This window comes from Macaca mulatta, chromosome 4 (assembly GCF_049350105.2).
Source record: "Macaca mulatta isolate MMU2019108-1 chromosome 4, T2T-MMU8v2.0, whole genome shotgun sequence".
Classification (NCBI taxonomy): Eukaryota; Metazoa; Chordata; class Mammalia; order Primates; family Cercopithecidae; genus Macaca; species Macaca mulatta.
Genome location: NC_133409.1, coordinates 127,478,155 through 127,550,243, shown reverse-complemented (window position 1 = coordinate 127,550,243; position 72,089 = coordinate 127,478,155). Strand labels below are relative to the sequence as shown.

Genomic DNA, 72,089 nt, shown 5'->3' with positions numbered 1-72,089 from the left:
AAGATGGAGTTTCACCGTGTTGCCCACAGTGGTCTTGAACTCCTGAGCTCAGACAATCTACCCGCCTCAACTCCCAAAGTGCTAGGATTACAAGCATGAGCAACCAAGCCCAGCCTGTTTCTTTAAATCTGTTCTTGAGGCCAGACGTGGTGGCTCACGGCTCTAATCCCAGCACTTTGGGAGGCCAAGGTGGGCTGATCATGATGTCAGGAGTTCGAGACCAGCCTCACCAACATGGTGAAACACCGTCTCTACTAAAAGTACAAAAATTAGCTGGGCTATACACCTGTAATCCCGCTACTCGGCAGACTGAAGCAGAAGAATCACTTGAACCCGGGGCAGAGGCTGCAGTGAGCCGAGATCATACCACTGCTCTCTAGCCTGAGTGACAGAGCAAGACCCTGTCTCAAAAAAAAAAAAAAAATTGTTCTTGATTTCATTTCTCACATTTGTTACTCCATGTATTTATTGATGATATATTGGTCTGTGGATAAACTTCATCATTCCTCCATATTGTTTCATCATTGTCTGCTTTACTAATTTAAAAATATTTACCATATTCTTTTTAGTTATGTTTTGGAATGTACTTTGGTATAAAATGGGTATAACCACATCAACTTTGTTTTCATTTGTCTAGGTTACAGATATTTGACCTTTACTGTTTTATGTTACGCTCTTTTATGTAACTCTTGTTGTTGGAAGACAGTTAAATTAGATAATTTTATTTTTATGTTATATGGATATCTTTGCAGTCGTATAGGCTGTCTACCCTTATGCACAGCAGTCACTGCCTTTGCAAACGCATTTGCTGGAGTCTGTCTTTTATTCATTTATACTTTGTTTTAGGTTACTTTTTGTTATTGGTAATAGTGATTTTAAAAAATTTCTGTCTTACCCTTCATCCTTCTTTTTTTCTCTTAGGAACTTTTTACCCCTAGTTTCTGCCTATTTAAATATAAATAATGAGGCCGGGCGCGGTGGCTCAAGCCTGTAATCCCAGTACTTTGGGAGGCCGAGACGGGTGGATCACGAGGTCAGGAGATCGAGACCATCCTGGCTAACACGGTGAAACCCCGTCTCTACTAAAAAAAAAATCCAAAAAAAAAAAAACTAGCCGGGCGAGGTGGCGGGCGCCTGTAGTCCCAGCTACTTGGGAGGCTGAGGCAGGAGAATGGCGTGAACCTGGGAGGCGGAGCTTGCAGTGAGCAGAGATCTGGCCACTGCACTCCAGCCTGGGCGACAGAGCAAGACTCCGTCTCAAAAAAAATAAATAAATAAATAAATATATATATAAATAGTATTTTTTGCTGTGGTGGTATTTTTTAAATCTTCCCTAACAATTAATTATGAATAAGTATGTTTGACAATTCTGCTACAATACTCCTCATATTTCTAGAAGGATCCTCTAGGCTACAATAACCAGTTAAACAATTGAGTTGCCTTTGTTACTTAACTTCACCCAGATACTCATATGACATGTAGGATAAGAAATGTTTCATGTAGAATATTTTACAACTTTCCCTCATGATTAACTAATTTCCAATTCTTTGTTAGTATAGTTTGGTATATAAGTCCCAAATTATCCTTAAATTATTATATTCTTGACCTCAAACTATTCTGTTTTAGTAGTGAGAGGTGACAACGTGCTAGCGGCCCTCACTCTCAGCACCTCCTTGGCCTTGGTGCCCACTCTGGCTGTGCCTGAGGAGCCCTTCAGCCCACCGCTACACTGTGGGAGCCCCTCTCTGGGCTGGCCAAGGCCAGAGTCGGCTCCCTCTGCTTGCCAGGAGGTGTGGAGGGAGAGGCGCCGGCAGGAACTAGGGCTGCGTGTGGCACTCACAGGCCAGCGCGAGTTCCAGGTGGGCATGGGCTCCGCAGACCCCCGCACTTGGAGCGGCCCACGCTGCCCGCCCTGGGCAGTGAGGGGTTTAGCACCCCAGGTCAGCAGCTGTGGAGGGTGCACCAGGTCCCCCAGCAGTGCCAGCCTGCCAGTGCTGCACTCCAATTCTCACTGGGCCTGGGCTGCCTCCCCTAGGGGCAGGGATCGGGACCTGCAATCTGCCATCCGGAGCCTACCCAGCGCCATGGGATCCTGCACTGCCTGAGCCTCCCGATGAGCACCGCCCCTTGCTCCACAGCACCTGGTCCCATCTACCACCCAAGGGCTGAGGAGTGTGGGTGTGCAACTCGGGACTGGCAGGCAGTTCTGCCCACAGCCCTGGTGCGGGATCCACTAGGCAAAGCCAGCTGGGCTCCTGAGTCAGGTGGAGACTTCGAGAACTTTTATGTCTAGCTGGAGGATTGTAAATGCACCAATCAGCACTCTGTGTCTAGCTCAAGGTTTGTAAATGCACCAATCAGTGCTCTGTGTCTGGCTAATCTAGTGAGGACTTGGAGAATTTTTGTGTCTAGCTAGAGGATTATAAATGCACCAATCAGCACTCTGTGTCTAGCTCAGGAATTGTAAATGCACCAATCAGCACCCTGTCAAAATAGACCAATCAGCTCTCTGTAAAACGGACCAATCAGCTCTCTGTAAAATGGACCAATCAGCAGGATGTGGGTGGGGGAGTCAGATAAGGGAATAAAAGCAGGCTGCCCAAGCCAGCAGCGGCAGCCCGCTTGGGTCCCCTTCCACACTGTGGAGGGTTTGTTCTTTTGCTGTTTGCAATAAATCTTGATGCTGCTCACTCTTTGGGTCTGCACTGCCTTTATGAGCTATAACACTCTCTGCTAAGGTCTGCAGCTTCACTCCTGAGGCCAGTGAGACCATGAACCCAACCGGGAGGAATGAACAACTCCAGATGCCCCACCTTAAGAGTTGTAACACTCACCACGAAGGTCCGCAGCTTCACTCCTGAAGCCAGCGAGACCACGAAACCACCAGAAGGAAGAAAACTCCAAACACATCCGAACATCAGAAGGAACAAACTCTGGACACACCATCTTTAAGGACTGTAACACTCACCACGAGAGTCCATGGCTTCATTCTTGAAGTCAGTGAGACCAAGAACCCACCAATTCTGGACGCAATACTACTATCAGTATTTCTTGTAATTATTCAGTTTGCTTCCTTCTTTACTCAGCTCAATAAAATTCGTTTTGTATCATATACCATTCTAGAGCTGTAAATTTCATCAGCTAGATGTTGTTTTTATATTAGTTTTGAGTTATCTTAAGTAATATATAAGTACATATATATAACAGCTCATGAAGCATAAATGCACAGCTCACAGGGCAAAAACCCAAATAAACACAATTAAGAAGGAAAAGACTGCCACTCCCCAGAAAACCCTCATTGTGTCTCATCCCCAAAATATTCACTCTACTCCTCATAACACACACTATCACCCTAACATTCCCTCTCAACACAATATATTGATTTAATTTGTCTTAAAATGTAGTTTCTGCATGTGTAATCAAACAGCATATATTATTTTGAACCTGGCTTCTTTTACTACACATTATATTTGTAAAGTTTATTATGATTATTGTATGCACTTGTAGCTTATACGTTTTCATTCTTGTATGTGATTTAGACATGCCACAAATTATTTATTCATTTTATTATTAACAGACATTTAGGTTGGTTTTAATTTGGAGCTATCAAGAATAATGTTGATAGGAATCTCTTTATATATGTATTTTTGTGCTTTATTTGCATGCATTATTTTGGCTGGATGGTGCTATTCATATATATGTAAATTATATACACAGCTAAAAAATTACCAGCAGAGACTGATATTTCTATTTGCCTCATGGCCTCGGCAATATTGTTTAAGTCAGCTTTTTAAATTTTGACCAATCCAAAGGTATATAATGTTATTTCATTGTAGCTTATTTGACATTTCATAACTAATGAAGTTAATCAGCCTTTTATATGTTTATTGACCAATATAATATTCTCTTTTTGAATTATCTATTTTAAGTCTTTAATCCAATTTTCTATTAAGTTTCTGTCTTTTTCCCAATGGTTTGTATAGTTCTTACATATTTCAGACACAGTCTTTTGTCAACTATATGTTTTGAAAGCATTTTATCCAACACAGTGGCTTCCTTTATATACTTTGATAAACAGAAATTCCTCTGATAAACAGAAATTTTTTATTTTAATATATGGTTGAGGCCTTCAGGAACTTTAAAAACATAAAGAGATCATACCACTCAAGGCTTATATTTAATTTGAGAAAGCATTAATGACATACTTGTAAGAATATAATATATATGTAAATTGTGCATGGCATTAAAGTTCAGTCATTACATAAGGCCAATGAGAAAACAAGAAAACCCGGTGTGTTGACATATGGTGTAAGAGAATAGTTTTCACTTCCCTTTGAAGAAAATGTAAAATTTGGTTTTATAAAAAGAGAGGGCAGAATATTCAGGAATATCATATAAAGATGTGACAAGATGCATAAAGTAAGTAGACATAGAAGAAGGGAGCATGTGGACACCAGAACCACACTACTTGAGCTCAAATTCTTGCTGTGCTATTCCTTCCCTGTGACCTTGGGCAAATTACAGAACTTTTTTTTAGCTCAGTTTTCCAGTGTATAAAGCAGGAAGGGAAGATTATCTATTACCTACTTTTTGACAGGATCAAAATCAAAAGTAAATTTGAGTACCTATTAAATTGTCAAGAAATATTTGTCATCATTAGGAAAAATAATATATGTGCAGTGGTCAGTATGAAAAATTAGAATCAACTATTAACTGAATACTTATATCTCAAACATATATCTTATATCTCAAACAATTATTTATAAGGATAAATAATTATTTTAAAGATGAAGCCATCAACTTTGTTGAAGAACTGTGTAGAGAAAAACATCATACATAATCCTAGTTATTTATGAAATGCCATTTAAGGGCAGACCTTGAGTGCTAGAATGAAGAATCTGGCTAGGATCCATGCTGTTCTTAAGGATTCATTGGAGGTAATGTAGTGATTAATGAAAATGATATTTTAGGAAAATTTAATCTAACAGTAGTTTACAGGATGGTCAGGAGTGTGGAGTTGCTAGAGAGAGATACAAAAGGTATGAAACCTTTTAAGTTGAACAAGCCTGACATTACCTATAGTTTTTGGTTCAATGAGAAACAATTTAATAAAGTTGAAGATATCATATATGACCCAAATTTCCTATCTAGCCCATCATATATAGTTGTGCTCGTGTCACTTAAACCAAGCTAAATAAAAACTAATGTAAGGCCTATCCAGTGAAGCCTTTGGTCAGTGCCTTTGTCTGCTTTGGCTGCTATGACAAATATCATAGACGAGGTGACTCAACAGATATTTCTTTCTCATAGTTATGGAGATGGAAAAGTCCAGGAGCAGTGTGCTGCCGGATTTGGTTCCTGGCGAGGGATGTCTTCCTGGCTAGCAGAGGAATGCCTTTTCTCGGTGTCCTTATGCAGCAGGGAAACAGGGCTCTGGTTTCTTTCCCTTCTTATAAGGGCACTAGCCCTATTGGATTAGGGCCTCACCCTCATTTAACCTTAATTACCTCCTTATAGGCTCTATTTCTAAATACAGTCGCATTGGAAGTTAGGCTTTTGAATTTTGAATTTTGAAGGAACAAAATTGAGTCCATCAAAGTCAAGATAATTTGGGATTGAACTCTTTACATGAAGTCCTGAGGAAGCTCAAAAAACAAGAAATTAAAAGCTTCTGAGGCTGATGTGCTGCCCATAAGCCACTATTTGTGCTTCCTAGGGAAGACATTGATATTTGTGAGTATAGAGGAAGAATCAAAGTTTTGAGACAATGGTCAAGGTTACAGCAGAGGCATAACTGCCTCACATTATTTTCTAGCCCAATCTTTCTAGGATTTATTTCCAAGGGGCCCAGAGAGAGGAGCTATAATGAAGAGCAACTTAAGAACTCTGTTACTGGAAAAAGAAAAGAAAATTAACATCTCAAGGTAATACATAATTTTGACTTTAATGATAACAATCATAACCACCATTTCATATGTAGCACTTACTATTTGCAAGAATGGGTCATGATGTTATTATCGCATTTAATTTTTATCAATTTTGTGGAGCTGTGTTTACATCTCAAAGTTTTAGACTTGGAGAAGTTATATAATTTGCCTGAGGTTTAATAGTAATGATGGTGTAAGTTTAATTCTAGGTATGTTTGATATTCTTGGTCTTAATCCCTGTTCTGTGTTGCCCCAACAAGTGGGTGAGCACAACAGGTGGGAGAGGACATTACACTCATGCAAGGGTGGTAATGATTAGAAGGCATGAAATGAACGAGAACCTATAATAACATCAACATTGTCAATTGTCTGCCAGATCAGCAGCTAACATTAACATCCATGACAAATCCAAGAGTTACATCTTGGGGTCAATGGTTTAAATGGAAAAAGAAATGACAAAAACATATTTGGTATTCCAAGGGCACCAGTGAGACAGCTCAACAACTCACTTTGAACTAGAGGGAAACCTCTTTGCTTTAAGAGCCATGAATTATGCTAAGCATGAAAGTCTTTTAGTAACCTTGTTATTTCTACCAGCTGGTTGTGCCTAAGGCAAAAGTGACCACATGTAATTGACCTGATGGTTCGCTCCATTATTATCTCATTTTAAAAAAGGATATGAGTTGTTTATTTACCTAAGTCAGATTTCAATAACTGAAAATAAAACACTACTTTTGTACTCAATAAATATTTTTGATATTTTAAATATAATTTATTTGATCTACAAATTCGAGTATTACTAAAAAACTGATTAAATAACTGATTTTATTGAAATTTAATTTTATTACTGATTTATAGTAAATGCTAGGGAGATATCCATCCAGCTATATTTTTGTATTCTAATTTAAGGGTAAGTAGTAGGTGTAGTTAGAATAGGAATGCAATCTTCTCATACATGTGGCTAATAAAATCAATATGAAAATTTACAACACCTGTAGCAAATGACCTTGATGCTGATGAACTTTGTCTGAGTCATAACTATATTCCAATAGAAGTTTACTTCATGATAATAAATGGCACTGCCACCTGTAGTTCACCCAAATCTGAAGTTCCTATCAAGTAATTTTGAATACCAATAAACTGCTGATTTATATTTGATTTCAGGTACTTCCTGTAGAAAAATTTTAAAAATAACTACCTAGATATAAATACTAAATGAACCAAATGATGTTGTATAATCCACTAATCTTTCTTTAGAAAAAAACTCTGTTTTTACTAATTTAGATTTGGTTTATTTCATTGCTTTTTTAGACTAGTTGTATATATCGCTGCTCAAAATACATAAAAATAAGTCCCAGCTACTTGTGAGGATGAGGTGAAAAAATTGCTTGAGCTTGAGAGTTCAAGACCAGCATGGGCAACATAGTAAGACATCATCTGAAGAAAAACTTGGCAAAAATATTTTGTGATTTAGGTATTTACATGTAATGTTAATGTATGTATTCTAAATATGCCCTCTTTGTTTCTTCATACTTTAATAAAGGATTCATGAAGTCAGTAGTTACTTCTCAGTGTTTCATAAGGTTATATGAAAGTATATATAACAGAAGTTTTTCATGGATGGCTTAATGTTTATTAAACCATTCATATTACACTAAACAAAGCAAAGAATAAATGAGGCCTTTTATTAAATATAATGAGAAAATTTGAAAATCTATTCTTACATGACCACATCCTTAACTACAGGATTGACATCCCTATAGTCAATAATGACAGTGTTACAAATAATTTTCACATGGTTGTCAATAAGGCAATGGATTGTTTTCTATCTGAGCCTATCATGTTACTCTTCATTTTTAATTAATCTGAATATTATTTAACTTCAAGAATTTCCAGTTTGATTCCCAGGAAAGTAAATCTAAATAAGGGTTATATAAAAACCAAAAGAAGAAGGCAACTTTGTTCTTTTTACCCCACAATGTAATGCATAGATGCAAACTGAATTTTTCTAAACTTTGTATCCATTAGCTCGTTGTGGCTCATCAGAAGATTCAAGTTTACCGGCATTTAAATGTATCAAATATGCAATAAAGATGTTAAGATAAAGAAGTCACCAGTAGGGAATCTAAGATTTTTTTTACCTCCTACAAAGTATCTCCACAAATGTATTCCCCTAGGGAAGTAGTTTACAAAAGTTAATAAGCCTCAGAATATTTTTACCAAATGAGATCTCAAGTGTAAGTTCAATGTATAAAGCGAATATAGTAAAGTTGCTCTGACTGCTTACTATTTGTCCTACTCCACTCTCCTCTGAGGAAGTCATCAAGGCTTAGAAGAGACCTTTCTGTACAGCCTAGAGTGAAATACCTCTGCTTTATCTTGAAACATTCAAATACCATGATACTACACTTCTAACTGGCAATGCTTCCACAGATATAAGTCCTTAGGGCATCAGTGGCTATTGAGGAAGGAAAATAATAGTCCTTGAATTGATCATTAATTCAGAGTCAGAATTTGGGCAAAGGTGCCATCCCTTCTCTGCTAAAACTTGTCCAAGGTCTTAACTTCTCTATTGCACTTTATATATGTCCCTCCATCTATAAATGAATAAATTGGTATCAGAACACTTGACTGTGAAATAGGAAACATACCTGTATAATTTCCATGTAAAATAAAAAGAAGTAGTTTCTGAGATAATGTATCATATTGTTATGCAAATGGAGAAACTGAAAGCAATAAATATTTTGTTCCAGGGAATTTGATAGAAATTAATTAATTTTATTAACTGAAAGTATTTTTCCTACTTACAGTCCAGTATTCTGTTGTCAACTTCTTCATTAATTTGATGTTATAACTGAATACTCAGAAGCCTAAACAATTAATGGATTTATTCTCTTTCTTGATATATAAAGACAATAAATGTATATATTTGTTGTATCTTTGTTGCATATATTATGTATTATGTAAAAAATATTATATTATATTATATGTAAATACATACAGTTGACTTTTGAACAACCTGAGAATTAGGGGTACACATCCTCAACATGGAAAAAATCTACTTGTAGCTTTTGGCTCCCCCAAAATTAACTAGTAATAGCCTATTGTTGACTAGACGCCTTACCTATAACATACACAGTAGATTAACACATATTTTATGCATTCATGACATAACTAACTTTTTAGTTTTTTCAATGTTTCTAGGCTACCAAGTTTGCAAGGTTTTTCAAATTGTCACTAATGTGCAAAAACTTTTCCAAAATATTTATTGAAAAACATCCTTGTATGAGTAGACTTGCATCGTTCAACCGTGTTGTTCAAGGACGTACAGAGAGGAAGAGAAATAGAAAATAAATCTTTTAATTGTCTAAGCTTGTGAGTATCTAGTTATAACATCAAAATAAATTTATAAATTAAAAACGGAATTTACAGACTAGCAAAAGTCAATGTACAATAATGATTTAATACAATTACTGTTGTTTTCATGATATTATACTTCTGCTTACAGTGCAAACATGGTATTTCCTGTACAATGCAAGTTCTACTGTGTTTTACCTGCCTACACGTTATGTGCTAGGGGATGCCTCAGTATTCCTTCTGTTATTCTCCCTTTGAACTGCAATAAAAATCTCCATTTGTACAATGTACCTTAATGACACTTGGCCTTCATTTAGTGGTAATATATTATTTATACTTCTTTGTTTTGGGGGAGCCGTTGGAAACAAAGATTAATTGGTGACATTGCAGTTATAACTAGCAACAGAAACAATAGCAGTGATGTCACACAACAGTGCTTGTTCAAGGCTAATGTGTAAATAATACAGAATATGTTCACTTTTTTTTTTTTACTAAAATTAAATTCTACTAGAAAATTTTTGGAGCTGCACAATTTATTTCCACATCCAAGTTTGGGAAGAACTGAGGTAAACTGCCTGGGTAGTGTAATGGCCTCATTAGATCTCAAATGCTTTTACTACTTTACGGCACTGTATTGAGCCAAAATATCAAGGTTCTAAACCCCAGCTAAGTGGGTCTCCTTGAGGGAGAAAATGAGTCATTGTTAGCCCCCTGTGAAAGATTAGTTTTTTCCTCTGTTTCTTCATGGCATAAAATGAAAATAATATCGACTTCTAGACTATTATAGAGATGAAAGGAGATAATGCATGTAAAAGTATGTTATAAATGGTAACGTGCAATAAAATACAAGATATCGTTAGTGCCTAGTAGCTTACCACATTCAAAAGAGAGAACTTTGAGAAAAGAAAATACTTTTTAAAAAGAGGTAAGTTTTAAAGACTGTATATTGTAGAAACACTTTCAGATTTTTTCCCTACCTTTACCTAATTAAAACATGTTTACCTAAGTGTTGCATTAATGCTACGAAGAGCATTAAAAAGTTTCTTTTAACAGAAATTATGTTTTGAAGTAGTGTCAAAAATTAGTTTGAATACATTTACGAAAATTTATCTGTGCCCATGCAAACACCTACTTGTATTCCTTTTCTCAGAGAGGAATTTAATTATATGCTTTTAAACTTAAAAAAGACTTGAAATATAATTTGTTAGACTACTTCATAGAAAAAACTTTTAAGTTATCAAATAACTGTTGGGATGCCAACAGATAAATCTGAGTCAGTATATATATTTTAAGAAACTTCCTGTAACTAACATGTTTCTTTTACTAACATTATTGCAAAAGTTTGTTTTTTTTTGTTTGTTTGTTTTGGTTTTTTTTTGAGATGGAGTCTCGCTCTGTCGCCCAGGCTGGAGTGCAGTGGCCGGATCTCAGCTCACTGCAAGCTCTGCCTCCCGGGTTTACGCCATTCTCCTGCCTCAGCCTCCCGAGTAGCTGGGACTACAGGCGCCCGCCACCACACTCGGCTAGTTTTTTTTTTTTTTTTTTGTATTTTTTAGTAGAGACGGGGTTTCACCGGGTTAGCCAGGATGGTCTCGATTTCCTGACCTCGTGATTTGCCCGACTCGGCCTCCCAAAGTGCTGGGATTACAGGCTTGAGCCACCGCGCTCGGCCGCGCAAAAGTTTTATTCTCTGTCTCAAGACTAGTCATTCTTACTTTCAAATTCTGCTGTAATTATTGTAGGATTTCCTCTAATAATACATTTTTCTCTGAAAATTACACACACAAAATTTTGAATTTAAAATATTTAAATATTTAATTCTCCTACCTTGACTATATGCCACACCAGTTAATTAAAAATAGATTTACTATTATTTGCCCACATAATAAATTAGGTTCCAATTCCAATAAAACTTTACTTCCTAGTTAGTGACTTTCAGGTCAAGTCATATGCTTTTAGACCTTTTGCCAGCATGGAGGGTCATTGTACTCCATTTAGAAAAAGAATCATGATATAAAACGTATTTCTTTTATTATTCTGAGTTAATATACTTTTTCAGAACAATATATTGCAGATAAATTTTCACGCGGTATTCTCAGGCCACATAGTTACAAATTATGTCAAATTTTATTTATAAAATAAATGTTATTAATTTATATATGTATTACATGGTACTTTAAAAAATTTTAATAGAAATAGAATTTAAATGCTTCCTTGTAATTTGGAATGATGTCACATCTATATGAATTCCATTTACATTTTAACTATTTAAGGAAGTGGAAAAAGTACAGAAAACAAAGGCCAGTGCAACAGGGAAGATATTGTTTATGAGGCAAACATTTGAAGAAGGAGAGTTGGATACATGTCAGTGATTTGATGGAACTACTAGGGAAATTGAAAGTGTCTCTGGTTCCTTCATTAGATACTTGGCTCTAATTGGGATAGGGCATATCTGGCATACTGTGTTTAGCTCCAGGAATCATTTATTTTAATTATTTTTATTTTTTAAGCTTTATTTTAAGTACATTCAGGGCTACATGTGCAGGTTAGCTACACAGATAAACTTGTGTCATGGGGGTTTGCTACACAGATTACTTTGGCACCCTAGTATTAAGCCTAGTCCCCATTAGTTATTTTTCCAGATCCTCTTCCTCCTCCCACCTTCCACCCTCTGATAGGCCTCAGTGTCTGTTGTTCTCCTCCTTGTGTCCATGTGTTCTCATTATTTGGCTCCAATTTATAAATGAGAACATATGATATTTAGTTTTCTGTTCATGCATTAATTTGCTAAGGATAATGTCTTCCAGCTTCATCCATGTTCCTGCAAAAGACATGATCTCATTCTTTTTTTATGGCTGCATAGTATTCCATGGTGTATATATACCACATTTTCTTTGTCCAGTTTAACATTGAGGGGCATTTAGGTTGATTCCCTGTCTTTGCTATTGTGAATAGTGCTGCAACGAGCATATGCACGTATGTGTCTTTATAATAGAATGATTTATCATGCTATCATGGTGGGTCAAATGATATTTCTGTTTTTAGGTCGTGCAGGAATCACCATACTGTTTTCCCCAATGGTTGAACTAATTTACGCTTCCACCACCAACAGTGTATAAGCATTTCTTTTCTCTTCAACCTTACCAGCATCTGTTATTTGTTGACTTTTTAGTAGTAGCCATTCTGACTGGTATGAGATGGTATCTCATTGTGGTTTTGATTTAATGTCTCTAATAATCAGTGATATTAAGCTTTTTTCCATATGCATGTTGGCCATATTGTCTGTCTTCTGTTTAAAAGTATTCATGTTCTTTGCCCACTTTTAAATCAGATTGTTTGTTTTGGTCTTGTAAATTTAAGTTCCTTACAGATGTTGGATATTATACTTTTGTCAGATGCATAGTTTGCAAAAATTTCTTCCATTCTATAGGTTAGTTTTTCACTCTGTTAATAGTTTTGGGGTTTTTTGTTTGTTTTGTTTTGTTTTGTTTTGCTGTGCAGAAGCTCTTTAATTTAATTAGATCCCATTTGTCAGTTTTTGCTCTTGTTGCAATTTCATTTGGTGTCATTGTCATGAAATCTTTGCGTGTTTCTGTATCCAGGATGGTATCGCCTAACTGTTTTCCAGGGTTTTCAGTTTGGAGTTTTACATTTAAGTCTTTAATCCAGCTTGAGATGAATTTTGCGTATGGTGTAAGGAAGGAGTCTAGTTTCAATCTTCTGCATATGGCTACCCAGTTCTCCCAGCACCATTTATTGAATAGGGAGTCTTTTCCCAATTGCTTGCTTTTGTCAGTTTTGTTGAAGATCAAATGGTTGTAGCTGTGTGGCCTTATTTCTGGGCTCTCTATTCTGTTCAATTGGTCTACAACTCTGTTTTTGTACCACTACCATGCTGTTTCAGTTACTATAGACCAGTAGCAGAGTTTGAAATAGGGTAATGTGATACCTCTAGCTTTATTATTTTGGCTTAGGATTGCCTTAACTATTCGGACATTTTTGAATTTTAAAATAGGTTTTTTTCTAGTTCTGTGAGGAATGTTACTGGTAGTTTGATAAAAAGAACCTTGAATATATAAATTGCTTTGGGCAGTATGGCCATTTTAACAATGTTGATTTTATCCATGAGCACAAAATATTTTCTCATTTGTTTGTGTCATCTCTGATATCTTTAAGCTTTGGTTTGTAGTTGTCTTTGTAGAGATCTTTCACATCCCTGACTGGCTGTATTCCTAGGTATTTTGTTCTTTTTGTGGTTATTGTGAATAGGATTACACTACTGATTCGGCTCTCGGCTTGACTGTTGTTGGGATATAGAAATGCTAGTGATTTTTATATGTTGATTTTGTATCCTGAGACTTTGACAAAGTTGTTTATCAGTTTAAGGAGCTTTGAGGTTGAGAGTATGAGGTTTTCTAGATAAAGAATTATGTCATCTTCAAACAGAAATATTTTGACGTACTCTCTTCCTATTCGAATGCCCTTTATTTCTTTCTCTTGCCTGATTGCTCTAGCCAGGACTTCCAATCTATGTTGAATATAATTGATGAGAGAGGGTATCCTTGTCTTATTTGGTTTTCAAGAGGGATGCTTCCAGCTTTTGCCATTCAGTATAATGTTGGCTATGGGTTTGTCATATATGGCTTTTATTATTTTGAGATATGTTTCTTCAATACCTAGTTTATTGAGAGTTTTTAACATGAAGGAGTGTTGAGCTTCATTGAAAACCTTTTTTACATGCATTGAGATAATCATGTGATTTTTGTCTTTAGTTCTGTTTATGTGATGAGTCACATTTATTGATTTGTGTATGTTGAACCAACCTTGTATCCCGGGGATGAAGCCTACTTGATCATGGTGGATAAGCTTTTTGATGTTCTGCTGGGTTCGGTTTGCCAGTATTTTATTGAGGATTTTTGCATTAACATTCATCAGGGATAGTGGCCTGAAGTGTGTGTGGTTTTTTTTTGTTGTTGTTGTTATATCTCTGCCAGGTTTTCATAATAGGATGATGCTGACCTCAAAGAACAAGTTAGAGAAAAGTCCCTTTTCAATTGTTTGGAATAGTTTCAGTAGAAATGGTACCAGCTCTTGTACATCTGGTAGAATTTGGCTGTGAATCCACCTGGTCCTGGGATTTTTTTGGTTGGTAGGCTATTTATTGCTGATTAAATGTTGGTCTGTTCAGGGATTCAATTTCTTCCTGTTGCAGTCTGTATGCGTCCAGGGGTTTATCCATTTCTTCTAGATTTTCTAATTCGTGTAGAGCTGTTAGTAATATTCTCTGGGCCAGGCACAGTGGCTTATGCCGGTAATCCCAGCACTTTGGGAGGCTGAGGAGGGCCGATCACGAGGTCAGGAGATCGAGACCAGCCTGAGCCTGTCCAACATGATGAAGCCCCATCTCTACTAAAAATATAAAAAATTAACTGGGCGTGGTGGGGTGCGCTTGTAGTTCCAGCTACTTGGGAGGCTGAGGCAGGATAATCACTTGAACCCAGGAGGCAGAGGTTGCAGTGAGCCAAGATCATGCCACTGCACTCCAGCCTGGGTGACAGAGCGAGACTCCATCAAATAATAATAATAATATTCTCTGCTGGTTATTTGTATTTCTGTGGGGTCATTGGTAATATCTCCTTTGTCATTTCTAATTGGGTTTATTTGAATTCTCTCTTTTCTTCTTTATTAGTTTTAGCTAGTAGTCTATCTATTTTGTTAGTTCTTTCAAAAGACCAACTTCTAGATTCATTTATGTTTTGAATGTTTTTTTTTTTTTTTGTATCTTAGTCTCCTTCAGTTCATCTCTGATTTTTGTTATTTTTTATCTTTTTCTAGCTTTGGAGTTTCTTTGCTCTAGGTTCTCTAGTTCTTTTAGTTGTGACAATCGGTTGTTAAATTGGGATCCTTCTAAATTTTGATATGGGTATTTAGTGCTATAAATTTTCCTCTTAACACTGCCTTTACTGTGTCTCAGAGATTGTGGTATGTTGTATCTTTGTTCTCATTTCAAATAACTTCTTATTGTCCTTAATTTCATTATTTACCCAAAAGTCATTCAGGAGCAGGTTATTCAATTTCCATGTGATTGTATGGTTTTGAGCAATTTTCTTAGTTGTGATTTGAAATTTTATTGCACTCTGGTCTGAGATGGTGGTTGTTATGATTTCAGTTCTTTTGCATTTGCTGAGGAGTGTTTTGTGTCTGATTATGTGGTCCTTTTTAGAGTATGTGCTATGTGGTGATGAGAATAATATATATTTTGTTGTTTTTGGTGGACAGTTCTGTAGATGTCTATCAGATCCATTGATCCAGTGCTCAGTTCAGGTCCTGAATATCTTTGTTAATTTTCTGCCTTGATGATCTGTCTAATACTGTCATGGGATGTTGAAATCTCCCATTATTGTGTGGAAGTCTAAGTCTAAGTCTCTTTGAAGATCTCTAAGAACTTGTTTTATGAATCTTTGTGCTCTTGTGTTGGGTGCATATGTTTTTAAAATAGCTCTTCCTGGCCAATTGAATCCTTTACCCTTATGTAATGCCCATCTTTGTCCTTTCTGTTCTTTGTTGGTTTAAAGTCTGTTTTTTCTGAAATTAAGACAGCAGCTCCTGCTGTTTTCTGTTTTCCATTTGCTTGGTGGATTTTTCCCCCTCCTTCTATTTTGAGTCTATGGGCGTCATTGCATGTGAGATGAGTCTTCTGAAGACAGCATGCCAATGGGTCTTGGTTCTTTAGCCAGCTTTCTACTCTTTGCCTTTTAATTTGGGCATTTAGCCCATTTATATTCAAAATTAGTATTGATATGTGTAAATTTGATCCTGTCTTCATGATGATAGCTGGTTATTTTGCAGACTTGTTTCTGTGGTTGCTTTATAGTGTCACTGGTCTGTGTACTTCAGTGTGTTTTTGTAGTGAGTGGTGTTGATCCTTCCTCTCCATATTTAGTGTTTCCTTCGGGAGCTCTTGTAAGGCAGGTCCGGTGATATCAAATTCCCTCAGCATTTGCTTATCTGAAAGGTATCTAATTTCTCCTTTGCTTATGAAGCTTGATTCAGCCAGATATAAAATTCTTGGTTAAAATCTTCTTTTTTTTTTTTTTTTTTTTTTTTTTTTTTGAGACAGCCCTATTACCCAGGCTGGAGTGCAGTGGCTCAATCTCGGCTCACTGCAACCTCTGCCTCTTGGGTTCAAGTGATTCTCCTGCCTCAGCCTCCCAAATAGCTGGGATTACAGGCACGTGCTACCACTCCTGGCTAATTTTTGTATTTTTAGTAGAGACGGGGTTTTGCTATGTTGGCCAGGCTGGTCTTGAACTTCTTACCTCAGGTGATCTGCTCACCTCCTCCTCCCAAAGTGCTGGGAATACAGGCATGAGCCATTGTGCCTAGCCTTAAAATTTCTTTTCTTTTCTTTTTTTTTTTTTTTAAGATTGTCTAATATAGGCACTCATTTTTTTCTGGCTTATAGGGTTTCTGCTGTTAGTCTGATGAGCTTCCCTTTGTAGGTGACCTGACCTTTCTCTCTAGCTGCCTCTACTATTTTTTCTTTCAGTTTGACCTTGGAGAATCTAAAAACTATGTGTCTTTGGGATGATTTTCTTGTTAAGTATCTTAGTGGGGTTCTCTGAATTTCCTGAATTTGAATGCTGGCCTGTCTTTCTAGATTGTGGAGGTTATCATGGATGATATCTGAAATATGTTTTCCAATTTGCTTATACTCACCTCACTTCTTTAAGGGACACCACTGAGTCATAGATTTTGTTTCCTTACATAATTCCATATTTATCAGTGGGTTTCTTTGTTGCTTTTCATTCTTTTTTTTTCTCTATTCTTGTCTGACTGACTTATTTCAGGAAGTCAGTCTTCAGTTTCTGAGAGTCTTTCCTCAGCTTGTTCTATTCTGCTATTAATACTTGTAATTGCATTATGAAATTCTAGTATTGTGTTTTTCACCTCTATCAGGTTGGTTATGTTCTTTTCTATACTGGCTGTTTTGTCTGTGAGCTCTTGTATTGTTTCATCATGATTCTTAGCTTCCTTGGATTGGGTTTCAATGTGCTCCTGTAGCTCAATGATCTTTGTTTCTATCCATATTCTGTCATTTCAGGCATCTTAGACCGGTTCAGAACTCTTGCTGGAGAGATGATGGGATTGCTTGGAGAAAAAGAAGGCACTCTGGCTTTTTGAGTTGTCATGACTCTTGCATTGGCTCTTTCTTATTTTTGTGGGCTGATATTTCTTCAATTTTTGAAGTTGCTGACCTTTGGATTTTTCTTTTCTTTTATCCTTTTTGATTACCTTCAGGTTTTGATTGTTGCCTACGGTGGGTTGAGTCAACTGGCTTTGTTACTGAAAGATTTTAGGGGGCCAGTGCTCAGTCCTCAATTCCTGGACTGCATGCTTTAAATCTGGCGGACTTATATTGGTTTCCATCTTTGTTCTCTTGCTCCTCAAGGCTTGAAATCCACTGCTCAGAGGATGCTGAGGTGCTCCTGGACTGCTGGTCACTACACTCTGATGGGTGGTGCCAGCCAAAGCTAGTGTGGTGGCTATGGGATGCATCCTCCTTTGCATGTATCAGCAGCAGCGTCAGTGGCAGCACAAGAGGGAGCACACTGGTCAGCTGTGGCAGCATGCTGTGGGTGCTGGGGTGCCCACCTCTGTGTGGGCATTCACAACAGTGATGGAGGCAGCACAGCTCATGTGGGGGTGGGAGGCTGCTGGCGACTGTGTGTGCGGTTACACTGTTAGTGGTATTAACATGGAGGTGGGGTACTGATGGGTGCAGCTCTGTGTGCACTCTCTGTGCATCACATTCACGGCAGGGAAGGGTCCACTGTTCTCTGTGCCTAGTTTCACTACCACCCGGGCTTGCTGACTTTGTGCCAGCCAAGGCCCCCACAGCAATGGTGGTCGGGTAGGGACGGTGGGGCCAGGCGACAGGATGCATGGGCAGAGAGCACTCCACAATAGCCGCAGTGGTAGGGCAGGGTGAATGCAAACACGTGCATTGGTGGGGCAGAGAAGGCAAAACCCACCTGTGCACACACTCACTGGGAAAGCAATGTGGAGGGTGCTCATGGGCCCCAGGAAAGCCGTAGTGGTAGGAGGCAGCAGGAGGCCTGCTGCGTGGCCATGGGGCCTGCCCCACTGTAGTTCTCCAGCCAGTCAGGCATGGTCCACCAGTGCAGAATGTATGATATGGGGCCCCAGGACACCCAAGGCTGCCTTGCAAGCAGCCACAACTAGCATGGGGCCCTGGGAATGACCGGGGTACTCAGGTCGAACTGACCTCATCTGATGGGCAAGCTTGCCCTACTCAGTTCAGGTATGACAATTCCTCTAGGGCTAGAGCCTCCTATGGGATCAAGCCAAACAGAGGAAGACTTGATGGCTCTGCTTTGTTGAAGATGCTCCCACACCAAACCCCCATACCAACTGGTGCACTACCCCTAACACTCCTCTAAGCTGCTGTCCCTGCCAATTCAAGTGTCTGTGGTGGTACAGGGTCCTCCTCCTGCCAGGATTCCAGAGTCCCATGGTGAGGGCAGATTGTTCTTTGCCAGTTCAACTCACCCATTATCCTAGAGTCTTTGGGACCAGGAGTGAGTCCCAGTGTGCTGTAGCCCTGTGCAGTGTTCCCAGCTTCCTCCCCTTTCAGCCCAGCTTCCTTGTCTTTCTTTCATCTACTCTCAGTGCCTTCTCTCCAAAGATCTGTTAGCAATTTCTTTTTTAATTTTTGTGGGTACCTAGTAGGTATACATACTTATGGGGTACATTAGATGTTTTGATACAGGTATACAATGTGAAATAAGCACATCATGGAGTATGGGGTATCCATCCCCTCAATCATTTATCCTTTGAGTTACAAACAATCCAATTACACTCTTTGAATTATTTAAAAATGTACAATTAAGTTATTGTTTCTTATAGTCACCTTGTTGTGCTATTTTGAGTTTTAGATTCCACAAATAAGGGAGAACATGCAATGTTTGTCTTTCTGGGTCTGGATTATTTCACTTAATGATCTCCAGTTCCATCCATGTGGCAAATGTCTGGATTTCATTCTTCTTTTATGGTTGAATCATACCCCATTATGTATGTATACCACATTTTCTTTATTCATTCATCTGTTGATGGACACTTTGGTTGCTTCCAAATGTTAGCTATTGTAAACAGTGCTACAACAAACATAGCAGCACAGATACCTCTTCAATATATTGATTTCCTTTTTTATGTGTGTGTATATTCCCAGCAGTGGAATTGCTGGATCATATGGTAGCTCTTGGATGAAATGTTTTGTAAATATCTATTAGCTCCATTTGGTCTATAGTACAAATTAAGCATCATATTTCTTTGTTTATTTTCTGTCTGAAAAAATCCGTCCAATGCTGAAAGTGGGGTGCTAAAGTCTCCAGGTATTATTGTATTGTGGCTTATCTCTGTCTTTAGCTCCAGTAACATTTCCTTTATATATCTGGGTACTCCAGTGTTGGGTATATATATATTTAAAATTGTTATACTCTCTTGCTGACTTGACCCCTTTATCATTATATAGTGACCTTCTTTGTCTCTTCTTATAGATTTTGTCTTGAAATCTCTTTTGTCTGATATAAGTATAGGTACTCCTATTGTTTTTTGGTTTTCATTGCCATGAAATATCTTTTTATATACCTTTATTTTCAGTCTATGTGTGTTTTTATAGCTGAAGTGTATATCTTGTTGGCAACAGATTCATGGGTCTTTTTTTTTTTTAATCTATTCAGTCATTTTATGTCTGTTGATTGGAGAATTGCATCTATTTACATTCAATGGTGATACGATAAATAAGTACTTACTCCTGCCATTTTGTTATTTGTTTTCTTGTTTTCTGGTCTTCTCTTCCTTCTTTCTCACCTTTCTGTCTTCCTCTACTGAAGTGATTTTCTCTGGTGATATGATTTTGTTTCTTGCTTTTTATTTTTTGTTTGCCCATCATATTTTTTTTGGTTTGAGATTACCATAATCTCAAATACTATTGGTTGCAAATACTATTTTATAACCCATTATTTTAACCTGATAACAACTTAATGCTATTTGCATAAACAAACAAGCAAAAAGAAAACTAACAAAAACTCTATGCCTTAATTTTGTCCCCCTGCTTTTTAACGTTTTGTTATTTCTATGTGTATCTTCCCACAGTGACATTTTCTTCGGAAGTTGTAGTTATTATTTTTGATTGGTTCATCATTTAGTCTTTCTACTTTGGATAAGAGTAGTTTACACACCAAAATTGCAGTTTTATAACATTTTGTGTTTGTGTACTTACTATAACCAGTGTTTATTGCCTTCATTACAAAACTCACCAATGTCCTTTTCTTTCTAATTGAAGTACTACCTTTAGCATTTCTGGTAGGACAGGTCTAGTGTTGTTAAAATCCCTCAGCTTTTGTTTGTCTGGGAAAGTCTTTAATTCTCTTTCACGTTCGAAGGATGTTTTTGTGGGATATACTATTCCAGGGTAAAAGTCTTCTTACTCCAGCATTTCAAATATGTCATGCCACCCTCTCCCGGACTGTAAAGTTTCCACTAAAATGTCTGCTGCCAGACACATTGGAATGCCATTGTATTTTTTTGTTTTAGGGTTTTCTCTTGTTGCTTTTGTGATAATTTCTCTATCCTAGACCTTTGGGAGTTTGATTATTAAATGCCTTGAGGTAGTCTTCTTTGGGTTAAATCTGCTTGGTGTTCTATAACTTTCTTGGACATAGATATTGCTGTCTTTCTCTAGGTTTGGGAAGTTCTCTGTTATTATCCCTTTGAATAAACTTTCTACACTTATCTCTTTCTCTACCTCCTTTTAAGGCCAATCACTCTTTGATTTGCCCTTTTGAGGTTTTTTTCTAGATCCTGTAGGTATGCTTCATTGTTTTTATTCTTTTCTCTTTTGTCTCTTCTGACTGTGTATTTTCAAATTACCACCGGATTGGTGATTCCCCTCTGACGAGTGCTGGTTTAAATGTTTCTTCCACGGGCAGGTATCGGCTGAGTTTGGTCGACTTTCCTCTCTCCAAGCTCACTGATTTCTTTCTTCTGCTTGATTAATTCTGCTATTAAAAGACTCTGATTCATTCTTCAGTATGCCAATTGCATTTTTCAGCTCCATAATTTCTGCTTGATTCTTTTTAATTATTTTAATCTCTGTATTAAATTCATCTGATAGGATTCTGAATTCCTTCAATGTGTTATCTTAGATTTCTTTGGGTTTCCTCAACACAGCTATTTTGAATTCACTGTCTGAAAGGTCACACATCTCTGCTTTTCCAGGACTGGTCCCTGTACCTTATTTAGTTTAAATATTTGGTGAGTTCATGTTTTCCTGGATGGTGTTGATGCTAGTAAATGTTCTTCAGTGTCAGAGCATTGAACTAGATTTTTACTGTAGTCTTCACTGTTTGGGCTTAATTGTAGCTGTGCTTCTTGGGAAGGTTTTCCAGATATTTGAAAGGACTTGTGTGTTGTGATCTAAGCTGTATGTGCTTTAGGGGGCACTCCAAGCCCAGTAAAGGTATGGTTCTTGCAAACTCCTAGAGAGTCTTCAAGAATCATAATGGTTTTAGACAAGATCTGGTAGTCCACCTTCATAGTTTTGAACAGGATCTGGTAGAATTCTCGAGATTACCAGGCAGAAACTCCTGTTCTCTTCCCTTACTTTCTCCCAGACGTACAGAGTCTCCCTCTCTGTTTTGAGACAACTAAGGTTGGGAGGGGATTCACACAAGCTCCCCTGTGGCCACCACCACTATGACTGCACTAGGTTAGACCTGGAGCCAGCACAGCTCTAGGTCTTGCCCAAGGCCTACTGTAACCACTCCCCGAATACTGCTTATGTTTCCTCAAGGCCCTGCTGCTCTACAATCAGCAAGTTGCAAAGCCAGCTAGACCTGTCTTCTTCCCTTCCGGATAGTGAGTTTCCCCAGGCCAGGTGTGGGTCCAGAGTACCTTCCAGGAGTCAGGGGCTAGAGTTAAAAACCTTAGAAGTCTACCTGGTATTCTATTGTATTGCAGCAGATCTGGAACTCACACCACAAGATGTAATCCTTCCCACTCTTTCCTCTCCTTTCCAAAGGCAGAGGAGACTTGTCCCATAGCCACCACCACTCCAAGCCACAAGGAATACTTCCAGACTACCTTCAATGTTTCTTTAAGGCCCAAGGTCTCTTAAATAAGCTTGTCATGAATGCTGCCTGGCCTTGGACTCATCCTTCAGGGCAGTGGACTCCCTTCTGGCCCAGCGCAGGTCCAGAAGTGCCATCCATGAGTCAAGTCCTGGAATTGGGGACCCAAGAGACTGCTTGGTGCTTTGCCCCACTGTGGCTGCTCTGGTGCAAGACAGAATCCCCTTTACTTTTCTCTCTGCTTTTCTCAAGCAGAAGTTTTGCCCCATGGACACCATAGCTGGTAATGTGCTGAGTCTCACATGAGGTCAGCATGTCTCAGAGGCTCACCCAAGGCACTTGATGTAGTACCTGAGTATTGCTTCCGTTTGTTCAGGACCCAAGGACTCTTCAGTTAGCATGTGATGAATCCTGCCAGGATTGTGTTGTTTCCTTCAAAGTAGCAGGTTCCCTTCTGTCCCAGGGTGTGTCTAGATAAGTCATCTGGGGGGACTGGATCTGGAATGGGGTCTGGAATGGGGAGCCTCACAACTCTGATCAGTGACCTATCCTGCTATGGCTGAGCTGGTGTCCTAGATGCAAGTCCTCCTCACTGTTTCCTCTCTTCACCTCAAGTGAAGGAAGAGGTCACTTCTGGAGCCCTGAGCTATGCAGCCTGGGGTTAAGGGAGGGGTGATGCCAGCACTCCTTTGGGTGCCCCAGTTGGTATTTCAGTATGTCATATGCCAGCCCAGTCCACTGTCCCTGGACCTAGTTTAGCACTAGGACTCACTTAAGAGATGCGGTCCTTATGGCCTTGACTGCCCTTCAAGTTTACTTGGAGACACAGAGTGCTGTAGCCCTCAGTGGCAAGGTTTGCAATCACTCAACTTTGGACTGCTGGATCAGTGATTCCCATCGAACTAGGGCTCGTTGAAATACTCCGTCCATGGCTAGGCTTCAGCTGTGTTTGATCCAGTTTTCTTTTGTGCTCTAACAGGACAGCAGTGAGTTAAATGCCTCACCATTGCTGTGTTCTCCCTCCTCTAGTGCCCAGAGACTCTGCACCAGCCTGTGCTTCAGGGGATGGGGGAGGGGTGATGTCAGTAATTCAAGACTGTTATCTCTATCTCTTCAGTGCCTCTTTCAGCAATATGAAGTGCAAACAAGGTACTATGAGTACTCACCTGATTTTTGGTTCTTATGAAGGTGTTTTCTCTGTGTAGATAGTTGTTAACTTGGTGTCCTTGCAGGGGATGGGGTGGGGGACAATCAGTGAAGCTTTCTATTCCACCATCTTGCTCCCATATGGTAAATTTTTTAAAAAGGAGCTCCCTTACATATTTTCTGAATTGTCTCAGGACCTAATTTTATTCATAACATCACTCAATAGATGTTCTATGCAAGAAATAATAAATATTTGGGGGGTAATAAAATTGCTTTGGGTGAGCGTTGCTGGAGTGATTGACTGCAGGCTTTTGCCTGCCACAGCATGGAATTTCAAAGTGTTCAAAAAATAAACAAATCTCCCTTGATATTATCTCCCTTGGAGCTTCCTAGCAAGTAGAAGAGGCCACATAGTTATGGTTGAACATTCGTGTTTCTACTTTGGAGTCAGAAGCCAAGAGAATAAACGAATGTTATGATGAAGTTAAGATTTTCTAGCCCTTTCATAAGAACTGTTATTACTGATGTAAAGGTAGTGATGAAGCAATAAGCCAAACACAGAGACATATGAACTACAGTTATAAGAAAAGAAAGATGAAACAGAGAAATGTGTTCTGAGAATTAGTACTCTCTACAGGGATAAATCTGGCTTTTATTTGAAAGGTTTTTTTTTTTTTTTTTCTTTTCCGGTATTAAAGCTAGACCAGACTATAAAATATCATGTAGAATAGATACATTGATAATGCTGATGAAATATGCAGGTGCTTATATTAGTTAGCATTTTTTCTCTATCTCCTTTTTAGATTTTATTTTAGTTTTTGGCTAACCAAACACAATTATTAGAACCAATATTGTTTAAAATGAATGTATTACTACGTACTCGAAACATTTCTTTAGAAAAAATAAACCACATACATATTATGGAATAGAATTTTTCTACAGCATTTTAATATAGAATCCTGGAGGAAATTAAATGAGGATTATTTAGATGATTTTGTTTCTTAAAATTCAGATACTTTAAAAATTTTATATACTTTTTATTTCTGCTATTATTTGATGGTTTTTGTTAGAGAAAAATCATTGCAAACTAGGAATAATAAAAAATGATAAAAATACAAAACAAACTGAGTTAAGGTAAACATTTTAGAGTACCTGAAAAAGTCAAATCCAAGAAGTACTAACATTAAAATCCGGCCGGACGCTGTGGCTCACGCCTGTTATCCCAGCACTTTGGGAGGCCGAGGCGGGCGGATCACGAGGTCAGGAGATCGAGACCATCCTGGCTAACACGGTGAAACCCCGTCTCTACTAAAATTACAAAAACTTAGCCAGGCCTGGTGGCGGGCGCCTGTAGTCCCAGCTACTCAAGAGGCTGAGGCAGGAGAATGGCGTGAAACCGGGAGGCGGAGCTTGCAGTGAGCCAAGATCGCGCCACTGCACTCCAGCCTGGGCAATAGAGCAAGATTCCATCTCAAAAAAAAAAAAAAAAAAAATTCCAACAGGAGTTTTTAGATAATAGCAATGCAATAATTACATCTTAATTGTTTGAAAAAACTGTCTGACTCCATGACTTTCAAATATAGATTTTTTGGAGTAAAATAATCAAGTAAGGCTTCTAGAGGAAAAAAAGAAGGGGTTTATTACTGATGGGACTATAAATCATATCTCTATAGAATTAAATCAAATTTTTCATTTTTTGATGAGGAAAATTCTATTACTTGATGAATAAAATTATCCTTTGAGTTGTATCATTTTTCCTTCAACAAACAATTCTGCATTATAACTTATTACTTTAACTGGATATATTAGTCATTAGGACTTTCCTCATTTTTCTTTCTCTAGTCTATAAGGCAGATAATGCTTCCCCACACTCTGGAAGTTAGGCATGGCTATCAGGCTGGGACTAGAGTGGAGGCAGATAATGCTTCCCCACACTCTGGAAGTTAGGCATGGCTATCAGGCTGGGACTAGAGTGGAGGCAGATAATGCTTCCCCACACTCTGGAAGTTAGGCATGGCTATCAGGCTGGGACTAGAGTGGAGGGAAAAAGATCTTCATTTCTGGTGCAAAATTTAAGGAAGTGCCAAAACACAGTAATCAAAAAAAATGTTCAATGCAATATTTTAAAGAATCAAAATTAATGCAAAAAGTTCCAGTATGATCAAAATATCGAAATGTTAATAATGGTATGATGAATAATAATGATTTCTCTTTTTGTCTTAGGCTTCAATGTGGCAGGGTTGGCTCTGTACTGATTGATGATTGAGTGGTATCTAATCATAATAATATGAATTTAAAACCATGCTCCTGGGAGGTTTCATTTATTGGGCATACACATGTAACAAAAATTATTAAAATAATAGAATCACACTATCAATCAAATGTATTCAAACCGCATCTTTTTTTTTTTTTTTTTTTTTGAGACGTGGTCTTGTTCTGTCACCCAGGCTAGAGTGCAGTGGCCTGATCTCAGCTCACTGCAACCTCTGCCTCTTGCATTCATGTTCATGAGATTCTCTTGCCTCAGTCTCCCAAGTAGCTGAGATTACAGGCACCCACCACCACGCCTGGCTAATTTTTGTATCTTTAGTAGAGACAGAGTTTCGCCATGTTGGCCAGGCTGGTCTCAAACTCCTGAGGTCAAGTGATCCGCTTGTCTTGGCCTCCCAAAGTGCTGGGATTACAAGTGTGAACCACCACGTCTGGCCATCAAACATCTAATTCCATTGAATAGTAATTCAATGGGTTGACAATTTAATGGATCACTACATTACTGCTAAATCTTTATGTAATTATTTGCAAATAGAGAGTTTTATAAAGAAAATAAAAGCAGGAAATTCTTCTCACAGATCTCATCAGAAAGTTATTTAATCAGACTTTGTTGATTTAGTTAATGAATTAGGAATTAAGCATCTTATGTTTAATTGAAAGTTTTCTAAATATATAATGGGAGTGCAAGAAAAGTCCTTGTCTTTAAAAGACTTACAATCTTACTGAAAAAACTGATACCCTCGACATCCTATCCCCAAAAGATTGAGTCATAACAATTTAAGTCAGTTGTTTGGGACTTAAAGTGCATTTGCCTCAAGAAACACAATTAGAAAAATAGTTGGTTTCTGAAGCTGTATTGTAAATCCTACTAAACCAAAACAGTCTACTGGGGAAATTATTAGTGCACACTCACATTTAATTCTTCTCTCTCTCTCTCTCCTGAGCACACAGGAAGACTAGATACCTTATCTCTCTTGTAACAGTGTGAGACCATGTGACAAGTTTAGATGAATGGAATGTGAGAGAAGTGATGGATGAAGAGTAGTGGGACCTCATGTACAGTATGCTTACCATTGGCATTACTGGAAGAAAGGGATCTCTCTGATAAGAAATGGATTGGGCACCAAAAGACCTAAAAGCTCTGTAGAAAAGTCTTCTTGATCAAAATTACCAATAACAGCTCTTTGAGCTTGGGTGATAAGATGGTGCCCACATAGAGGCAGACTGGAACTCAGGAAGCAAGTAACTCAGACAAGTTGCCTACAAAGTTATATGTACTTTGAATACTGATATAACAACTGTTTCAAGACTGATTTTTAAAATATGGCAAAACCAACAACTCTAAGGGGCAAATTTGTTGAGAAGTATCAGAAATATGTGCTGTGAAAGTCTTCCTATGTTTATATGTTTTCCAATTACCAAGTTTATCTTTTTAAAAAAAGTTAGCAGCTAGTTAAAGCTTTTAAAGTTTCTAATCTATTTTACTGTCCTACATTAAATCAGAAGGAGAACATATGCTAATGTTTAGGCCACAGTGTTAAAAGGAAAATAGTATGTGCCTGTCTGTGGTAAGAATTTTGTTGCCTCTGGTAACTGAAGCAAGGGAAAGTACAACTCAGAGATCCTTGGGGATACCATTAGAAGACTCTCCTTTGGGAGAAAAACCTTGAAGGCTCTGTATTCTATTTACTAGAGTGAGCATATTTCCTGGTTGGACAACGCTGAATTAAGCAGAAGGCTGAGTCAGAGCAGATTCTAATATTTTAACCCTAAATGGCAAGAAAAATAACACCTTTAACAGGAACAGAAGATTGGAGAACATTAGGTGGAAGCTGAAGAATTCTGGTTTGGATTTATTGAGTCGGAAATGATGGCGGAATAGCTTATTAAGTACTGGTTATGTGCCAGGTTTGCTTGTGCTCTGTGTCCAGATTTCCTTAGCAAATTCTGGGTTAAAAGATAGAAATCATGTTTAAATAATTATCATATTTAATAACATGTGCAATATTCCATGGTGGCAGAGAGGAGAAAATAGATAACTTTGAGGGTCTCATATGCTTCACTGAGAATAGAATATTTTGAGTTTTATCTAAAATGATGAGCATGAACTTGCCAGATAAATTAGTAAAGAAGAGGTAAAGGCAAAGATAATCAGAGAGAGGAAACAGGTAGGCTCTAACTGTATAAAACCACATAACATATTTGGCTCACTAAAAATAATTTTTTTATGGGGTGAGAAGAAGAAAGGGCATAATAAAAGGTGACTTCAGAGAACATGGCTTGCAACATCATAAAGAACAGGCCATGAAATAAAGTTTAGATTTTATTTTGTAAGCATTGTGAAGCCATTAAAAGTTTGTTTGTTTATTTTGCAAATAAAAACATAGTTTTGCTCTGTTGCCCAGGCTGGACTGCTGTGGCTTCATCACAGTTCACTGAAGCCTTGACTTCCCAGCCTCAAGCAATCCTCCCACCTCAGCCTCCTAAGTAGCTGGGACTATACCACACCTGGCTTTTTTTTTTTTTTTTTTGTAGAAACAAGGTTTCATCACATTGCTCAGGCTGGTCTTGAACTCATGGGCTCAAGTGATTCTCCTGCTTCAGCCTCCCAAAATGCTGGGATTATGTAATTATTTATGTAAGCATCAGTCCCTGTGCTCTGCCCCACCATTGCAAGTTTTTAAGAAGAGGAGTGACTGATCAAATTCATAGTTTAGAAAGATCAATCTGACAAAGCAGTATGACAAATGGATTACATAAGGACAATATAAGGTGTATAGAGAAGATTTATGAGGCCTTTAAGATATTTCAGGTGAAAAATGATGAGAACCTAAAAAGTATCAGTGTGTATAAAAAGGGGAGCACGAACACCAAACTTACACTTGCAATATTAAGCCAGTCTATTTTGATGACATCATAGATGTAGTGTTCACTAATTGGGGATGGTTTAGGCTGGATTGAGATGGGAATGGAGTGATGCAGTTATTGAGGCAAAGGAAAATATGTAAGATGACAGTTTTCTAACTTGGCAGTCATTCTTTTTCACTAGTCATTATGGGGTCAGGTGGAGCGCCTACTGATCTGTAAGATGTGCTAATTGTTACCATGGACTACAGTTAACTTGAATTCCATGTGTCTGGTCTGCCCCTACTCAACAATTACAAGAGTTTCTTGGAGCTTCAGAATTGGTAAGGAACAGGTTAGTTTTGTTGTAATTAATAAAAGTACCAAAAAGCCCAAAAGATCTGAACAAGAAGGTCTCTGTTTGAAAGAACACAAGGGTTTCCCTTTAGTCCATGCTTCCAAAAACAAGTACATTGGTACCAATCTAGTGTTGCTGTGGAGAAATTAGAGTCTATCTTTGTTGTTCCACTTTGTTTCAAGACATGCACCTGAGAGGGACACAGCTCTTCCTGCAGTGTGTGATTGCCAAGGGACTAAGGCCTGTCTAGTTTATCCCAGTTATTTCCCTTTCTCTTGTATTTTCTTTGCATTATTCAGAATTAAAGTAATGATCTCATCTTACTTTTCCAAAAACAAAAAGAGAATGTATTAGATCAATACAAATTCAGTAAAATAGTAGTAAAAAAATACCCATGCATTATGACAATAAAATTCTATTGTTTTTCTTATTTAATAGGTTACTGGGCTTGTTCTTCGTAGACACTTCTTTGAGAAAATAAAGAATAAAGAATATGAAATATTTTGTTCACATGACATCCTAGTTTTATTTTTATTAACATGGTTTTAAACAGGGTATCTATAGATGTGTTAATGCCAATGGAATACTTTAAATCTGATGACCCAGAATAAAATTTCGGCAAAATTTGCTTTATCTGTCCAATAATAAGAGATCAAAAGCCCTGATACTCATGAACACTTTGACCTGGGAAAACCTACAAGCTACTTTCCCACAGGTATAGGGGCTTCTTATCAGGCTCCACAGATACTATAGGCTGGGTCTGCAACCAAAAAGACCGTTCAAAGTTTTGGGAAATAATAGAGAATAGTAGCTGGTAAGAGATCATGGAAGTGATACAAGGAGGTGAAAAGTAAAAAGGATCACAGTAATACAAGGAAGTAAAAAGTAAAACATGATATCACCAATGAGGAAGAGAGATACCAAGAAGACAGGGAAATTGATTATAGTTTCAGCCTGAAAAAAATGAAGAGGGTCAGAATTCACACACCCTCTTAATAAATTTCAAACAGCCATTCTCCCACTATATTCATGCTAATTTTTGTACAAAACCAGTTTTCGTAATTATGACAGGCTTTTTGTTTAGTGGGGCCAAACTGTAACATGTGCCAGTAAAGAATGCTGGGGCAGATATTCATGGAGCGGATAGTGTTCCTGTATAAATTCAATAAATTGTGTGTGCTACTTAAACAGTATGTTTAGTTTAAGTTTGACATATTGAAGGCTTTTTTGGCTTTAACAGCAATATTATTACATTATTTATTAGGCATTTAATGGTGCCGTTTCACATAATTCTCATTCCGCTCTCCTCTACTCTTCTGCTTTTTTCCCTCCTTCTCCCTCACCTTCTTCTGTTACTCATACCTCCTAAAAGTCATCTGAAGACAAATTAGACTTGGAATATTCACTATAATGCTTTGGGAAGGTTGCCACAGATATCCCCTCACCAGACATTTCAACAAGTTGATTGTATCACATACCGTTTAGCCACAGTTTTGAAAATTTGTTCATTTATTTTTGGATGCATAATAAACGTACATAGTTGCGAGGTAGACATATTGAACTTTAGGTGTCTATAAAATATTGGTGGGAATATCTGACAGAGAGTGATAGAAAGTTCTGAGGTTTAAGACAAAGAGACTAAGAAGAGCACAGGGTAAGAATGTTGCTGTTCAAATCAAGGAAGAAATGCATTTTAAGGATAATTGAGTACTTAACAGCTTGAACACCAAAATGAAGTCCTTATTTCAACACGAGTCCATTGGCTGGTGGGCTTTTCCACCACTACCCAACTCAGATCTTCTCTGCTCATTTTTCCTTAAGAGCTGACTCTCACATCTGTATTTTCAGACACTTTTTATGCATGGCACTATAAGTATATATCTAAAGATAATAACTATTTACATCATTCCCAAATATTGCCATTACTTGAATTCGCTAATTGTATGCCCTTCTAACAACAGTCACTATATACCTTTAACGATTGTTGTAGGCATGAGGAAAGAGTTTAACATTCTGTTAGGTCTCTATGACCCATTTAATTTATTTGCAGAGCCAGTATTTATATTCTGATTATAATTCCAAGAATTGGCCTTTTCTTGATGGGGTAGAGATTATACCCATTATCCAAACGTTTGTCCTCTTTTAGTGAAGACAGAAGAGCTCTATCTGTGATGTACTATATATTTTTGATAGCAGTTACCTTTATCTTAATCTTACCTGACCAATCTGCATTTGGCACAGTGAAAATGTTCTAATTCTTGCATCTCCCATGCAAATTTATTCTCTATGTCAGCCATAAAATATCTTAGTTCTTCAGCCTTTAATTGTACTCCTTCCTTTATTACTACTTCCCTATACTCTTTCTCCCAGGCGATATGAAACAAGCATAAGGCATAGTAGCACTAATGACTACCACTGTAATCTAGAAAAATCAGCTAGTCTGCATTTTCACTATCAAAATCACATTAAATTCAATGTGCCCAACAGTGAATCCATGATATGCACTTTTCCAGCCAGGTCTGACCTGGTCTTGGTCATGAAACTGAAGTCTGAATGAGTTACAACATAAGGTTCTGTGTATATCAGATAAAGCTTACGTGTTTACATACCTATTACTCATTAATTTATGAAGATTATTTATTAATTTCCAGCATTTACCATATCATTAGGTGGCACCAGGATCCATGGAGTTACATCTAAGAGAACTAAACATCTTTAAAGTATCTCTTATCCACAAAACTCATAACCATCCCATAACCAAGACCTGTTATTTTTCTCCTTAATCATCTCTTTAATCTATTAAAATTTATATCTATTATAATTTTTAAAATTTTCACTGCCATTAAAGTTCAAAAAACAGCCAAGTCTTACCTGGACCATTGTAGTAGCTGTTTAACTTGTTTTCTCTCATTCATGCTGCCTTCCCCCAATTCATTGTACACACTACAATCAGAGAGATCTTTAAAAAGACAAATATGATAATGTCATCTTCATTGAAACTCTTCAGAAACCTCTCATTGCTTCTAGGATTAAAAAAAAATTGACTTGGCATACAAGATCCTAATTCTTCAACCACATCTTGCAATATTCTTTTTTTTTTTTTTTAAGATGGAGTCTTGCTCTGTCACCTAGACTGGAGTACAGTGGTGGGATCTCGGCTCACTGGAACCTCCACCTCCCAGGTTCAAGCAGTGCTCCTGCCTCAGCCTCTTGAGTAGCTGGGATTACAGATGCACTCCACCATGCCCAGCTATTTTTAGTAGAGATGGGGTTTCACCATGTTTGTCAGGCTGGTTTCAATCTCCTGACCTCATGATCTGCCCACCTCAGCCTCCCAAAGTGCTGGGATTACAGGTATGAGGAACCGTGTTTGGCCTCATTTTGCAATATTCTATCCCTTTTCTCTGCATTCTAGGCATACCGGCTCTCTTTAAGTTTCCTAAACTTGTCACATGACTTTTGTACATATTGTCTACAAATGTATATTTGTACCATTTGTACATATGCACACATATATTGTCCACATGTATAAAATGTTAAACCCATAGTTCCACCTCCTCTCATTCCTCTCTGTGAGTGCCGTGGACTGCAGCTGCTTCTAATTCACTATCTTGGCCTCTCCTCAACTAAGATACTTTTTATGGGTTTATCAACACATAACCCCATTGTAAGTCAAGAATATCTATAGTATACTCAAGAATTTACTGTTTATGTCTTCTTTTTGTTCATACAAAAAGATACAAAACCCAAAACTGATTACTGATTTTTAGCACATAATCCATAATGCTATCTTATAAAAAGGAGTAAAAATGTAACTCATTTGAACTAAATTTGTTCAATAATAGCTCAACCATAATACATCTTAATTTATTATAATCTAGGAACCCATAATTTATATACACTGAGGTAATTGCTACTGTTTCTCTATCCAAATCAATGAACAGTCCTCAACTGTTAGGCCTATGTCCTGGAAACTAATCAACTAGAGTTCCATGTTAATCTGTTTCTTTCTATGCTTTATTTGAATATCTGGTACGTATAAAGATGGTTATAAATTTTTCCATTTGAGATATCAATAACTAGAACTGTTTTTTTCTTTTATCTTACAGTCAAGCTTTCATCATTATTTTCCAAGTTCTTAACAACTCTTTGTTAACAAATAAAAAGAATCCAGTAAAATGCCTGAGACATTGAAGGCACTCAATAAATGTTATTTATCCAACTGACCTTACACACGATTTTAATTTACCGTACTATTTTCTCAAATTTGCCCATTATTATCCTTGTCTTATTAAAAACATAAAAAATCATAAGTGCCTTTATTTTCTTTTAAAATTCTAAAATGCTTATTTTTCTTTGAAGCAATGTACAAAGAAAAATAACTTGACAATTTGAATAACTCTGACAAAGATCTTAAGCCCTACCTTTAGGAGCCAAACAACAGTGGCAGAAAGAGACATGAAGTAAACAATGAATACTACAATAAAAATATGTTCTATGACCAGAAAGATGAATCAAGTTTTCTTGTTTAGGAGAGTTAAGCAGAGTGGTATTTATGTTATTTATAGGAGGACAAGGGGGGTAAAAAGAGATACCAGGAATATGCAGAAAGAGTGTGACATATTCCAGAATATTTAAGCACCCAACCCAGATGGAGTTCAGAATGAATGGCAGGGGTAGGTGGGATGAGGCTGGGTAGGCAGACGCATGCTAGATCAGGGAAGTCTGTGTATTTGACTTGAAGGAGCAGAAAAACATTGAAGGATTTAAAGGATACAAGCAATGTGAGGAGATTTGGCTTTTTGAAACCTCACTGTAGTTGCAGCAGCATGGTGCTTTTATTTAATAAGGCCTCTCCAAAGAGAAAATGAGGGCAGTTTAAGAGCTGTATAATTTATAGTAAGTTATATGACAGCTATCACTAAAACAGTATTATCAATTTACTGCTTTTTACAATGGAGGAAGAGAGCAAGTCTTGGATTAGTGCACTAAAGAAAACTAACCTTTTCCTCCATAAATGCAAAGATTGCATACAGAACAATTATGTCAGACTAATACAATTTATTTCTATGATGTCATCTATCTGCGCTTCAGTAAAGATGGATCCAGTTCCTGATGGAAATCAAAATAACAAGCTAGACTGATACAATCTAGAACACTCCACCACTGGGAGAAAGAACATGAAATTAGAGGAAGGGCTGATTACTTCTGTTTGGAAACAGAGGGTAGTGGGTGGGTGATCTGCCTATAGCTACTGCTGTTTAGTATCTTTATTCATCAATGTTTGAGTGCTTACCTATTAATTTTTCATATGATAAAAAGTTTGTCAAAATTGATTACTTGAAAAAGCAAACATCTTTACATTTTAATGCATATTATATAGATGAAAGTACAGTATAAACAAATGAAAAGCAATATATGAAGAAGAAAACAAATTCTAAGTAAAGAAAAATTGTATCAGAAAAGTTTAATGTGTTCCTGGGGCCATGAAGATCCTCATGTATATAAATGCATTCATGAATTAAGTTATGCTGGTAGTTTAACATGCATGTATTTTGCTGCAATGTGCAAATAAAAGTATGTAAGAAATTTAAATGATTCCTCTTAAAGAAGCATTTCATCCTACTCAGGTAAACAAATTTATTTTGACATCATATTTCAATTATAATATTGTCATAAACCCTTTCACTTACTAAATTTTAATCCTCATAATAACCCTATAATACAGGTACTACTGTATCTCATTTTAAAGATGAGGAAGCTGTTGGCCGGGCATGGTGGCTCATGCCTGTAATCCCAGCACTTTGGAATGCCAAGGTGGGTGGATCATTTGAGATCAGGAGTTTGAGACCAGCCTGGCCAACATGGTGAAACCCTGCCTCTACTAAAAATACAAAAATTAGCCGGATGTGGTAGGGAGCTCCTGTAATCCCAGCTACTTGGGAGGCTGAGGCAGGAGAATTGCTTGAACCCAGGAGGCGAATGTTGCCATGAGCTGAGACCACGCCACTGCACTCCTACCTGGGCGACAGAGTGAGACTCCGTCTCAAAAAAAAAAAACAAAAGATGAGGAAGCTAAGTATCATAGTCACTAGTAAACTGTGGAGTAATTTCAAGATCTAGAGAAAAATTTTTAGCAGATAAGGATTTAAAGCAAACTAAACTTATTAGAAATAGGTACTGGACATTATTTATTGCCACATTTGAATATTCACTAGGAGAATACAATAGCATTAGACATATCAGGAATTTTACAAAGCATGATCAAAATTTGATTTGATGTAATGCACAGTAACATGTCAAAAATATCCGAAATATTGTTTATAACAGTGACCTAGTAAGGATGATTTTGACCCAAGTTACTGTTTGAAGAGAAAACTGGAGGAGACTATTTCTAGCAGAATATTCTTTATCCTCTGGAGGGGCCTTTCACATGCCAACAACCTGACAGATGATGAAGAATGCACCATGACAAAACTGACCTCAAACTTTCAATAAGATTCACAATGTTATTCTTTTTTGCAGATGCTTTTTAGCTACTACACTGCAATTTAGAAAACAATGACTCCAGGGAGAAGCATGGTCTACTATTTAGTGCATTGTGTAACATTAAGATCTACTGAAATTTGCTGGTTCTTTGAAATAAAATGAATCTTTAGAGCTTGACATTATCCTGCATCATAAATTGCTAAAGAACGGAATGAACTTTGAGTGTCTTACCTTGAGAATAAGTACATTCACTTAAAGTATATAAGACAAATACTGGCTTAGATGAAGCTCCACCCCTACTCCCGGCCCCCGCCTTTCGGACTGGGAGCTAGCCTGGCGCAGGCACTGAAGGCAGCGGCAGGGCCAGAGGCTCAGCGGCTCCCATGACTGAATATAAACTTGCGGTAGTTGGAGCTGGTGGCGTAAGCAAGAGTGCCTTGACGATACAGCTAATTCAGAATCATTTTGTGGACGAATATGAGCCAACAATAGAGGATTCCTACAGGAAGCAAGTAGTAATTGATGGAGAAACCTGTCTCTTGGATATTCTCGACACAGCAGGTCAAGAAGAGTACAATGCAGTGAGGGACCAGTACATGAGGACTGGGTGGCCGGGGGAGGGGTTCTTTGTTTATTTGCCATAAATAATATTAAATCATTTGAAGATATGCACAATTATAGAGAAGAAATAAAAAGATTTAAGGACTCTGAAGATGTGCCTTTGGTCGTAGTAGGAAATAAAATGTGATTTGCCTTCTAGAATAGTAGACACAAAACAGGCTCAGGACTTAGCAAGCAGTTAGGGGATTCCTTTTATTGAAACATCAGCAAAGACAAGACAGAGTGTTAATGATGCCTTCCATACATTAGTTTGAGAAATAAAGAAAAGATGAACAAAGATGATAAGAAGAAAAAGAAGTCAAAGACAAAGTGTGTAATTATGTAAATACAATTTGTACTTTTTTCTTAAGACATACTTAAGTAAAAGTGATTTTTATACATTACACTAAATTATTAGCATTGTTTTAGCATTACCTAATTGTTTTCCTGCTCCATGCAAACTGTTAGTTTTTACCTTAAATGCTTATTTTAAAATGACAGCACAAACTTTTTTTTCCTCTAAGTGCCAGTATTACCAGAGTTTTGGTTTTCAAACTAGCAATGCCTGCACAAAAGAAACTGAATACCTATGATTTCTGTCTTGGGTTTTTTGGTGCATGCAGTTGATTACTTCTTATTTTTCTTACCAATTGTGAACATCGGTGAGAAACAAAGTAATGAAGCTTTTGAATCATCCCTATTCTGTGTTTTATCCAGTCACATAAATGGATTAATTACTAATTATAATTTCAGTTGAGGCTTTATAATTGGTTTTCCTGAAACATTGAGGGAACACAAATTTATGGGCTTCCTGATGATCCTTCTTCTAGGCATCATGTCCTGTAGTTTGTCAGCCCTGGTGAATGTAAAGTTACACTGTTCACAAAAGTTTTGTCCCCCTTACCACTGCTATTAGTCATGGTCACTCTCCCAAAAATATTATATTTTTTCTATAAAAAGAAAAAAATGGAAAAAATTACAAGGCAATGGAAACTATTATAAGGCCATTTCCTTTTCACATTAGATAAATTACTGTAAAGACTCCTAATAGCATTTCCTGTTAAGGCAGACCCAGTATGAAACTGGAATTATAGCAACCATTTTGGGGCTATATTTATATGGCACTAAATTTTTATAAGAATTGAAAGAATTTTAACAGGTACAAAAAATTATCATAGGAATTAAATGTAGTCTCCCTGTGTCAGATTGCTCTTTCATAGTATAACTTTAAATCTTTTATTCAACTTCAGTCTTTGGAGATAGTTTTAATTCTGCTTGTGATATTAAAGATTGTTTGGGCCAGTCATAGCTTAGTAGGTGCTGAAGAGACCAAGGTTGCAAAGCCAGGCCCTGTGTGGATATTTGAGCTTCATAGAGAGTTTCACAGCATGGACTGTGTCCCCACGGTCATCCAGTGTTGTCATGCATTGGTTGGTCAAAATGGGGAAGGATTAGGACAGTTTGGATAGCTCAACAAGATACATTCTCGTTCTGTGGTGGTCCTGCTGACAAACCAAGAGCACCGCTTTTGTTTTTAGAAAACAAACTCTTTCTTAAAAATTACTTTTAAATATTAACCCAAAAGTTGAGATTTTGGGGTGGTGGCGTGCCAAGACATTATTATTTTTTAAACAATGAAGTGAAAAAGCTTTAAAATCTCTAGGTTTGGCTAGTCTCTTAACAATGGTCAAATTAACATTTCATAAACACTTTTCAAGTCTGATCCATATTTAAGATTACTGCTTTAAAAATAAATATTAGCCGGGCGTGGTGGCTCAAGCCTGTAATCCCAGCACTTTGGGAGGCCGAGACGGGCGGATCACGAGGTCAGGAGTTCGAGACCATCCTGGCTAACACGGTGAAACCCCGTCTCTACTAAAAAATACAAAAAACTAGCCGGGCGAGGTGGCGGGCGCCTGTAGTCCCGGCTACTCGGGAGGCTGAGGCAGGAGAATGGCGTAAAAACCCGGGAGGCGGAGCTTGCAGTGAGCTGAGATCCGGCCACTGCACTCCAGCCTGGGCGACACAGCGAGACTCCGTCTCAAAAAAAATAAAATAAAATAAAATAAAAAATAAAAATAAAAATAAAAATAAATATTAATAAAAACAATGCTTTTAATACACTTAAAATGTTACTTGTTTTAAAATACATGAAGTGAGATGGTGTGGTGAGATGAAAATATCACTGGACTAGAAGGAAGGTGACTTAGGTTCTAGATATGTGTCTTTTAGGACTCTGATTTAGAGGAAATCACTTACTATCCTTTTCTTCATGTTAAAAGAAGTCATCTCTGCCGGGCGCGGTGGCTCACGCCTGTAATCCCAGCACTTTGGGAGGCTGAGGTGGGCGGATCACGAGGTCAGGAGATCGAGACCATCCTGGCTAACACGGTGAAACCCCATCTCTACTAAAAATACAAAATATTAGCCAGGCGTGGTGGTGGGTGCCTGTAGTGCCAGCTACTCGGGAGGCTGAGGCAGGAGAATAGCGTGAACCCGGGAGGCGGAGCTTGCAGTGAGCCGAGATTGTGCCACTGCACTGCAGCCTGGGCGAGAGCAAAACTCTGTCTCAAAAAAAAAAAAAAGTCATCTCAAACTCTTCGCTTTTTTACAACTATATGATTTATATTCCGTTTACATAGGATACGCTTATTTGTCAAGCTCAGCACAATCTGTAACTTTTTAACCTATGTTACCATCTTCAGTGCCAATCTTGGGCAAAATTGTGCAAGAGGTAAAGTTTATATTTGAATATCCATTCTCATTTTAGGACTCTCCTTCCATATTAGTGTCATCTTGCCTGCCTGCCTTCCACATGCCCCATGACTTGATGCAATTTTAATGCTTCTAATTCTCCTAACCATAACCTTTACTGCTTCTGTGGATATCGCCGTGAAGGTTTCCCATAAAATCACATCAAAATCCCCTGCATCTTATTTCCTCAGGTCTCAGAAGAATCTGGCAGATATCATAATGGGATTTGACCTAGTAGCTAATTTTCAGGTGGTGGCTGATCCTTTGAACACCTCTCTGCTGCCCAATTCATTAGTGACAGTAGGAATTTTCAAACCTGGTACGAACAGACAGAACCCTATCCAGTGGAAGGAGATTTTAATAACGATAGTGCTGAAAGAATTTCTTAGGTAATCTACAAGTAGGACTACCCCTGGTAACAGTAATACATTCCAATGTTTTAATAACGAGAAATCTTACAATGAAAAATACTTTAATATTTAATTCATAAAGCTTACTTTTTGTTTGTTTGTTTTTGTTTGTTTTTTGGCGGGGTCAGAGTCTCACTCTGTCACCCAGGCTGGAACACAGTGGTGTCATCTTGTCTCACTATAACCTCCATCTCCCAGCTTCAAGCGATTCTCGTGTCTCAGCCTCCCGAGTGGCTGGGATTATAGGCATGTGCCGCCATGCTCAGCTAATTTTTGTATTTTTAGTAGAGATGGGGTTTCACCCTATTGGCCAGGCTGGTCTGAAATTCCTGACCTCAAGTGATTCGCCCGTCTCAGCCTCGTAAAGCTTACTGTTTATTTCTTTAGAGGTAAAAACTATCTTAAGATTTCTGTTTGTCAAAAAGTCATGATTTCTTGATAATTATGTAGTAATGTTTTTTATAAACAAGCAGTTACTTTAAGGCTGAATTTATATTTAATAACTTCTGTGTTAGTACTGGATAGCATGAATTCTGCATTGAGCAATTGAATAGCATACTACTGATATCTGTCTGTCAAAAAATGAAAACTTCTTTCTAAAGATACTCACATGAGTTCTTGAAGAATAGTCATAGCTAGACTAAGATTTGTGTTTTAGTTTAATAGTTTGAAGTGCCTGTTTGGGATAATGATAGGTAATTTAGATGAATTTAGGGGAAAAAAAAGTTATCTGCAGAAATGTTGAGGGCCCATCCCCACCCCCCAAATAGAGCTAACTGGGTTACAATGTTTTATCCAGAAGTTTCCAATTCCACTGTCCTGTATTTTCATGTTGAAAATACTTTTGCATTTTTTTCTTTGAGTGCCAATTTCTTACTAGTACTATTGCTTAATTAACATGTTTACCTGGAATGTATTTTGTGGAAACTGAAACATGCACATTTTGTACATCGTGCTTGCTTTTGTGGGACATATGCAGTGTGATCCAGTTGTTTTCCATCATTTGGTTGCACTGACCTAGGAATGTTGGTCATATCAAACATTAAGAATGACCACTCTTTTAATTGAAATTAATTTTTAAATTTTAAATGGTTATAGGAGCATGTGCTGTGAAGTGGTCTGAAATTTGCAATATTTTTGTCATGAACCATACAGCTCCTAATTATTATAATGTAATAAAATAGTTACAGTAAAAAAGAACAACAGAATTTTGATTCAGTAGTTCTGGGATGTGACCAAAATTTCTGCATTTCTCACATTCTTCTACGTGATAATGATAATACTGTTGCAAGGGGTCCAGCTACACATGTTGAGGAGCAAAACTATATAGTTACTCACATGACATATCAAAGATTACACCACGTACAATGCACAAACACACGTGCACGCACGCGCGCGTGCGCGCACACACACACACGTTTATTCCTGAGGAATTATTACCTGTATGAAGTACATAATTCGTTTGTCCTTGTAACTTCACACAGATTATTTTCTTTTTTCCTCTAATATAATAATCTTTCTCTTTCTTATCAACTAATACATTCCTGCCCCCAACACACTTTGTGCAATTTCATTTAAATAATAAACACTGAATCATAATTCTCTGAGGCGGGAATTGGGTTCTCATTATTATCCACATTACTGAGATATTTTTGTTTAATGAATATGAGATGCTGCCCACAGGGGTCTTCCAATCCAGTTGGAGAGACAAAAATAATTGTCATGATATACTATGAAGATTAGAAACAGAACCATAGAAACTCTTAAAATTGTATTCCTAAGATAATAGTTTTACACATATGGAATTTAATGGTTTCAAGTTCATAGACCTATGTTAAAAACCCCAATGTCTTATCAAGAGAAAGGAGAAAGAAATGGGGGACAGTATGCTCTGTTAATGAAATAAGCCAAACTCTGTAAAATATTTAAAGAGGTTTAGTCTGAGCCAAATATGAGTGACCATGGCCTGGAAAAGAGTCTAAAGATGTCTTGAGAACATATGCCCTAGTCAATCAAGTTAAGCTTGGTTTTATACATTTTAGGTAGACAGAAGTTACAAGCTAAGACATAAGTTAATACATGTAAGGTATATGTTGGTTTGGCCCAGAAAGGCAGGACATCTCAAAGCCAAGGACTTACAGGTAATAAATGGATTCAAAAATTTTCTAATTAGCAATTGGTTGAAAGAATTAAGCTTAGGCCAGGTGCAATGGCTCATGCCTATAATCCCAACACTTTAGGAAGCTGAGACAGGTGGATCACCTGAGATCAGGAGTTTAAGACCAGTCTGGCCAACATGGTGAAACCCCATCTCTACCTTAAAAGTATATATATACACATATACATATATATATGTATATAAAAAACTAAAAATTAGCCAGACGAGGTGGTGGGCACCTGTAACCTCAGCTACTTGGGAGGCTGAGGTAAGAAAATCTCTTGAATCGGAGGTAGGAGTTTAGAGTGAGCTGAGATCATGCCATTGTACTCCAACTTGGGCAACAGAGCACTCCTTCTCAAATAAATAAATAAATAAATAAAAAAGAATTAAGCTTTGCCTAAAGAGTTGAATCAGCAGAAAGAAATGCTTGAATTAAGATAAGAAGGGTTATGGAAGCCAATGTTCTTGTTATGTAGATGAAGCCTCTGAATAGAAAGCTTCAGAGAGAATAAATGGTACATGTCTCTTTTGGGACAGTAAAAGGTGTCAAACTCTTAGTTAAATCTCTCCTGGATCTGGAAAAGACCTAGAAAGGGAAGGAGATTCTCTACAGGATGCAAATTTTCCCCACAAGGGACAACTTTGCAAGTCCATTTCAAAATATGTCAAAGAAATACATTTTAGGGTAGAACACTTCGATTTTCTTCAGGGTCTTCTCTCTGTCATGTGATGCTATACCAGAGACAGGTTGGAATTTGACACTTTAATGTTACAAAGAGTGTTTTGTCAATCTTATGACAAATCTATTTTAATGTTAATGCTGATTGGTTAAACTGGGGGTATATGTTAGGGAATGGGTATAATGGAGCATATCCAACCCCCTTCCTGTCATAACCTGAACTAGGTCTTCAGGTTCCTTTAGTCAAAGGTTGGGAGTCCTTTCAGTTGGTTAAGGGGCTTAGAATTTTATTTTTGGTTTATATGTCCAAATATAATAGACTGTCATGGGAGTCAGAATGACAGTGGTGAAAGGGCAGAACTCCACTTGTTTACTGTGAAAGAGAGGAGAGAGAGAATCAACAATACACAAAAGACAATAGTGGACATTATCCATGGTCCATCTGTTTGTGTAGGGTGAGCAATGAAGAATATATGGAAATTAGCATGACGAAAATGAAGGTGCAGTGCTAGAAGTATCCGCGGGAAAGTGGATAGGCCTGAAAATGAAGAAGCCTGAATGCAATGTTTAGTCACTGGGCATGAGAGGAGAGTGAGCAGGATATTAATGTTTCTGAGTAAGACAAGTGCCATAACAGAAATGTATTTAAGAATTTATATCTTAAAAAAACAAAATTTAAATAGAATATTGTGTTAATCAGATTTAAATATAGCATGATCTGCTCACAAAATTATTCCTTCAATATGTGTCATAAAATATTTGAAAAAGAAAATATTCTATGTGACATGTTGATTTACCTTTCCTATTATTGTAACTGCAGAACCAACCTATAGTGGGCCTACTCTGTTGATATGATAATGTCAAGTTATCTTGTAGGTATAACAGAGCCTAAACTGGAAGTTATGTAACCCCATCACATGCAATAGAAAAAGATTTGACTTCTAACAAGACTCAGAACCAAGGATTCCTCCCTACAGAACCAAAAAGGCTGGGACATGATCAGAACTTAAATACTGGAACCCTTTCAAAGGTGAGGGATCTTTTGGCCCAGAAGATTCAGAATGTATTAGTTCATTCTCACATTGCCATAAAGAACTACCTGAGACTGGATAATTTATTTTAAAAAGAGGTTTGATTGACTCATGGTTCTACAGGCTGTACAGGAAGCATTGCAGGAGAGGCCTCAGGAAACTCACAATGATGGTGGAAAGTGAAGAGGAAGGTGTCATGTCTTACATGGCTGGAGCAGGAGGAAGAGAGAGAAGGGGGTGGCTCTACAAACTAAACAACCAGATCTCGTGAGAACTCACTCACTATCATGAGAACAGCAAGGGGGACGTTTGCCCCATGATCAAACCACCTCCCACCAGACCCCTCCTCCAACATTGAGGATCACATGAGATTTGGGCAGGGACACAAATTCAAACCATATAACAGGGCTAAAATCCACCCTAGCATACCTTATTCAAATGGTCAAATCAGACCTTGACAAGCCAACATTCCCAAATTCTTCCCCTTGCGCTCTGACCCTTTAAAACTTGCCCCAGACCCCAAATTGGGTAGACAGATTTGAGCTGCGTCTCTTGTCTCCTTGCCGGCTGGCCTTACAATAAAGCCTTTCTTTTCTCAAAAGCCAGTGCCATCGTATTGGCTTCTATGCGTGTCAGGCAGTGAGCCCATTTTCTGGTAAGATTGTATTAAATGACCTAGCTGCAGTTATCCAAAATTCATGATTTAAAAAGAAACAAAATTCGATCTTTATTATTTTTTTCACGTGTAGAACTAGTTTTTAATTTCAAAATGCTTCAGGGAAGGGTGTGAATGTTAGTGCTTTTAGGATATTAAAGCAAGTCTAGACTCAGTACCTTTTATAAAAATATATACAAAATAAGAAGTGGTTTTACTAGAAGACAATAAAACACTTTCAGGATGATTTACAATTACTCATTCCCATTCCTGGTATATTTCACACAGAATAGGGATATGGTGTTATTTCCATTGGGTAAACATATTATAGTGTGAAATAAATATCCACAATCAGAACAATCTATGTTCCTTAGAGTATCCTTATTTTGTGACTTCAAAAAGTTTGTAGAATACATTTGATAGTCACGCTGAAACGAGAAGACATCTAAGATATCAATTAAGGAAAAACAAAACTAGAAAATAGTTGAAGCTTGGCTGAGCGTGGTGGCTCACGCTTGCAATCTCAGCACCTCGGGAGGTGGAGGCAGGGGTATCACCTGAGGCCAGGAGTTCAAAACCAGTCTGGCCAACATGGCAAAACCACGTCTCTACTAAAAGTTAACCAGGCATGGTGGTGTGTGCCTGTAATCCCAGCTACTCAGGAGGCTGAGGTGTGAGAATCACTTGAACCTGAGAAGCCGAGGTTGCAATTAGCTGAAATGGCACCACTGCCCTCCAGCCTGGGGAACAGAGCAAAGCTCTGTCTCAAAAAAATACTACTAATAATACAAATAAATAAACTAGAAAATAGTTGAAGCTTTTTCCAATGATTCATCTTTCTTTCAGTTTGAATACTTTCTCTTGATCAGGAGTCTCAGGTTCCTTTTGTATGCATACTGATTCCTATAAATTTGGAACCAGAAAACTAAGTAACTGGAAGTTAAAGATATTGTAATAGGGCCGGGCGCGGTGGCTCAAGCCTGTAATCCCAGCACTTTGGGAGGCCGAGACGGGAGGATCACGAGGTCGGGAGATCGAGACCATCCTGGCTAACATGGTGAAACCCCGTCTCTACTAAAAAATACAAAAAAAAAAAAAACTAGCCGGGCGAGGTGGCGGGCACCTGTAGTCCCAGCTACTGGGGAGGCTGAGGCAGGAGAATGGCAGGAACCCGGGGGGCGGAGCTTGCAGTGAGCTGAGATCCGGCCACTGCACTCCAGCCTGGGCGGCAGACCGAGACTCCGTCTCAAAAAAAAAAAAAAAAAAGATATTGTAATATAAAAAATAAAATTACATTGATTCTGCTATACATATTTTATTCTACTTTTGGGTGAAAATCCCAAACATTTTTGCCTGCTGTATACAATTATAAATCCTCTCACAATATTAATTTCATCAAAATTAATCTTCAAAATGTGCTTATTATAGTGTAAAACTTACTGTGAGCACACAAGAATGATATTTTTAGTCCCTAAATTATACCACAGTTTGTTAAATTATTAACACAAAGGCAGTATGTAAATAAAGCAACTTGGCTAAATTCAAATTTCATTATCGCTAAAAATGCAGCAGTATTTATGTCTTCCACATTAAGGGAAAGCCAGCTCTTCAACTGAAAAATTTATGTATGAAAACTTTCTTCTCCGAGTAAAAGTTGGGTAATAAAATATGTTTACTTCCAGGATTTCCAAATGCTTTACATAGCAATTGGTGTTGAATATGCCTTCTTCTTGGTGTATAACCCTTCTGATTTATGCCACATAACACACTTATTAGTTATGCAAAAGTCAGTGACATGAATCATGTTAAGAACACAAAAAAATTATTGTTTTTTTGTGGATAGTATGTCCTTACTTTGATTTATGAGAAAAGTAGTACAGAGTTAAGAATTTAAATGGTTTAAATATCTTTGAATATTTAAAAGGAAATATCAAAATGTTAGCATATATACTTGTAATTTTTATTTTTAAAATTAACCCTTAAACCACTAAGGATTTAGACTTAATCAATTGTGTGTTGATTTAATGTAGAATCAGTTAACAATAGAGTTTAAGAATTGAATCCAGGCCGGGCCCGGAGGCTCACGCCTGTAATCCCAGCACTTCCGAGGCTGAGGCGGGTGGATCACCTGAGGTCGGGAGTTTGAGACCAGCCTGACCAACATGGAGAAACCCTGTCTCTACCAAAAATAAAAAATTAACCAGGTGTGGTGGCACATCCCTGTAATCCCAGCTACTTGGGAGGCTGAGGCAGGAGAATCACTTGAACCCAGGAGGCGGAGGTTGCAGTGAGCCGAGATCGCGCGGTTGCACTCCAGCCTGGGCAACAAGAGCGAAACTCTGCCAAGCCAAAAACAAAACAAAACAAACAAACAAACAAACAAACAAACAAACAAAAAACCGAAGAAGAAGAATTAAGTCCATTAGGATTTGGGAGAATTTGCTTAAAAAAAAAAAATTGAGTCCAATCATAGAACCATTACTTATTAGCTGGGTTAAGTTTCTTAACCTCTTTAAACCATAGCATTCTCAATTCTAAAATACTGTTATTAAAAATAACCATCCAACAATACTAAAATTTGTATGAAACCACAGAAGACTTGGAATAGCCAAAGTAACCTGAGGGAAGAAAAAAAAAATACTGGAGATACTATACTACCTGATTTTAAAATTACTATAAAGCTATAGTAATCAAAATAGCATCATAGTGGTATAAAAACAGATACATAGAATAATGGAACAAACAGAGTGTCAGAAATAAACCCACACGTTTACGGTCAAATGATTTTTTGGCAGAGGTTCTGAGAGTACACAATGGAGAAAGAACAGTCAGTTTAAAAGTAGTATTGAGAAAACCAGATATCCATATGCAGAAGAATGAAACTGAACTCCCATCTCACACCACGTACAAAAATCAACTCAAAATTGATTAAAGACTAAATTTAAGACCTGATGTGGTAAAACCATTGGAAGAAAACAACCAATTTATGACACTGTTTTGGACAATGATCTTTTGAATATAACCCAAATGGCACAGGTAACAAAAACAGAAGTAGACAAATGGGATCATATCAAACTAAGAAGCTCTTACACACCAAAGGAAACAATCAACAAGGTGAAGAGACAACCTACACAGTGGGAGAAAATATTTGCAAATCATAAATTTCATAAGGGGTTAATGCCCCAAATCTATAAGGAACTAAAACAACTCAATAGCAGGACAACAAAGAACCCAATTAAAAAATCTGCAAAGGACTTGAAGAAACATTTATTATAAGAAGACATATAAGTGGCCAACAGATATGTGAAAAGTCACTCAACGTTACTAATTATCAGAGCAATGCAAATTAAAATCACAATGAGATATAACCTCATACCTGTTAGAGTGGCTATTACCAAAAAGACAAAAGTAAGTGTTGGCAAGGATATTGAGAAAGAGATACCTTTGTGCACTTCATGGAAACGTAAATTACTATAGCTATTACATAGAACGGTACGGAGGTTCAAAAAAAAAAAAAAAAAGCTACAAATAGCACTATCATATGATCCAGCAATCCCACTACTGGACATATATCCAAAGGAAATGAAATCAGTATGTCAAAGAGATATCTGTACTCCATATTTACTGAGACACTATTCACAATAAACAAGGAACGGTATCCGCCTAAGTGTCCATCAATAGATAAATGGATGAAGAAAATGTGGTACATATACACAATGGAATTGTTTTCAGTATTAAAAAGAGGATTATTTGCCACAACATGGATGAACCTGGAGGATGTTATGCTACCAGAAAAAAAAGCCAGGCACATAAAGATGAATACTGCATGATCTCCCTCATCTGTGAAATCTAAAAAAGTTGATTCATACAAATAAGAGTAGAATGGTAGTTACTAGAGGCTAAGAGTTGGGAGGGTGGAGGAATAGGGAGATGTTGATCAAAGAATATAAAGTTGGCCGGTCATGGTGGCTCACACCTGTAATCCCAGCACTTTGGGAGGCTGAGGCGGGAATATCACGAGGTCAAGAGATCGAGACCATCCTGGCCAACATGGTGAAACCCTGTCTCTATTTAAAAAACAAAACAAAACAAAACAAAAAAAATTAGCTGGCCGTGGTGGTGCACACCCGTAGTCCCAGCGACTCAAGAGGCTGAGGCAGGAAAATAGCTTGAACGTGGGAGGCGGAAGTTGCAGTGAGCTGTGAGATCACTCCGCTGCACTACAGCGTGGGCGACAGAGGGACACTCTGTCTCAAAAAAAAAAAAAAAAAAAAAAAAAAAAAAAAAAAAGATATAAAGTTTCAGTTAGACAAAAAGAATGAGTTTTCCAGATCTACTGCATAGCATAGTGATCATAGTTCATAATATATATTACATTTCAAATATATATGTTAAGTATTCATGTCGCTGAAAGAATATATTTTGAAAGTTCTGACTACAAGAAAATAAGTATATTAATGTATATTAATTAGCTCCATATAATCATTCCACAATTTATACATATATGTAAACATCACATTGTATCCAATAAGTACATACAATTATTGTCAATTTAAAATTTACACAAAAAATCTTTAAAACAGAAATAGAAGAATTGGCTAAATTGGATAAAATAAAATATATTACTAAAATAAAAGTAACGCAATTTTTGTTATTTGAAGATTAAATGGCATTTTCCATTTTAAGTGTTTAGCACAATGTCAATCACAAAGTAACAACTCAATAATTAACAACACAGATTTTTGTTTTTATTCCATTATTGTTAATATTATTTTAAAGTTAAAGAGAAAGAGTTCCACAAATTTTTTTCAAAAATCTTCAAATACATATCAATGAAGCATTAAGTTATTGGGCACAAGTTTTTGTTTTTTAATTTAACCATTATAATATCTCTTGAATTACCATATTCTTTCTATCTGCAGTGGTACATTTCACCACATCTTAACCCTTGAATATTATGATAGTTATTTAGTTGGATGCTGGCTTTACAAACAACGAGCTCACTCTCTACATAACTACCAAAATGATGTTTTTAAAGAAGAATAAGAGTCCAGACATAATTTTGTAGAGTAATTTTACCCTGCTCTTATCTGCTAAGTACAACTATAATCTCTCGGGGGAGAAAACACAAAATGAAGTCAAACAGTAACTCTAAAAATTAGAAATACATAGGTACACTGGTTAGGAACCCTGGGAGTGGAAAAGCAACATAAGGACAGGGCATCTTACTATCCTTCATCCCCCAAAAATGTAACCCTGGCCAATGCCTAGGAGGTTCATTCTCTCTTGGATCACATATGAGTTCTCTCAGCAATACCAGGCAAGTCCAGTACCACTGGCAAAGAGGGTTGATCTGCATCCACACTAAGAATAAACAGCCAGAGGAAGCATTGTCCTTCCCTGAAATGCTAGAGACTACCCTCCCTCACTGAGAGTAGCCAAGTGAACTAGTCAAAACAAGCTGCCATACCTGGAACATGACCTTTTACTTATAGACAGGAAAAGCTTTTTCCTTACCTTGAGACACTAGGTGATGCAGCATGGGGCAACCCCTCCTGCCCCATTGAGAAGGACCAGCAAAGACCAGGGAGAGTTTCAGCCTCACTAAATAAATCAAGCAGACCAAAACAGCAAGGCGAAACTCTAAAAATGAAACTATCTTTGAAACCACAGCCAAAAAAAAAAAAAAAGTGCTGTGGAACTGCATGTTACAACTATACAGGGAGCTGCTTACTATAATAAAATATTTAAATAGGGCCTAGAATCTTCTAATATAATATCAAAAATGTTCAGGACATAATAAAAAAAGAAAAAAAATCTCAACACAGCAAGAACCAGGAATATTATAACTTGAATGAGATAAGTAATTTAATGTCGCTAACACTTAGTGAATCAAATGCTGGAATTATATGGCAAGAATTCTAAAGCAGTCATCAAAAACTTTTCTAGAAGCAATTACAAATTTCCTTGCAATAGCAAAAAAAGACTTTCTAATCTCAGCAAAGAAATAGAGGTTATGAAAAAGAACCAAATGTAAATAATAGAACTGAAAGATATGATAATAAAAATCTAAAAAACTTGCTGGATAGGTTCAGTGGTAGGTCATAGATAACAGAGGATAGGATCAGTTAACTTTAAAACAATCAACAGAACATATACAGTTTTCACAACAGAGAGGGAAAAGAGAGAGTGCAACAGAGAGTGTGCACAGAGAGGATGTAAAAATAGAAGAAATAAAACTGCCCTTACTTACAGATGTCATGATTGTCTTCGTAGAAAACCCATGGCATCTATAAAAATGCTTCTAGAATGAATACGTGAGTTCAGCATGATTGCAAAATACAAGATCAATACACAAAAATCAGTCACTTTACTGTATAATACCAATGAACTTCGGTAGACCAAAATTAAAAACATAATACTATTTATAATCAGTCTAATGAAAATGAAGTACTTACTGAGGTATATACTTACTGAAACCTGTACAGAGTCTATATGTGGAAACTTATTAAATGCTGTTGAAAGAAATCAAAGGAAACCTAAACAAATATAGAAACATAACATGTTCATAGATTTGAAAATTCAACATTGAAAAAAATGTGAATTCTCCCCAGACTGTTCTATGGGTTCAATGACAATTACTATCAATATTCCAGTAAGAATTTTTTTTTTTTTTTTTTTTTTTGAGACAGAGTCTTGATCTATCGCCCAGGCTAGAGTGCAGTGGCACGATATGGCTCAATGCAACCTCCATCTCCTGAGTTTAAGCTATTCTCCTGCCTCAACCTCCTGAGTAGCTAGGATTACAGGTGCCTAGCTAATTTTTGTATTTTTAGTAGAGACGGGGTTTTACCATATTGGCCAGGCTGGTCTTGAACTCCTAACCTCATGATACACCCACCTCGGCCTCCCAAAGTGCTGGGATTACAAGCATGAGCCACCGCGCCCGGCCCCCAGTAAGAATTTTTACAGGCATAGACAAGCTCATTATACAATATACACAGAAAAAAACACAGCTCTAGAATAACTTTTTAGAAAATCTTTGTACAGAAAAATAAAACAGAAGAAATTACTCTATTTGATATAAAATCTTATTATAAAGTGACTGTAAACAAGGCACCATGATACTGACAGAGGGATTATAGATTAGTGGAACAAAATAGAGAACCCAGAAATACACCTACATAAATATACTTAACTAATTTTTGACAAAGATGCAAAAGCAATTCCAAGGAGGAAATATACCCTTTTCAACAAATGGTATTGAAGCAACTGGACATCCATAGGCAAGAAAATAAGCCTTGACCTAAATCTCAAGCCTTATACAAAAATTTATTCAAAATCAATCATAGATGTTAGTATAAAAGTATAAAACTTTTAGAAAAAAATATAGGAGACAGTCTTTAAAGTATAAAGCTAGTGAAGAGTTGTTAGACTTCACATTAAGAGATGATCCATAAAAGGCAAAATTGATAACATGGACCCCACCAAAATTAAAAAGTTTTGCTTTGTGAGAGCTTGTGTGAAGAGGATGAAAAGACAATCTACACAATGGAAGAAAATACAAACCACATGTCTGAAAAAGGGCAGCTATTTAGAAGACAGAAAGAATTCTCAAAACTCAACGATGAAAAACAATTTAATTAGAAAATGGGCACAAAACATGAATAGACACTTCACTTAAGAGTGTGTACACATGACATATATGCACATGAAAAGATATGCAATGTCATCAGCCATTAGCAAAATGCAAAGTTAAACCACAGTGAGTGCTTGCTTCAGTAGCACATATGCTAAAATACTATGTAACAGAGATTAGTATAACTCCTGCACAAGGATAAAACACAAAGTCATAAACTGTCCCATATTTTGCATTCCTTTTCTAATGTTTACAGATAGGAAAACTGAGGCTCCAATAAGCAAAGTGACTTTCCCAACTAAGAGTCATTTCAGCTTTAAACTATGTCCAATTCCTCTTCCTCTTAACAAACAAAAACCACAATGAGGTATCACTGAGTATCTATCAGAAGAGGTATAATTAAGGCCAGGCGCAGTGGCTCACGCCCATAATCCCAGCACTTTGGGAGGCTGAGGCAGGTGGATAACCTGAGGTCAGGAGTTCGAGACCAGCTTGCCCAACATGGTGAAACCCTGTCTCTACTAAAAATATAAAAATTAGCCAGGCATGGTGGCAAGTGCCTGTAATCCCAGCTACTCAGGAGGCTGAGGAAGGAGAATTGCTTGAACCCGGGAGGTGGAGGTTGCAGTGAGCTGAGCTCATGCCACTGCACTCCAGCCTGGGCGACAGAGGGAGACTGTGTCTCAAAAAAAAAAAAAAAAAAAAAAAAAGAATAGATATAATTAAAATACTGGAACGATGTGTGACTATATACTATTTAATTCTTTGTCTTCTTTTTTTTTTTTTTTTTTTTTTGAGATGGAGCCTTTCTCTGTCGCCCAGGCTAAAGACTCTCCTAAAATGGAAACTAATTTTCAGTCTGTTGGACAAACTACTAGTATGATTTGATATTTACAGATATTTTTACCACGCACTAGTAATAGAATAAACTAATACTTTCAGAATTTAGTGGTTGTTTAGCACTTAATGTATGAAGATAACATTGTACCAAATTATGCATTATTCATTGAGGAAAAAGAAGTCAACCAATATCCAATACATTTAAAATGTTTCATACTCTGAAATAATCCAATATGTTACATTTTGAATGTGGAAACTGTCAAAATACTGTTTCAAGCTGTTTCTTTTATCTTAGATTGATTTTACTCATTTTTATGCTCTGAATATTTTGTTTTCAATATACTAAAAAAGGATAGTACACTTTTATTGTTCATTTTAATCATGTGTATGTCTATGTCATGAGCTTGATCTAAAAGACATTTTAAGAACTACTAGAAGATGTTACAAAGTAATTTGAACATCACTGAAATTTATTTCTACTTTTGATATCAAAGGCCCAATTGTAACTATTTCATTTTCTCTTAATATTTATGAGGCAACTGTGGACAAATTTCAGTTCTTCACACACAATAGTAAAAAGATTTAGATAAAAGTTTTCGTTTTTCTCCATGGTTATTTGTTCATTAAATTTTTGCTAGTAGATTTTACTTTTTAGAGCAGTTTTAGATTTGAAGAAAAATGAAATAGAAAGTACAGAGTCTCCATGTACCCCCTGATTTCTCCCCTCATACGTAGTTTCCCCTATTATTAACGTTTAGTATTAGTGTAGTACATTTGGTACAATTGATGGGCTAATATTCATAGTAGTTACTAATCAAAATCCATAATTTATATTAGAGTTCACTCTGTGTTGTAAACTTACGGGTTTTGGTAGATGTATGACACATATTCACCGTTACAGTATTATACAGAACAGTTTCATTGCCCAGAAAATCCTCTGTACTTCACCTGTTAATCTCTCCTTTCCTTCCACTGCAGTCCTTAGAAACTATTGATCTTTTTACTGCCTCCAGAGTTTTGTCATTCCACAATGTCATATAGTTGGAATTGTATAGTATGTAGCCTCTTCAGATCGATTGCCTTTTTTTTTTTTTTTTTTTTTTTTTATGTTTTTTGAGACGAAGTTTCATTCTTGTTGCCCAGGCTGGAGCACAATGGTGTGGTCTCGGCTCACTGCAACCTCCGCCTCCCAGGTTCAAGTGATTCTCCTGCCTCAGCCTCCCAAGAACTAAGATTCCAGGCACCCACCACCACGCCCAGTCTAATTTTTGTATTTTTTGTAGAGATGGTGTTTCACCATGTTGGCCAGGTTGGTCTCAAACTCCTGACCTCAGCTTATCTGCCTGCCTTGGCCTCCCAAAGTGCTGGGATTACAGGCATGAGACATGGCACCCTGCAGATTGACTACTTTCAATTACTGATTTGTTTATATGGTTTCTCAATGTCTTTCGATGGCTTGATAGCTCATTGACATGTATCACTAAATAATATTTCATTATATGGATATACCACAGTTTGTTTATCCATTCTTTGTGTCTTTGTGTCTTTCACAAAGCATAGACTTTTCATTTTCATGAAGTTCATCTTATAATTTTTCCTTTAATTGATGATACTTTCAGTGTTGTACTTACAAAGTCATCTCCAAATCAAGATCCTCTATCTGTTCTCCTATATTGTTGCCTAGAAGTTTTATAGTTTTGCATTTTATTTTTAGGTCTATGATTCATTTTGAGTTAATTTTTGTGAAAAGTATAGGATTTGTGTCTAGATTTATTCTTCTGTATAAGGATGTCCAATTGTTTAACCATCATTTGTTGAAAAGATTATCCTTTTTCTGTTGAATTATCTATGATTTTTCATCAAAGATCGACTGACTATAATTGCATGGGTCTATTAATGGTCTCTCTATTCCGTGACTCTATTTACCTATTTTTTCACTAATACCACACTGACTTGAATACTGTAGCTTTATAATAAGTCTTGAAGTCTGGTTGTGTTAGTCCTTTCACTGTTCTTCAATGTTGTGTTGTCTATTCTAAGTCCTCTCCCCCTTCATATAAACTTCAGAATGAGTCTGTGGGATCCAAAAAATAACTTGTTGTGATTTGTTCATTTGATTTTTGGTATGATTAACCCCTTAGATTTTATTCTTTTTTTAATCTTCAATTTTAAAACTATCACTATATAAAGATCCAAATTATTTTCTCCAATACAGGATTAATCTTAAACTTTAAGAAGTTTATTGTATATATTGAGGTTTTGAACATCAGTTAAACATACTGCCTAATGATTTATTTTGTTTTGAACATCAATTAAACATACTGCCTAATGATTTATTTTCTATTACCTGCAGCCTAAAATAAAGAATGATGTTTTCTCTCTCTTTTTTTTTTAATAAATCAGTATTGAAATTGGAACTGTATTGAAAAGAATTCACAAAGAAGCAAACAACAACAAAACATCTTCACAGTAGGAAATAGTAATATAGCAGAGATGGAAGCAGACTAAAAATTCTTGAAGTTTTTTTCTTTGCTTTTGTTTTTTGTTTTAAGATGGAGTCTCATTCTGTCACCAGGCTGGAGTGCCTTGTTTTGAGACGGAGTCTCATTCTGTTGCCAGGCTGGAGTGCAATGGTGTGATCTTGCTCCTGCTCACTGCAACCTCCATCATCCAGGTTCAGATGATTCTCCTGCGTCAGCCTCCCAAGTAGCTGGTATTACAGGCTCCCGCCACCATGCCCAGCTAATTTTTGTATTTTTAGTAGAGACAGGGTTTCACCATGTTGGCCAGGCTGGTCTCAAACTCCTAACCTCGTGATCCACCCATCTCAGCCTCCCAAAGCGCTAGGATTACAGGAGTGAACCACCACACCAGGTCAATCCTTAAAAGTTTTATGATTTATTTGAATTTGATTTATTTTTATAGACACTGATTAATTTATATACAAATTTTAAAACATGTTATTAACAGGACATAAAACCCAGACTAGAAAGTGAAACTAGAAGCATTCACATTAATTCATCATTTCAGTTAATTAGGTACCCATCCACTGTGGTGTCAAGTTAATTATGCGAAGGCCTACAAAAATATTTATGGGGTTGTAAAATGTTAGAAGACTAATAAATTTAATATATCTATAAATTTCTGGCATAGTATATATCTTTTAAGACTATAGAAAATATTTACTCGGTGCATATGTTTTGTGCTTGGGTTTGTATTCAGTCTTAAATCAGTTATTGTAGTAAAAGTCACCTTTACAAAAAAGTTTCAAGTCACTTATTCTAAGCAAATTTTATACAGCAAACTGTCAATATTTTGCAGCCTTTGTATTGCCTGGGGAGTTCATGTGCAAAACATTTTACCTATATTGGAAATCATATTTCGATCAATGCATTTGTGAAATACATACTTACTGATTTTTTTTTAGGTTGACAAAAGTAATAATTTATACTGACTACAAGCTCAGGGCCCTTTCCTTCCATTACCTTATCTTATTCTCCTAACATCCACATGCAGTGGGTGGTACAGATGGTGTTGTACCTACCTCATCCATGAAGAAATACAAGAAGAATCATAAAGAAATTGCCCAAGTTTACACTAACTAGTAGTTATCAGAATTTAACCAAAGTAAATGTGATTCCAAGTAGAATGTTCTTCTACAACACCATATCCAGAGATGAAGAAAGAATAAAGAAGGGCTGGGCACGGCAGCTCACACCTGTAATCCCAGCACTTTGGGAGACCAAGGTGTGTGGATTACCTGAGGTCAGAAGTTCAAGACCAGCCTGGGCAACATGGTGAAAGCCTGTCTCTACTAAAAATACAAAATTAGCTGGGTGTGGTGGTGCGTGCCTGTAGTCCTAGCTACTTGGGAGGCTGAAGCAGGAGAATCACTTGAATCCAGGAGGCAGTGAGCTGAGATCACGCCATTGCACTCCAGCCTGGGCAACAAGAGTGAAACTCCATCTCAATAAATGAATGAATGAATGAATGAATGAATGAATGAATGAATGAATAAATAAATAAATAAATAAATAAATAAATAATAAAACTCTAGGCTGGGCACAATGGCTCACACCTGTAATCCTAGCACTTTGGGAGGCCAAGGCAAGTGGATTGCTTGAGTCAGGAGTTGAAGACCAACCTGACAAACACAGTGAAACCCTGTTTCTACTAAAAATTAAAAAAAAAAAAAAAATAGCTGGGCATGGTGACAGGCACCTGTAATCCCAGCTACTCAGGAGGCTGAGGCATGAGAATTGCTTGAACCCAGGAGGCTGAGGTTGCAGATCATGCTACTGCACTCCAGCCTGGGTAACAGAGCAAGATGCTGTCTAAAAAAAAAAAAAAACTAGAAAACTCTGCAAGCTAACTTTGAAGGCAGAAAGTATTTTACAATTTTTCCTTCTCTTTAATGCAGAGAAGTGCTAGCATATATTGGACAATGTATTTACTATTACTCTTAATTTATATATCTATATATACACACTTAAATAGGCTACAAATAACATCAGAATTAATTGATATTCTTGATATGGTTTGGGTCTGTGTCCATGCCCAAATGTCATGTTGAATTATAATAGCCAGTGTTGGAGGTAAGGCTTGGTATAAGGTGATTAGATCCTGGGGTGGATTTCTCATGAATGGTTTAGCATCATCCCTTTGGTGCTATTCTCATGATAGTGAGTGAGTTCTCAGGAGATCTGGCCATTTAATAGTTTGTAGCATTTCCCACCTCGCTCTCTTTTGCTCTTGCTCCTGCTCCAGCCATGTGAAGTGCCTGCTCCCCTTTCACCTTCTGCCATAATTGTAAGTTTCCTGAGGCCTCCCCAGAAGCCAAGGAGATGCCAGCACTATGCTTTCTGTACAGCCTGCAGAACTGTGAGCCAATTAAACCTCTTTTCTTTATTAATTACCCTGTCCCAGGTGTCTCTTATAGCAATGTGAGATGGTACCAATATAACTCTCTTTACTTCTCTACATAAGTCCACAGGGGAAAAAATACTTTCCTTCTCTCAGGTGGGTTCAAAAAGATAATATTCTGCATTGCAGGTAACCAGATATACTTTTTTGTGAATATTTATTTATACTTGTGACATTCTTTATAGGAGATTTGCCATTGTTGTATGATCAGCTAGGCATTCATGTTCAAGTATAATGTTATTGGAAGCCCTCAGGGTACATGCCATTGGAAAAACATCAACCTGGGTTGCAGTGTGTATTAGTCTGTTCTCACACTGCTAATAAAGACATACCTGGGACTGGGTAATTTATAAAGAAAAAGAAGTTTAATGGACTCACAGTTTCACATGGCTGGAGAGGTCTCACAATCATGGCAGAAAGTGAGGAGGAGAAAAGTCATGTCTTACATGGCAGCAGGCAAGAGAGAGTGAGAACCAAGCAAAAGAGGAAACCCCTTGATATGATTTGGTTGTGTCCCCACTGAAATCTCAACTTGAATTACATCTCCTAGAATTCCCACGTGTTGTGGGACGGACCCAGGGGTAGGTAATTGAATCATGGAGACTAGTCTTTCCTGTGCTATTCTTATGATAGTGAATAAGTCTCACAAGATCTGATGAGTTTATCAGGACTTTCCATTTTTGCTTCTTCCTCATTTTCTCTTGCCACCACCATGTAAGAAGTGCCTTTCACCTTCTGCGATGATTATGAGACCTCTCCAGCCATGTGGAACTGTAAGTTAAATTAAACCTCCTTTTCTTCCCAGTCTTGGGTATGTCTTCATCAGCAGTGTAAAAACAGACTAATACAGTAAATTGGTACCAGTAGAGTGGTGTGTTGCTGAAAAGATACCCAAAAATGTGGATGCAACTTTGGAATTGGATAACAGACTGAGGTTGGAACAGTTTGGAGGGCAGAAGAAGACAGGAAAATGTGGGAAATTTGGAAGCTCCTAGAGATTTGTTGAATGACTTTGACAGAATGCTGATAGTGATATGAAAATAAGGTCCAGGCTGAGGTGGTCTCAGATGGAGATGAGGAATTTGTTGGGAACTGGAGCAAAGGTGACTCTTGTTATGTTTTATCAGAGACTGGTGGCATTTTGCCCCTGCCCTGGAAATTTGGTACCTTGAACTTGACAGCAATGATTTAGGGTACCTGGTGGAAGAAATTTCTAAGTAGCAAAGCATTCAAGAGGTGACTTGGGTACTGTTAAAGGCATTTAGTTTTGTAAGGGAAGCAAAGCATAAAAGTTTGGAACATTTGCAGCCTGACTATGTGATGGGAAAGAAAAACCCATCTTTTGGGGAGAAATTCAAGTGAGCTGTAGAAATTTGCATAAGTAGCAAGGAGCCTAATGTTAATCTCCAAGACCATGGGGAAAATGTAACCAGGCCATGTCAGAGACCTTCATGGCAGCCCCTCCCATCACAGGCCTGGAGACCCAGGAGGAAAAAGTGGTTTTGTGGGCCCAGCCCAGGGTCCCCATGCTGTGTGCAGCCTAGGGATTTGGTGCCCTGTGTCCCAGCTGCTCCAGCCATGGTAGAAAGGGGCCAACATAGAGCTTGGGCTGTGGCTTCAGAGGGTGGAAGCCCCAAGCCTTGGCAGCTTCCACGTGGGGTTGAGCCTGCAGGTGCACAGAAGTTAAGAATTGAGGTTTCGGAACCTCTGCCTAGATTTCAGAAGATGTGTGGAAACGCCTGGATGCCCAGGCAAAAATTTACTGCAGTGGCAGGGCCCTCGTAGAGAACCTCTGCTAGCGCAGTATGGATGGGAAATGTGGGATCAGAGCCCCCTCAGAGAGTCCCTACTGGAGCACTGCCTAGTGGAGCTGTGAGAAGAGAGTCACCATTCTCCAGACCCCAGAATGGTAGATCCACCAACAGCTTGCACCATGCACCTGGAAAAGCTGTAGACAATTAATACCAGCCTATTAAGGCAGTCAGGAGGGAGGCTGTACCATACAAAACCACAGAGACAGAGCTGCCCAAGACCATGGGAACCCACCTCTTGCATCAGTGTGACCTGGATGTGAGACCTAGAGTCAAAGGAAATCATTTTGGAGTTTTAAAATTTGACTGCCCCACTGGATTTCAGACTTGCATGGGCCCTCTGACCACTTTGTTTTGGCCAATTTCTCCCATTTGGAATGGCTGTATTTACCCAATACATGTACCCCCATCATATCTAGAGAGTAACCCGTTTGCTTTTGATTTTACAGGCTCATAGGTGGAAGAGACTTGCCTTGTCTCAGATGAGACTTTGGACTGTGGACTTTGAGTTAATGCTGAAATGAGTTAAAGACTTTGGGGGACTGTGGCAAAGGCATGATTGATTTTAAAATGTGAGGAGATAAGATTTGGAGGGGCAGGGGTGGAATTATATGGTTTGGTTGTGTCCCTACCAAAACCTCAATTTAAATTATATCTCCCAGAATTCCTGAGTGTTGTGGGAGGGATTTAGGAGGAGGTAACTGAATCATCGGGACTGGTCTTTCCCATGCCAATCTTGCAATAGTGAATAAGTCTCACAAGATCTGATGGGTTTGTCAGGGGTTTTCACTTTTGCTTCTTCCTCATTTTCTCTTGCCGCCGCCATGCAAGATGTGCCTTTCACCCTCTGCCATGATTATTAGACCACCCCAGCCATGTGGAGTTGTAAGTCAAATTAAACCTCCTTTTCTTCCCAGTCTCAGGTATGTCTTTATCAGCAGCATAAAAATGTACTAAGATATTCCTTATAAAACTATCAAATCTCATGAGACTTATTGACCACTGGGAGAACAGTACAGAGGAAACCACCCTCATGATTCAATTATCTTCCATCAGGTCCTTCCCACAACACATAGGAATTATGGGAGCTACAATTCAAGATGAGATTTGGGTGGGGACACAGCCAAACCATATCAGAGAAATATGCTGCAATGTCACAGGGGTCCTGTAATCATGTTGAGTCAACACCTTTAGTAAAAAATTCTCACATTATTAAGGAGATGGCACTATATATACATAAAAGCTTCTGAAAAGTCAAATTATTGAATTTTTACCTATCTATTTCATATCAAACAGCATTTTATCATGTGCCTAATTTAGAATAATATGTTGAATCCCTAAATGTTCCATGTAATCAGATTTCCCCTGGAATTAATACCTTGAAATCTATTTTTTTAAGATGTTACATAGTGTTCTATCAGTGCTAGTACCTAACCTGTCAATTGTTATCCAATCAGGTGTATAATAAATTTCTTCTGTATGCCATATTTCATCAGGGTTCTGCTAGATCATCATACCTTTTTGCCACTCATATATAAAGGATATTAAAATCATACTGCTGAGCATTTGAATGAAAACTGGATGAACCCCCAATAAACCTGAGCTGATTATGATCAGGAGAGAAGAGATTAGACCCTTTTTATCTTCTGATAAGACAGAGAGAAAACACTAGAGACAGCTTTTGATTGGACTTGCTGATACATAAGGAGCAGTGGCATCCATGAGGGACTCCCAAGCAGCAGCAGTCCATGGGCAGTCCTCAATGCTTCGCTTCCACTAACCCAGGCTCACATCCCTCATCGTTTGTGTGCCTGTTCTGTCAGTCCCAGTCCTGGATTATCCCAACCTTGTTTCCTTCCACTTCTGCTCTGGCCCCTAAATGGTATTAGATCAAATGCAGAAATGACTGGTCAAACTTCAACTGGATTCTTTTCTACTCCTGTGCAATTATTTCATATCTCATCTGCTAATTTCACACTGTAATAATTTCCCAGAACAACTGCTTCCTTGAGTCTCTGGTCTTACTCTCATTTTAGTCCTCTGTCTGAGCTAATGCTTTTAAAATCCATCTGGAGAAAATTTCCAAGTTTCTCTCACTTGTATCCATCATAACTGTGTTTCTATATTTACCTTTTGCCTTTGGACAGAGAAAGATTCCTCATCTTGTTTAAAGCTACCTCACTTGTAATAAATACTGATTTATTCCTCTTTCAGTTCTTAGATAACTTGTTTTCTCATCATTCCTTCTGTTTTTATTACTAAACTTCCTTTCCCATTGGCATTCAGAGGTCTCTCCTAACTTAATAACAACAATGAAACCCTTCACTTAATTTACCTGTCTTTTCTATTTAACTATTTTAAAACCTAAGTTTAAGAACTTAGACCATCAATGTTATTATCTTTGTAAATAGTTTTTGAGAGGGAAGAAGAAAATGTTTATATCTGTAAACATATACACATATAAACACTCACATTTATATACATATGTTTATACTTGTATATGCATGAACATATACACATGTGAATACATATACATTTATACACATATAAACATTTTCTTCTTCCTTCTCTTCTTCTTAATCTTTGTTCTTCTTCCCAATCTCCCTTGTTCATAAGAAGTGATACATAAATGCTCATTAATCCATTCATTGACATCAAAATGCTGTACAACTTTTTCTCAATTGGACAGTGTGGCTGCTAGTTAGAAGAAAACGACTCTCAGAGGAGCAAGTCCCACTCTTACTCTAGCCAGATGGTATTGCAATGAGGTGATGGGTTCCTTTTCTCCTGGGTGGAAGAAAGGACTCCATGTATGAATGTGAAGCAAAACAAATAATCTAGAGGTGACTGAAACATGACATCACAGTGAACCTATAAAGCCACATATACAGTTTGCTCAATGGGGTAAAGTCTTTATTAATACAATTATAATTTAATAAATATCATAACATTGTTTTATTATCCTTTTGATTATCATTTACTGATGGTATCTGGAACATGGAATTTGACATAATTTATGAGCACTCAATATACATATGACAAAAAGTACAAGAAAGAAAATGAAGAAATAACACTGGCATGATGCCAATGATATGGGAATTTATTATCAGAGTCAATAAGCCAATTCTCTTTATCTTTAGGAACTGAACTTGGATAATATTCAGGTTCACAGATAGGTGCAACATTTACTGTGTTATCCAAAGTGGGAAGTTTTATGAGTAAAACTGGCAAAAGATTTAAACAAAAACTGTGTTATAAAAATTGCCACTTAACTTAGCGCATTAGTCCCATGAAATGAAGTGAACTGTGCAGGCACTAAGAACATAGGAGCCTGTTGATATTTTTCTCATCTCTTACTGCACATTTAAAAGTAAAATATTCAAACATGCAAATAACAACAGTAAGTAAGTTCCAATATTTACTAGTCAGTTTCTAGCATGCAGTAAACCATAGAGACCCTACTAGCTGAATAACTTGGAATGGACTACTTTCCTGCTCTACCTAACATGGGCCTTGTTAGTCTGGCTATTCACAATGATAGGGAATACATTTTTCTGTTCAATTTATATTTTTAAATATGCACTGTATGCCAGTCACTGAGATATATCCTAGAGATATACTCAAATTAGGCAGGATCTGCCCTTGAAGATTTACAGTGGTGCAGAATATGAGACAGGCCATTCTTCAGTTTCAGACTTATGCACTAATACATACATACACATTTTTAAAATTATCTCATTTAAATTATTCATCACATCATTTCCCTCCATTGGTGGAGAAAATCAAAGAGATTGAGGAAGAGAGAAACAGTTAGATGTAAAGCCAGATTTTGTTCAATACAACTTAAAAATTATTAAAATGTTGATTTACTCATCATTAAAAGTATCTCTTTCCAGGAAATCTGAAGTCTTGCACTGTAACAAAGGAATTGCCTCATCTGTCAGTCAATTACACTCAACTCATTAAGAACGTATGCCAATCATATCCCCATGCACATCAATCAATCAACTAAAAACTATCTGTATGGTGCATACAAGGTATGCAAAATGCCAAAACTCTCCTTTTTCATCGGCATTATTGGAGGTATTCGAATTTTTAAATGGAAAGTTACCAGTATGTAACCCTTTGTTGGAATGTTAGTTGTCAGCCATCATGAAACAAATATAGCACAAGAGCTAGAAAGACCACACTGTTATCATAATCTCCATTAAAAGCAAAATGATAGTTCCTTCAGCATTGAATCATTACCTCTCATGACTTACACTCAGCAGACTCTAATCACCAATATAATATTTCATGTATCTCCAGGCTTTTGTTGAAAGCCTTATAACTGTGATGTCCTATCCATCTTACCTTGAAAATGTTAATTATGAAATTAGAGTTTACAAAGCTATGCCTGCCAGCAGAGTCATGTGATATCATGATGTCACATACCAGTAACTGAGCTTTGGTGTTTATGACTCATACTAGTAATCCATAATAAATCAGGCAGGCAGGGCTATTTGTGAGTCATTTAGCTATAAGATTTCCTTCTTGCTTGCTGAATGTTCCTGAAGAATATGCATCCCTTATATGTTGTACATGGTTCACATTAATAAATTCATTGATTTAAAAATCCATGTTGCTAAGCAAAGCCTTATATCAATCAATGGTTGATTGAACTTGATGACTGAGTTCCTTTTATCCTTTTAAATATATACAATAAAGGAAAGCAGTAATATTAGTCCCAGAAAAATTTGTAGTCTTTCCTTAAAATTGTGAATAACAATAGAAGTAAACTTGAATTATAAGAAGATATAAATGTTCATCTGAATTAGAATGTATCAATCATGTTCTATAAATATATTATTCTGGAAGATGAGATCAATGGATCACTACAGGAACCTGTAATAGCCAACTTAATACTTGGCAATGTTACTTCATTCAAACATTCCATTGACTTCATACAAAATAAATGATTTTTCTTTAAGTACAGACTGCTCACCTAGATTTACCAACAGATTTAGATCTATTATTTATTCAAAGAAAACACAATGACCACAAAGATTACATGAAATTATTTTAATACTACTGTTCTCTGTGATCCATCTATAAGACTTAACAATAAGTCAACAAAATCTGTCTGTGGTAAAACAAGGTTAATAATATGGCACTGCCTGACAGACACGTTTGAGAATTAGCCAACTACTTGCCTTAAAGTACATATAATATTTTAAATAAAAAGGCTATGAACTTAATGTAATTTAGAAACCACAGGAAAAGTACTAGCTACATATATTTATACACGATAATTAAGATCATTATCTTCTATTCTGTCTTACTTGACAAGGGATTGGAGAAGGAAAATTCAATTCCACTATGCAATTTGTGTGATATTACATTGGCAAAATTCTTTTTTTTTTTTTTTGAGATGGAGTCTCACTCTGTCCCCCAGGCTGGAGTGCAGTGGCGCCATCTCGGCCCACTGCAAGCTCTGCCTCCTGGGTTCACTCCATTCTCCTGCCTCAGCCTCCCAAGTAGCTTGGACTACAGGCGCCTGCCACCTCGCGTGACTAATTTTTTGTATTTTTAGTAGAGACGGGGTTTCACCGCATTAGCCAAGATGGTGTCCATCTCCTGACCTCGTGATCCGCCCACCTCGGCCTCCCAAAGTGCTGTAATTACCGGTGTGAGCCACCGCACAGGGCCAAGATTGGCAAAATTCTAACACTCAAGCCAACTCTGTCCTTGGTGCTTCACTAGCGCCTCCTGCATATCTTTAGCACTGCTGAGATATGCTTTTTCCTTTCTCCACTTACTTTCAAAAGCCAAGAGTCTGAGTCATTGCAGTAGGACTCGTGGTAAGGGCTGAATATGTATTTTGATTTAAGTGGGTTGAAAAGTCCTGCTATCAGAAGTACCTTCACAGTGCCATAAATGCTAGCATCCAGGTCACCTCTGTGAATCAAGCTCTCTCTCTAATTGGCTTCTAGTAAAATGCATGCAAGTTGATGTGGTGAAGATGAGGGTCCTGGAGAAAAAATACTCATTAGCACACCTCAACCACACCTTTGAAAAAAGAGCAGAAGCCTAAGTGCACATAATAGAGAAGAACTACAATTGGATGACCTGTGCTTGGAGCGCCACTTAGGGAAGGCAAGACAGATGAGGCAAAAATGAGGCTATTGGCATGATGGGGAGGAACTTAACCATTCAGATAAGGTCCTAGAAAGAGAACTCCCTAGGAAGTTGACTGGAGAATTGTGGCCAACTCATATACCACACATCTAAGTCAAGTTCTTACTTCTAAAGGGTGTAAAGCTTACCTAGGAATCTCTTAATTAGAATGCATGCAATTGAATTCCAACAAAGAAAGGGTGACACCATTTTAATAGGAGTAAGTGTAAACTGACTTAGGTAGCAAATGTCACAGCATTTTTAGGATTCTTTCAGGCATTTAAAATACTCGAGTTTTATATAGTTAAACTTAATATATAAATATGAAGATGAAACTAATTTGCTCTAAATTATTATTTTGTAAGTTAAAAGTAAACTACATCAAACACAACAAAAATTAAATAATAATAGAAGTGGATGAATTCAGGACAAAGCAGGTCAAACGAGATAAGGCGTCCTAGCACGACAGAGTCAGGCAGACCAGGAATTGAATCCTAGTAATTCAACCTATTTGAAGTCTTAGTTTACTAACCTGTAAAATAGAGAAAATAAGATCTACCCATTAGAGTCATACATGAATTGACTGGCAAAGTGCTCAGTGAAATAGTAACCATCATTAGACAATTATTATTATTGTTGTTGCTACTACTGCTACCGGTATGTACAATAAGGGCAAGAGGTTTTCAAAGAAAGTATACAATTCTGTGAATTTTGGCACTCTGACACTGTTTTGAGGAAGAGACTGGGCTTGTGCTGGTGTTTGAATTTTGAGTAGATTATATGGGAAGAGAGGATTCTGTTAGCGGGAGGAGGCTTCATTTCATGAAAGAGGAAATGGCATAGTAGTTAAGCAGGCAGAAATAGCTCTGACATAATTTTTTTTTTTTTGAAACAGAGTCTTGCTCTGTTGCCCCGGCTGGAGTGCAGTGGCATGATTTCAGCTCACTGCAAACTCCGCCTCCTGGGTTCAAGCGATTTCTGGCTAAGTTTTGTACTTTAAGCAGAGATGGGGTTTCACCTGTTGGCCAGGCTGGTCTCGAATTCCTGACCTCCAGTGATCCATCCGCCTTGGTCTCCCAAAGTGCTGGGATTACAGGCATGAGACACCACGCCTGGCTTCTCTGACATGATTTAAAGAGATAGTGAGTAGATTGATTTAATAAGAAAACAATTTTAAGTAGACATGGGTAATACAGGAGAAAGGGTAAGTTGGGGCCTGATTATAAATGATCCTGAATATCTGCCAGCCCTTAGGCTTTTTTCTATGGACAATTGATAATGGCTTGGGTTATGATTAATAGGCCAGAGTGAGATGCTTGGTCATAGTCTGTTGGGCTATTCTCAACACTGACATTTTAAATGGGTTATCAAAGACCTAGCCTACGTAAATAGTCAGAGAGTTACCCAGAGCCAGAGAATTAAGAGTTCCATTCTACTCTTCACTGAGCAGATCCCACTGGAAGTAGGGGACATGTTCACAAAGGATTAAACATGATAATTACAAAACTAGAAACTTTGTCATCGAAAGGTCTGTGGAAAGGCCTTGGTATTGTCAAACAAAAAGCTTATAGGTACTTTTTGATATCTGACAGAAAGGCTTTATTTCTGCCTATGAGCATAGGACAAATTGCAAAAGAATTCAGTTTTCAGAATAACTGGTGTCCCAAAATAAAAACAGGAGTTATTTATACTATATTATATAGCATAAATATCATATCTTATGTTTTCTATAGCTTATAGCTTATAGTATATTACATTCTAGTAATTCTACTCTATTTATATTTCAAATAATTATTTAAAGTAAAAATATTAATTGGATAACATTTCAGTCATTTTGATACAGAACAGGCATTTCTGTGCTTGATAATAAGAGAAAGGAATTTTCTGGTATATAGCACATTTCAAAGCTATCTGACTCTGTTTGTAAACTGTGTCTTTAAGGAATGTAAAGCATTTAGAAATGCAAATGCTTCTGAGCTATGGAATGTGACAGGCTCAATGTCCAACCAGGGATGGGCTAAGCTAATAGCAAACATCGATATTTTCTTTTTTTTTCAAATTCAATATTTTTAGATTGGGAAGTTAATATTTAGGAAGGCCGTGTTTAGCAAATGTTCAAGTAATTAACATGCTGTCATGTGGAAAAGGGTAGACTTATCCTTTCTAGTGTCACAGTGTAGAACTAGTTCTGTGGGTAAAAGATACAAAAAGACCAATTTTAACTTTGCATAAGAAAATACTTTGTAAAATTGGCTGAAAATAGTTTCGCTTGCTTCATGAAGATTGGAATCTTAACGCCAAATGTGAGTGATCAGTAATTTGTGAAGCAGGAAGGAGCTATCAATGAACTAATTCAGTAATTTTCATTCTGCTTGCAAATTAGCATTACCGGAAGGTTTTTTGTAAAGCTACACTAACACCAGGGTCCCACCTCAGATCAATTCAGCAGAACCCCTGGTGTAAAGTCTATAGACATTGATGACTTTATTAAGCAGCAGGGGTGTGAATCGAGACATTAGCTAAGGTAAGTCTACATAGTCCTACAGCATCCACCCTGTCTGTACCCATGAAGCAAGAGAGTTGCACACAGAATCACTATTAGAAAAGTCAATCATAAAATGCTATGCAGAATGGATTGGGGGTAATCATGTTTATAGGCAACAAAAACAAGGTGTGCTGTGAGTCCGGCTGCCAGATGCTGGAGACAGCTACAAAGAATATGCATTGCTTTTATAATCCAAAAAATAAGTTACTTTAAATTAGCAGCAAATGATAAGAAAAATAAATGAAAATTTGAGACTATTCCAGCCTTATCTTCAGTCTCCACCTTTGCTCCCGCCTCTACCCTTATTCCTATCACATGCACTTATATTCTGGCCACAATAGGTTTCTCAAAATTCTGCAAATATTTTAAATAGTTTCACACTCCTCTAATTTCTGTTATTGAAATCAACATCCTAAGAGTAACTTTGCTTCTTTCTGTGCCTGAAATCGTACCTATCCTCAGACAGAGAGGCTACTTTATGATATGGTACTTGAGTGAAAAGCTTCACTCTCACTGAGATTAATGGCCAGATTATCTCAATTCTTCACCCTAAGGGTTACTTTTTGTTGTTGTTGTTGTTGTTGTTGTTGTTGTTGTTGTTGAGACGGAGTCTTGCTCTGTCACCCAGGTTGGAGTGCAGTTGCTCTATCTCGGCTCACTGCAACCTCCAAGTCCCAGGTTCAAGTGACTCTCCTGTCTCAGCCTCCCAAGTAGCTGGGATTACAGGTGTGCACCACCACGTCCGGCTAATTTTTGTATTTTTAGTAGAGACGGGTTTCACCATGTTGGCCAGGCTGGTCTCAAACTCCTGACCTCACGTGATCTGCCTGCCTCAGTCTCCCAAAGTGCTGGGATTACAGACGTGAGCCACGGTGCCGAGCCCCCTAAAGGTTACTTTCAATTGCACTGACATTCATGTGCTACATCAAAGCCCCTCCCACCTCCATGGGGTAAAATTTGAAGGAACTGATGGCTGATAAGCCAAGTAACAGATCTGAACTAAATCCAGAAAATGTCATGTATGTGGAAGCAACCAAGGTCATTTAGGTAGAAAGAGAGAACGTGTCATTACAGAAAGGGTCCCCTCTAGGTCTGGAAAGGACAAGCAAAGAAACAGCAAAGACTGCAGTTGAGATGTGCTGAGTGGTGCAGAATAGTCAATCCTGATTCCTATTCAACGTGCACTCTTCATAGATCACAGTAAGTGTTGAACTTGAAATAAAGAATGATTTAGCCTAGCTTTCTGGACTCCATTTTGGTGCTTCATCACCTAAGGGATTTTTTTGTCACCAGTGGAAAAATATATACGTAATTTAGGCATATATGTTCAGGAACTAGTAAAGGGATAAATACTTCTCAGGAGATACTGATTGTCTAGCTTTTCAATTTAAGATCATTTAGCAAAGATAGTAATGGTGAACTCAGTAGTATTAATGCCACTAAAATATAAATACTATTTTGGATAACAATATTAAATTATTAATTTCTAATTAAGGATGTTACTTGTCATTAAATGCATCATATTAAATCCAGTTTCATTCAAATTAAGCATTTATAATATATAGCTAGAACAATATAATATGATGTAATATAAATGAGAAGTCCTAGATCTCGGCCTAGCTACCAAACTTTTACCCTGATTAGCTGTGTGATCTTTGGAAGACATTTACTATTTTTGATATTTGGTTTCTCTGTCTATAAAAGATAATATTTATTTGCCCACGTTGAGGATTTATTATGACAAAGATGTAAGGTCATTTGTGTGAAAATGTTTTGTAAACTCTAGGGATCTTCAAGTCTAAGTTATTATTTCTAGTATCATGACAAGTAATGTAAATTGTATATAAAAATATAGAATATACTCATACCTATTCTAAAAAAACTAGTTACTCCAGGAAAGCTTTCATCTTTTAATATGAAAAGTGAAAAGTTTACATTTTGATAAAATCCTAGAGAAAGTTAACTCTCAATGATGGCTTTATGTGGTCAACCAGTTCACTTAGTAAACGTAAGTGCTTCATATACTAATTAGATAACGATCTGAAAATGAAGACCTAGCATTGTTGATCTGGTAACTCAGGATTTATTTCTCTTTCTGGGCATAAAAGATTAAATATATTTTTGGAAAAACAAATTTTATTTCCATCTATTCTCCTATACAACATCTATACTATTACAATATTATACCACTCATTATTCTTAAACAGCTCCCTAGGTTTTCATATATTCACTCCATTACCTATCAAATATCTGCTCCATTTCTCCATGCCAGAAACTGTAAATTTAGTCACAGCATTATGTATATTAAAACATTCAAAACAACATAGGAGTCAATCACAGAGACTATCTATTATAGTCCACTCTTTGTTCTCCACTTTTTACCTGAGACTATAACTCATCATTTTTACCTGTGTCTTTATTACTTGATATAAAGGCCACTTTTCTCAATTCTCTTGTAGCTAGTCATTGCTATGTGACTAAGTTCTACTCTTTGGATATAAATAAAATGGTGTGTGCAACTCGTGAAAAATGCCCTTCCCCATATTTACTTGACTCCATCCTCCTGAACCATGAGAAAGAGATAGCCTGGGCCTGGGATTCTACATTATGTGGTATCATATCAGCTCAGAGCTTCTTTTATTCATATAAGAAAGAAACTTTTGCCTTGTTTAATCCACTCAGTTTTGTTTTTCTCCCACTTGCAGCCCAAGTTGAAACTAAAAAAATACAGCTTTCTACTTGAGGGAACAGGTTTAAAAAAATATTCAGACATTAAAAAGAAGTATCCAAATAGAAATATCACAATCTATTAAGTGTAAATACCGGATTACAAAATAGCATTTACAGTATAATCTCATTCTTATAAAAACATCTGAAAGCGCAGAAAACACTGTATTAGCTATTGACAAAATTGTCCTTCATAATAAACCACCCAAAAACTCAGTGGATTAAAATAACAGTGATTTATTCTCAATCACATGCTATTGGTTGTTTGATGATTATTGGCTAATCTAGGCTAGACTTTTTTGAACTTGGTTTCAAGGTGCTGACAGGATTCAGGTCTTCTTCGTGAGACTGTATCCTTTTTGGATCAGGAGGTAGCTTATTTTTTTCATGGCAATGGGAGAAATGTGAGAGCAGTCACATTTCAAGCCACTGCTTGTGTCATGTCTGCTAATATCACACTGACCAAAGCAGATCACATGGATAATTCAGAAATCAAGACACAGGAAAGAATACACAACCTTTAGTTGGAAGAAATGCATGTCACGTAACAAACACCATAGCTATGTGGGAGGGATAAAAAATTGGAATCAGTGATTCAATCCTGCACAATCAAAACATTGATATTTTTGATATTGACTGGCAGACTTATAGATGATTTTATTTCCTTCTATTTGAAGCTTATTTTGTCTAATTTAGGAGAAATAAATAGGTTTATTTATAGAATAAGTGCATAAAATTAAAATTTAAAACGTAACACCCATGCTTCAAGGCTTATCTCAGTGCTACTTTCTCTTCATAGCCTTTTTAGAGACTCCAACAAGTGCTAACATTTTCCTCCTCTGAACTACGATTTATTTCTATTTATATCCTATATATAGAATTTCTCAGATTTTTTTTGAAATTATTATTGGTATTTACTTCCCATTGGAATGTAGGGAAGAGATTATGCCTTATTTAGAAATAGATCTAGGCTGGCCACGATGGTTCACACCTGTAATCATAGCACTTTGGGAGGCTGAGGCGAGCAGACCACCTGAGGTCAGGAGTTTGTGACAAGCCTAGCCAACACAGTGAAACTCCGTCTCTACTACAAATACAAAAATTCGCCAGGTGTGGTGGTGTATGCCTGTAATCCCAGCTGTTCAGGAGGCTGAGGCAGGAGAATCACTTGAACCCAGGAGGCAGAGGTTGCAGTCAACAGAGATCATGCCACTGCACTCTGGCCTAGGTGACAGAGTGAGACTCCATCTCAAAAAAAAAAAAAAAAGAAAAGAAAAAAAAAGAAATAGATCTACGTAGCCCAAGTTTTGCACATAGAAATTACTGAAAAAATATTTTTGAAAATGAATGAATTGGTAAAGTACAATGAAATTTTTAAAATACGACACTTTGTATAGGAAAAATATTTACAAATTATTCACAAGACAGATATTAACAGGTCATACACAAAAATATGGAACCCATGCAAAAATAGTATTCATTAGGAGAGATTCTCATGAGAGATGCTGTTTACCTGGCTTGCCCACTCTGATCACCAGAATCTTGACTCTTGCAAACAGACAGGGGTACAACCATTTTGAACAGCCAGTTTTTTAACCTTCAGGCATTATGA

At 37.3% G+C, this 72,089-nt stretch overlaps 1 non-coding gene and 1 pseudogene across 1 annotated transcript; both read left to right on the top strand.

Moving 5' to 3' along the window:
• Positions 1-35,929: 35,929 nt before the first annotated feature.
• On the top strand, positions 35,930-36,492 carry LOC714730 (GTPase KRas pseudogene; annotated as a pseudogene).
• A 15,113-nt stretch (positions 36,493-51,605) lies between these two features.
• On the top strand, positions 51,606-51,708 carry LOC114677845 (U6 spliceosomal RNA). Its single transcript, XR_003729277.1, has one exon. It is a non-coding gene; the product is annotated as a U6 spliceosomal RNA (small nuclear RNA).
• Positions 51,709-72,089: the final 20,381 nt, after the last annotated feature.